The sequence below is a fragment of the Mirounga leonina genome, unplaced genomic scaffold, assembly GCF_011800145.1.
Source record: "Mirounga leonina isolate KUSES-001 unplaced genomic scaffold, KU_Mleo_1.0 Mir_200, whole genome shotgun sequence".
NCBI classification, from domain to species: domain Eukaryota; kingdom Metazoa; phylum Chordata; class Mammalia; order Carnivora; family Phocidae; genus Mirounga; species Mirounga leonina.
Genome location: NW_023270503.1, coordinates 23,181,704 through 23,251,880, shown reverse-complemented (window position 1 = coordinate 23,251,880; position 70,177 = coordinate 23,181,704). Strand labels below are relative to the sequence as shown.

Sequence of the window (70,177 nt, the reverse complement as noted above, 5' to 3'; positions counted from 1 at the left end):
GAGTAGTGGATTGAACTAAATTTCCATTTGTTTTTAATCCCGGTTTTGTTTTTTTACTTATGCAAATCTGCCTGGGGCACCCAGGTGAAGCTAGGTCTAGGGAGTTTAAGTGCACCTGTGTGTCATCAGGGACTGGCTGCTGATAGAAACAGGCGTTTGTCAGTGTCTAGGGGACCTTGTGAAAAGAGGCATGTGGGAAGAGACCGGGCTTCCTCTTCTCTCCGGGTGGTGTAGACAGAGGAGCTCAGACATTGAGAGCTCCTGCTTTGGGGATCAGCTCTGCCGCAGCAGGCTGAGGGACACCGATCAAGTAACTTACCCTCTCTTGGTCTCAATTTCCTCATTTTATAAAGTGTGCCCTCAATTGTAGGTTTTGCCAGTGTGATAGCAGGAGCTCTGAAGGGGGCATGAGCAGAACGAGTCCGCGTGGGTGGAGGGAAAGGGGGTACCTGTGAGTCCTGAGTGTGCTTGTAGATTACCCTGTCCACCCTAAGACCAACGGATTAGCAGTGTCAGTGCCTAAGGACTTGGGCATGTGGCCCCCTCCCATGGCTGTTGGTGGCGGCTCTGAGCCCCAGTCCACATATGCCAGCAGCGTTCGTCCCCTCCAGTTGCTTCTCAGACCCTGGCACTTACCAAGCTTCTGAAAAGGAGATCAAGTCTCACGCTCTTCCAAGTGAGCCAGCTAGGCGCACCCCGATTTATTTTTTTAAGGTCCAGAGCCTTTCTCTTAAGGGTGAGTCAATCATCAAATGTTATCATTACAGTTAATTTTCACCGAGTTTTCAAAAACAGGTGTGTTGTAAAGAATTACGATTTTAAATAAGAACAATAGCAATAGCATTAACAATAATATTAATTTTGTCTGTGCCAGGACTCCATTCAGTCGGAGACAAACAGAGGGCATCTGGGGGGCCTGGCGGCTGGCGCTCGCTCCCACCGGACAGCGTCTCTCCCCCGCCCAGGCCGCGCCCGTCCCGCATGCTGCGAAGCGCTTTCTGCTCAGGCAGCTGCGCGTCTCTCCAGGAACCAACGTGGAGATGCCCTCGCCGGGCGGTGGGTCTCTGGTCTCAAGTCCCTTTTACCCGCCCTTCCCTGCCCGCCTAGACCGCGGAGGCCCCACAATGCTGGGAAGACCTCTCCAGGGCTTCCTGAGGCGGGTCCCAGACTGAGAGAGTGGTAACGCCGTAGGCCCACGGAGCAGTTCGTTTACCTTATTACGGAGAAGCGCACTCTTGGAGGTATTGAAGCCGGCGGGTCTCTGGTCTGAGAAATGGGCGCATAACAGTCTTGTTCTCTCTGCAAAGGCCAGGCCCGGGATTTAGCTTGCGCCAAGGCCCTGAGCTCGGCAGGCGCCGGCCTGAAGGTTTCAGCTTCCGAGAGGCGCACGGCTTGGCTCGCGCACCTTAGGCTGGGCGAGGAAGGACAGGAGCGCGGCACTGGGTGCCCCCTCCCAGCAGAGTCTGGGGCGGGGCTCAGGGAGAGGGCGCACCGCGGAAGGCTCCTCACCACGGGCGAAGGCCGGAGTGTCCCCTTCCCAGTGCAGACCGAGGCCTCCTCGCCTCCCCGCCAACCTCGCTGGGTCGACGTCTCCAGCCGTTCTCCAGGTCTCTCCAGCCTTTCCCCCGCAGCTTGACCTCCCTCCTTCCCAAGGCCGGAGGTGACCCCACACCACCCTTCTTCCTCCCTTCCCCCGCTTCCTGCAAAGCGTTTAGGAGAGTGGGGGCGGAGGCGGTGCAGACCCTCAAGTTCAATGGCAAAGTCCCGGACCCCCCTCTCCCCTCCCCTCCGGGCTCCGGCTAACTCTCTCCCTCTTCCTCATTCTGGGGCCGGTTGAACTCTAGCTGCCGCCGTCCCCTCTCTCACTTCGGGGGGGGGGGCAATTTAGAGGAAGCCAGTGGTGGAACTCTTTCCTTCGCCCGCTCAACCACCCCCCTTCCCCTTTCTAGACAGAGGCAACTTGTAGCGGACGCAGGCAGAAAGGCTGGAACGCTTTCCCACTGGATGTTTCTAGTCGCTCTCCAGGCCCAGATCAGCGCCTGGGGCGGGGGGACGGGTGAGGGGTGGGGGGGGAGCGGAGGGGTGTCCCACTCGGGCGAGAGGCCGAGGGCCGCTCTAGTGCTTTCTCCCCTCTTTGTTCAGGTGGGGGAGAATATGATACACATTTCTTCAAAAACAGCAGAACCGGCCTCCCTTCGCCCCTGCGCGGCGGGCGCCTCGGCGCTTTAGTGCAGGTTTACGTATCTAACCCACGGTGGTGGCTCCGCGGTTTCTATTAGACGCGGACGGCGGCACAGTTTCCCCCGAAGGAAACCTAATGAAAGCGCAGCACTTAGGGCCTCGGATAAAACTTTAATGAAGGGGAGGCGGGGAGGGCGGTTAGCTTCGCGTTGGAGGAGGGGAGCCGGGCCGCTGGGAGAACTGGGGGGCTCCAAGGAGCCTTTTTCCTGCCGCAGGGGCAGCTTCCGGGCTCTGGAGCGACTACAGTAGGGGGGGTGGGGGAGGGGCGGGGGACACCGCTGTGCGGATTCTCCGCGGGCTGCGGCCTAGCGGGGTCCCGAGCGGCGGGAAGCGTTCGCCAGCGTGAGTAAAGGACCCCAGGCCTGGAGCCTCCGCCCAGCCCTCGGCCGGGCTGCTGCCGGAATTTAGATTCGAAAAGAGCTTCCGGAGGTCGTCTACGCACTTCTCCACCACTGCCCCCTAATTCGGCCTCTGGAAGCCTAATAAAATACAACTGCTTTGGAGTTAGAAGTGATTTCAGTCCTGGAGCCGGCGTAGACGGGACCCTCTGACCCCGTTTGGACGCTTGCTGAGACTCGCAGCCCGAGGTGTTTGGCTCGGACGGAGTGCGGAAGAGGGCGTGGAGCGCAGCTCCGAGGACAATTACGCCTCGCTGGTGGGGAAAGACGCCCGGTATTTTCGGGAGTATATTTGTGCGCTTCCGCATGCATTTATTCATGAGAATGTGGTCCGAATTTACCTATTTATGAACGCTGTGGTCACACGTTTCAGTCTGAATAATTTTTAACAAGACACGCTCCCCAGTAGCTAAAAATGGCCCGATCGATTCAAAAGCAAATCACTGCAGAGAAGCAACTGTAGATATATGGGTTTTGTTGAAATTGAACACAAATTAGAGATTTTTAAACGCTCGGCCTGGGTGGGAGGGGGTATAATTTACCTCGGGAGTAAAACTGGTGCTTGGAAAGGGGTTTCTTGAAAGGATTTAAAGCCAAACGAAATTTAAATTTGTTTTGTTTTGCACATGCAAGTACATCCCTGCGGGGGGGGGGGGGGTGAGGGGATGTCGCCGCGAACTGCTCTGCGGAGGAAGAGAACACCCCGGCGGCGCGAAGTCCTAGACCGGGGCCAGATGGCGCCGCGGCCTCGCTCCTGGAGCCCCGACCCGCCTGTTCTCTATTCCACATCGCTCGTGCTGCCCCGCTTGCCTTCCTCCTGGTCTCCCGCTAGCCGGACCGAGCCATCTGCCGACGCGTTGGTCCAGTTCCAGGCGGCTCCGTGTCCCGGAGCTCTCACAAGCTACCCCAAACTCTCCAACCCCGGAGGCCGGAGACCCCGGGCATTCGGAAGCCACCGGCTCGGCTGGGGGGTTAAGGCCCAGCCGCCCGGCGGCTTTCCCTGAAATAGCAAACTTCTGCCGGCAGGGGGCGCCCTTGCCTTTGTTATAGTCCACAAACACACGGGTAGAGAAATCTCTAAAATCCCAAATCTTTTGTTCGTTCTGAAATTATTGCGAACGAATAATAGAACGAAACTTTAAGTCCCTGCTAGCGGTGTGGAGGAGTTAGAGCCCTGGGAGGGCAGAGTCTCGAGGTCTCTGACTCCTTTCAGGCCTCCACCTAGGCTGGCTAGTTTAGTCCAAGTGTCAGCCCCTTTGGGGGCCTTTCCTCTCCTCATGTGGGGACCCCGCACCATGGAGCCCTCTTCATTTGTCCCACACCCTACCCATATGCCTATAGGCACTGAAGTCTCGCCATTCCTGAAGCGGCGAGGGCGGGATCTGCTTACACTATCTTTGAGATAGTGTATTATCAAAGCTACTTGCTGGAGACTTTGCTTGAAGGAGAATGTGAAAGGCAGGAAATAACTTCCTCTGAGCCAGACGCTTTACCGAGGAGCTGAAACCGGACCACCGGGGCTTCGAAAGGTTTTTTTTTTTTTTTTTAAAGATTTTATTTATTTATTTGAGAGAGAGAATGAGATAGAGAGTACCCGAGAGGGAAGAGAGAAGCAGACCCCCTGCCCAGCAGGGAGCCTGATGCGGGACTCCATCCCGGGACTCCAGGATCATGACCTGAGCCGAAGGCAGTCGCCCAACCAACTGAGCCACCCAGGCGCCCTATTATTTTATTTTTTAAAAAGATTTTATTTATTTATTTGAGAGAGAGAGAACGAGATAGAGCATGAAGGGGGGAGGGTCAGAGGGAGAAGCAGACTCCCCACCGAGCAGGGAGCCCGATGCGGGACTCGATCCCGGGACTCCAGGATCATGACCTGAGCCGAAGGCAGTCGCTTAACCAACTGAGCCACCCAGGCGCCCCGGAAAGGTTTTTTTAAAATCACAAAATTGATGCTACCACCCCCAAGCAGACACACTCTGAGACCCTAGAGGGGAGGGTGACCAAGCCGCCTCTGGGGCCTTTCCCCTCAGCCCTGGGTTCCTCTTTGGTAACTAGATTTAGAAGCATCTGAGTTGCCTCCCAACTCATTGCCAGGAGAGGAGCCAGGATGGTAGGTTGTAAACCCCCCAATCCCTCGGCTACACAGGGCTTCCTGGAGAACCCCGAGGCTGAGCCAGCTCCAAGAGGCCATTGGGACAGTCACGGTGGGCCTCACAGGCTGCTCCTGCTGGTGCCTGGGATCGTGGGTGGTGCAGGTCCTCTCCATGTGGAGCCTGGGCTCTGGATGGCTGGGAGCATGTCTGCCAGGATGCCCCAGCCCAGGCTGCAGGAAGACCCAGGGCAAACCCGCTGACTTGGTTGCAGAGCTGAGGTGGTGAATTCCACAGGGCACTGGGCCCAGGTACGCGACATGAGGGAGGGCGGCACAGAGGCGAAGACTCCGTGTCAGGGTCCTGGGCTCGGCAGCTCTGCAAACAGCCAGTCTGCCCCAGGTTTCTGGAATGACACACTATAAGTCTCTGTCTACACGGACAGAGAAAAGAGAGTTGGCGCCAACACGATCCTCTACCCACCCAGGATTCAGGGTACTTGGACTAAACCGGCACAAAATGACAGGGCAAGAAATCTGCAGCCACGGTTGCCTAAGACGCCTGACTTGGGTCTTTGGGTTTCTGCCACCTGCTGTTCTTTCCCCCCGCAAAAGGGCCTGTTCCATCTCCCAGGCCTGAGACCCCGCAAGCTTCTCTTGGTGTCAAGGGGAGGCAAGCAGAGGGGGAATGGGTGGTGAAGGACCATTTTCTGGTTTTCCCTCTAGCCTGGCTATTCCAGCGTGTTTGCGACGTGCCTGCTAGTAGGATCACATTCTACTTTCTAGTTCTGTAACTATTTGTGCCCTGGAGGGGCACGTCTACGAGGCCACAAGTACCTATTTCATGCAGCTCCCAAATGCCCAATGAACCATAACCTGGACAGAACCACCAGGAATGTTAAAGGAAGACTTGGAAAGTTTAGGGGAGGAAACGAGAGATGGTGAATTATCCAAGTGCTTTCTCAAACTCAGTTTTTCTGGAGGAAGGACTCTGGAGGGCAGCTCCCTGGTTTCATTTTCACACAAGGACAAAATCTAAGAGTTAAGGATAGTACTTCTGAGACCACGGCATACAACCGGGGGGGGGGGGCGGGGGGGGGGGGAAGGAAGGAGGGAGGGAGAGGTACCCTCCAGTGTTGTCCATCCTGCCCAAGTGTCATCTTAGAAAAATTCTAAATGAGCATCGGTAGTCACAGGGATGAATCTGCCTTTTCTCCTCTCCGCTGCAGTCACTGGGATGCGGGATGGGATTTGGAAACGGAAGTGGATCCAGAGGAAGCTTCCCTGCCTTGGGTCTCCCTCCAAGTTTATTCATAATCAGCTCAATCCATGCAAGCGGTTTCTAAAGTGCTCTTCAGAGAGCTCTAGATAGAAAATATGAAACTAATTATCATGGCAACTCATACTGGTTATGGTGATTATTGCCACCGCCAGGATGAATGATTGTGACTGCGACCGGTCCTGTGGGTGGTGTGTTACTCTGGTGGATTGGATTGTAACTCTGGGCCTCACTGGCTCCCTAGAACACATGGGGGTACCCAGGCCATCCCTGAGGGACCGCCCAGGAGCTGTGGCCTGGGAAGAGTGCAACCTCTGGGAGCCCCTTAGCAGAGTCCTGGCATTGGCAGGCTCCGAGGGTCTCCCCAGGATACTCCCACTTTTCCCCCACCTCCCTAGCCAGGGATCTCCCTCATGGAGTAGTGCTGGTCTTGACCTTGGCGAGGACTTTCTTCTCCTTAACCCGGCGGTTCTGAAACCAGATGGTGATCTGGCGCTCTGAGAGGCTGGTGGCTGCCGAGATCTTGCGCCTCTTGTCCTTGGTGATGAACTTGTTAGCTGAATACTCGCGCTCCAGCTCACGCAACTGCCCCTTGCTGTAAGGAATGCGCTTCTTTCGGCCACGTCGGAAGGTGCAGCCGTCCGGAGGGTGCTGCGCGCCTGACTCTGAGCCGGAAGGAGGGAGAGAAAGCCACGCTCAGACCTCTGCCCGCAAGCCCACGCGCAGACCCAGGCCCTACAAGCTAAGTAATCCTACGGGGAGCACCCAGATCACCCTTCAGACACGCGTGAGCTCCACTCCCCCAAAGTGCAGGGGGACACCTCGACTTCCAGCTGGTTTCTGATGACCGCTTAGGCTTGGAAAGACCAGGCTTCTGCAGGCCACCCTCACCTATCACTGTCCTCACGATTGCAGGTCTGCAAACACACCCATCACACACAGCCGGACCTTTGCCCACAGTCACATATATCCACCCTCACATGTATTTTCAGACTCTTGACCACTCTTGTAGATTCTACAGGCAAATTACGTAGAGAAAGGAACACATTTCTGCCTCCACACCCAATACACACACACACACACATTCACACAACACGCACGCATACACACACCCCTAAGTTCGGACTGCAGGAAATCTAAAATTTCCTTTGGAAACTGAAAAATTCACCTGAGAGAACATGAGGATTTCAGTTCTTTACAGAATATCCAGTATCTGTGTTCCTACCCACCCCTCCGCCCCATACTCACTGAATTGAGTCATTTAGCCTTTTGGTAGAATTAAACCTGGGATCTGAGAGGGACGAACGGCATGAGCCCCAAAAGCAGCAAAAAGAACCAAACACTTGGAGGTATGAAAAGCTGGCCCCAAGGCCTCCTAGGGAGGCGAAGGCACCTGGTGGCCCACAGGCTTCTGATCCTCTGGGGCCTCCACCCTGGTTCTTCAACGGCCTGAACTCTCCTTCAGAGTCCTAATAAGCCAACAGGAGCTCCTCCTCACCAGCCCCGGCTCCCTTCACTTCCTCCCACGCCAGCGCCCGCCGGCCTACAATCCACAGTCAGCACCAGCGGGACCCAAAGTAGTGGGGCAAGTTACCTGCAAAGGCCGCCTTCCAGAAGGGACCCGGTGGGTTCTGTTCCCCCTGGCAACACATCTGGCCGTTCCAGCCGCCGGTGAGGGCCCAGGGCTGGTAGCTGTCCACAGGCAGCAGGGAGTCGTGGCGAGGCTCCCCCGGGGCGCCCAGAGTCTGCACCACCGACACATCCAGGTAACTGGCCATAGGCTGGTAGGGTCCCGGGTACCCGGGATAGAAGGCAAACTCGGTGGGGCGGCTGGGGTACTCCTCCCCGGCCGTGGCAGTCTCCGCGGAGTAGGCAGCTAGGGTGGCCGCCTGGGCACAGGGTTTCAGCGAGCTCCGGGACACCCGGCAGGAATAGTACCCGCCTCCAAAGTAGCCGTAAGGCACCGGAGCCGGGGCCGCCCCCTGGGGCAGCCCGGGGCAAGGGTGGCACTGCTTTGGCGGCTCCGCGGAGCCTGGCAGATCGAGGGGGGCATAGCTGACGGCGGGCATCAGCGTAGGCGCCACGGCCGGGTGGCTGGTCGGTGGGGAGTGGGCGACTAGATGCCGACTCCCTCCGGCTCCCGGCAGGCCTTCCAGATCCTTGGCCCCGTCCAAGGCGGCATAACCGCCGGGCTCCATGGGGCCGAGGGTCGGCTCATGGGGTGCCGGCGGTGGGCGATCCAGGGGGCACCCCGCTCGCTCTCCCCACCCGGGCCCCCCGGGCGCCCGAGGCGTTTTAAATCGCTCGCAGCTCGCACGGCGCCTGCCTCCGCTCGGCCCGGCCCGGCCCGGCCTGACGCAGGGGACGCAGGTGCCGGGGCTCACGCGCTCATTGGCTGCGGCCTGGGGGACCCAGACGCTCAGAAAATCCTCCGGGCAGAAATCGCGAAAATACTTCACCCCTGCTTCTGTCTCCCCCCTCCTCCCTCCCTTCCTCCCTTCCCCCCTCCCTCTCTCTTCCTCCCTCCCTCTCTCCCTCCCTCCCTCCCTCTCTCCCTTTCCCTCTCTCCCTCCCTCCCTCGCCCTCTTTCCCACTCTCCCTCTCTCCCTCTCCCTCTCTTTTATTGCATTTGAAAACAAGAAGGGCGAGGAAAGCTGCTTTCCAGTTTGGGGCTCCCCAGCTCCGCGCCCGGGGCGGGGTTGAGTGGGGAGGGGAGGGGAGAAGTGGGAGGCGGAGGGAGAGAAGACAAGGAGCCCACCCCACCTCCGCCTCCTCCTCTCCCTCCCTGGCTCTCTGTCTCCTGTGCTTTGGCAGGTTTAACGAGAGAATAAAAAGCTCTCCCAATAAAGTGTGCGTCTCATGGGGGGAGAAGGGGAGTCGGGGGTGGGGCCGGGAGGCCGCCCTGCGCCTGAAGGGGGAACCTGGGAATGCGCGTGAACCAGAGGAGGCTGGGAAATGGGGACTAGAGGGTATTTCTGGGAACCCCTGGCTTTGGGTCCTGGGTACAAGCATCCCAGTTCATTGCAGGTGCCCCTCCTCTTCCGGATGCGCGTAATATGCTGCCCAAGGAAGTGCCAGGGAAGCCCCTTCCCTTGGGATCCCAGCTACCGCCCAGGCGGCTCCCGGATCGGGGTGGGGCAGAAGGAGAGGGAGGAGGACAAGATCTCGGAAGATGACTGAGGATCTGGAGCCTGGGACGGACGACGTGCAACGTTCAGATCTGAAGGGGAAATGGAGTTTCTAGAGGTAGCCTGTGAAAGGGGATCTGCATTTTCATTTAATGGTGTGGAAAGAGATGCGTACGGGGAGACGACACACATGACCTGTATATTCAGAGAGAGAGACAGAGACCCAGGGAGGGCAGCATAAAGAGAGAAAGAGAAAAGTTGAAGGAAGGAATGGGAGAGGATCTTACAAAATCCTGAAGTACCATCCAGAAAAGAAGACCTCTTTCCCCCCTTTTCCGGGATTTAAGGAATTTCTGGGAAGCCAGGCCTAATTGGCCATGCATTAGTTGCAGGGGTTCTGGACCCCAAGAAAGAAGGAGCCTGCCCTGTGAGGAGATGTCTAGCCTCTCTGCCCTGCAGTTCTCCTCTTATGTTCCAAGAGGCCCAGGTAACTCACTCTGACCCTGGCACATTCCTACCCAAGCTGAGTGTCCAGAAAGCCCAGGGCCCCTATCTGCTTCCTCCAGGCTTTATATTTACTTAGAAGGAAAAAGGGGTGGGAGAGAGCGCCCACCACTTGGAGAATTGCTGGTGGCTCCTCTGTTGGGCCCTTTTGTACAGTACAATTCGGAAGACTCAAACTACTTTGTTTCACAAGTCTTCAGAGGTGTTGTTTCCTTTGCTACCCCTCCCAAATCAAATCCTTCTGAGTCTACGTTTTCTAGAACCCCCAGTTTTTCTGGAGAGGGCAGGAACTTTTCCATTCCACGCCAAGGTCATGGCAATTATATAGAACAAACCACTCTGACTCTCGGTGGGCTCAGCCATACCCAACCTTACCAACCTGAACCTGAACCTGAGCCATCTTTCAGGAAAGGGCCCGTGCAAACTGGAATTTCCCTGAGCTGTGGGCTGTAATGGAGATTATAGCTGACCCTCAACAAACATTGCTAATAATAAGAAGACACCAAGCACAAAATCCTGGGTAGATTTTATTGTATTTGAAAACAGTATGAGAGAAAAGGGAGAAGATGTCTCTTTGACGCTTTCTAGTTTATTGTCATAGTCTCTTGGTTGTTTAACAATGAAAGGCAGAACTACCAGGATTTGTACCTAAAGACTAAGACTTTTTCACTTTTTTGTTGTTGTTTTTTTTTAAGTATACTCTATGCCCAATGTGGCAACTCACAACTCCGAGAGTTGCATGCTCCACCAACTTAGCCAGCCATGAGCCCCTTTTCACTGGTTTTTACTTGGTAGATGACAATACAGGCGTATAGATCCCTAAATTTAGAAATAAATAATTCTAATCATAGCTTATGACCCAGCAATTCCATTCCCGGACATATACCCAACAGAAATGAATGCTTTTGTCCATCAAAAGGCATATACTAGAATATCCAAAGCAACTCAATTCATTGGAGCTCAAAAATAGAAACAACACCAATGTCCATCCGTAGTAGAACGGGTAAGTAAATCATGCTCTAATTAAAGAATGGAGTACTATGTAGCAATAATAAAAAAAAAAAACTACTGCTACACACAACATGAATGAGTCACATAGATATGTGAATGAAAGTAGCCAGACACAAGAGAGTAAATTTTGTATGATTCTATTTCTGTGCGGTTCAAGAACAGACAAAATTAATCTATGATGATAGAGGTCAGAAGAGATTACCCTGGGAAGAAAGGTTCCTGACTGGGAGGTGACATAAGGAAGCCTTCTGGGGTGCTGGAAATGTTCTTGATCTCAATCTGCTTGCTAGTTACCTGGGTGTGTTCACTTCGTGAAAATTCAAGCTGTACACTTGATATTTCTGCACTTTACTGTCCATCAGTTTTATCTCTATTTTTCAGAAGGAAAAATAATTACATACAAGAATGTAAAGATTCCTTGCAACACTGCCTGTCATTGTGATTTGGGGATATGTAGTGTTCTAGTTCAAGTCCGTGGAAATAAGCAGCCAAATGCCCGAAGCTCTGCATTACTGTGGAATGCAGAGGATGAACTCACACCTAGCCCTGAAGAAGCTCTCCAGTGGTGCTGTTGACCCCTCTGTAAACAGATACATTTCAATACAAATAAATTCCATAGGATTTTTATTTCTGTTTCTGTTATAGTCTGCAATTATTTAGTGTCTACTAGATCCCAGGGAATATTTCTGGATGTCATATTTATTAGCATATGGACATGTGTTCCCGCTTCCTGTACATGTATATGTATGTGCATCTGTCTGTGACCTGTCATAGACCTTAACTGGAGTCAAATAAGGTAGGACTCATTCTCCTTATCTGCAAAAATTCTCTGTCTCCTTATGGGGACAATAATTCCTCCCTCACAGGAATGCTGTGAAGATTAAGTGAAATTTTGCACTTGAGAGCATTTTATAAACTGAATAAAAATGAGTTCTATCTGTGCTTCTGTATGTGTATCTGTGTCTAATGAACTACAGCCACCTCTTCTTATTTGAAGAGAAAAGGACAGTGGCCTAAAGAGTACCTGTCACTTCTCACTTGCCTCTCTCAGCCCTGAGTACGCCTGAGATTCCCACAAAGAGAAACCGAGGCTCAGAGCCTCCAAATCCTCCCTGGAGCTCAACGTGAGCTCCGCTGAGGTCTCAGGACAATCCAGACCTCCCGACCTCCCCGCCAGGGGCGGGGGCGGGCGTGTGTGTGAGCCAACCCTTCCCCCAGCCCCACAGGCTCCTTTGTGTCCTGCTGGGAGCCTCCGTGCCGACGTCCGGGACCCCCGAACCGCTCCCCACCCCCATCTCCCTTTACGGACCCAGCCAAATGCTCTGAAAGCCTCACAGCTGCTCCTTTACATACCGCCCAGACACCTCCAGGAAGGTCAAGGCCAAGTTGAAAGTTAAGAATCTGATTACCTCCGGGAGCCCATTCAGCGCGGCCCCACAGACCGCCTATGACCTTTACAGCCGGGCCTTTGAGTGCGGCCGCCGCGCCCCCAGGGGTTCCGGCCGCGGGGACTTGGAACCTCAGTGTCAGCTCCCGCCCCGCCCGGGCTCGGGCCGCCAGCCAGGGGGAGGGGGCGAGAGGCGCCCACTCGCCCCACTTGGGGCATTTGTGAAATTATGTTTTTGTTGTTGTTTTTTTTTTTTTTTTTTTGCAAAGCAAGGTGAGCGCCCGGTGGCTTCGTTCTCCCACCTGGAACAGTGTATAGGATCGCGACGACCGCAGGCCTCAGGTCGGCCGTGAAGAATAATGCGAATTTATCCGTGGCGGCGACAAGTCATTTTCTGGAAAGGTCGGGGCTCCGCTGCCGCTAAACTGCTTGGAGTCGCGCTTCTTTTATGAAAAGGGCCTAATCTCTTTTCTTTGGTCCTTTCTAACATCCTTTCTTCCCCTCTGTATTTTCTTTCCTCCGTCTTTAGTCTCTTGGTATCTTTCTTTTCTTTTTTACATTTGCAGTTCCCTTTATGCCTTTCTTTCCTTCAATTTTAATGAGCTTTCTTTTTGCGCCTTCTTTCTTGCATTCTTTCTTTCAGTCAGTAGTGCTTACCTTCTCGCCCACCCCCATCCCCGTGCCCCTTTATTTATCCTTTATTTATCCCCTTCTCCCTATCTGTCCCTTACGCTATTTTTTCATTTGCTTTTTCTTCCTTTCCTTTTTCTTTCTTTCGTTTTCCATTTTTTCCTTCCTCCTTTTCTGTCTTTCCCTCTCATTTATTTCTTTGTTGTGTTTTGTTTTGTTTCTTTCAATTTCTTTCTCCCTTATCTCTGATTTACTGCTCTCTGTCTCCTTCCCCCCAATGCACACGCTCGTTTTTCCTTTCTTGTCCTCTCAATTTTCCATTGTTCTTCTCCGAAGTCTGGCAGGGGCCTGTGGGGCGGCAGCTCGGAGGAGCCTATCCCTGGCAAGGGCGGTCTGCTGGGAGGCCTGGAGCGGGTCGCGGCGGAGCCCTGCCGGCGACTGGGGATGAGAGGGAGCCAGGCCCTTCTCTCGGAAATGAAGTCAGGCGAGGCCTCTCCCGACCTTAGAGAAAGGTCTTTTGGAAAATTTGATGGCCGTGTACAGGAGCTACAAGAACCAGAGACTGGAGGCAGGGATCTGCAGAAGGAAGCCACTATCACCTCTGCAGTCCCTCCCCACCCAGGGAAGCCCCGCGGGCTACATCCCAGGGATCAGGACCCTCTCAGGACAGATCCAAGTCTTCAGAAGCAGGGCCTGAGGAGAGACCTACAAAAGGAGCTGATCGGGGCCTCCAGCACGGAACACTGGATCTGAGGAGCAATGAAACGATGGTCTGCTAAGGGAAGTGGCTAGTTCCAACCGCAGGCCGCTGCCGCCCGCCCTGATGGCGCCTGGAAACCAGAGGAAGCGCTAAGCCAAGCCCCAGAACTGTGAGTGGGGTCCGGAGTGGAGGGAAGGGGGCGGGCAAAACTGAGGGTCGCTGAACAGACACCAAGAGCCTCCAGTCCTTTGGTCAGCAGCTGTGGGCCGGCCAGCAGGCTGCTGCCAGCCTGCCACGTGTGCCGTGTGCCGACTTGGAAAGCCCACTGGCACTGAAGTCCCCAGCGCCCTCTTCCCACCCTGGGCTTTGCTGGGGAGAGACTTCAGTCATCCACCCCTGGCACTCAAGCCAGAAAAGCCCAGCGTGGATCTGGCCCAAACCACTAGGGATTTGGGGCCGAGAGGGCAGCACTGCAGAGCACAAGTCTTAAGCCAGATTTTGTCGGGCAGTCATTTCCACTCTGCGAGCCTCTGCTTTCCCAGCTGCCTGTGTAAGGACAGGAGGGCTGGACTGGCTAAGTCCACCTCAGTGTTCCCTTCGGGCAGAAGAGAGCAACAGGCAGGAGGAGAGAAGGGAGCATTCCTGGAAGTTGAGGGCCTTAGTGGGGGAGGAAAACTGCAGAGAGAGCCACAAATAGGCCACTGGGCTGGCCACTGATTATTCTGCAAGGATCTAGGGTGGGGCACATTTATTAGGTCCTGAGGGAGCCCTACCCTGAGACCTGGCTCCGTGGGTCAACCGTCATGGACTGACTCAGTTGGGATGGTCGGACCCAGGGTGTAAACTCCACAGTGGCCCATTAAATAGGACCAAATTGGTGCGGGAGATCACCTCCTCCACCCTCTCAGCCTGTAATGTCCTGAGGAGCCCTCTAGACTCCCTGATCATACGCAGGCTGCAAGTGGAGTAACAGAGCTGGGATTCTCAAAGGGAGACTCACAACCAACGTCTTTGGGGTTTGCAGCAGCTTCTTGGATCCCGAGAGACTCGGCTTCCTTTATTCTAGCCCCTGCGATCCTGGATGGGACTCAGGAATGGGGAATATATCAAAAAACCTACCTGCAAATTCCAGAAAGTAATCTGAGTCGCTTATAATCTCCCCACCCCCACCTCCATGTTATTTTTTCCATCGGGGGAGATGGCTATAGATGACCATTATCAGGATAAATGCTGGCTACTGTTGGGGTTCCTAGTGTATAGACCCTGCTAGACACGAAGACAATCAAGTGAAATGTCAGCACCAAGGCCCTGGCCGCTCGAGTCCAAACCCACCCAATTGTCCTAAAGTGGAGCTGTAGGTTTGAGGCTTAGGGGAGAGGCTTAGGGGAAGATTTAATTTCTTGCTCTGATTCCCCCATTTCCCTTGCGGAGAGGCCTGAGACTTTTCCAATGGTCCCGAACTTGACCATCTTGTGGCCCACCTCCTTTTTCTCTATCCTCCACCTCTATAGAAAGAGTTCCCGGGGCGCCTGGGTGGCTCAGTCGGTTAAGCGTCTGCCTTCGGCTCAGGTCATGATCCCAGGGTCCTGGGATCGAGCCCCACGTCGTCGGGCTCTCTGCTCAGTGGGGAGCCTGCTTCTCCCTCTCCTACTCCCCCTGCTTGTGTTCCCTCTCTCGCTGTGTCTCTCTCTGTCAAATAAATAAAATCTTTTAAAAAAAGAAAAAGAAAAAGAGTTCCCCTTTGCTTTTCACTAAGTTATCTGTTCCAAGAAACAAAGTTGGGAGAGGAGGAAGGTAGGCATTACACACACACACAGGATGGAGCTAAGAAGAATGGTCCATAATCCATAACTACTAAGAGCTGTCCTGCGCATGGGGCTCATGGGTTCCTCTCTTTGAAGAAGCATAACCAAGATGGCAGGAAAAAGTGCCACAAAGGTCTACCTCCTTAGGACTCAATAAAGGCTTGAAAATAACCAATAACCCTAGTGCATCTTAGAGTGTCTGGCTGTACACAAACACACACACACACACACACACACCATGTGCTTTTCGAACCTCAGCCCAAGCCTGAGATGAACATCGGATAGTTCCTGGTTACTGCCTAAGTACTCTGACCTGGAGAAAAGTCCATCTTAGGCAGGCCACCAAGGTTCTGGGCCAGCCCTTTATCTCAGACCCCAACATGTTAAAAGTCTGGAGAAATCTGGCCGCCTGCCTACACCAACCCTAAATGTCCAGAGCCAATATTGGGCCATATACAGGGAACCCCTCCATTAACCTGAGATTTGGGATTGGAGCAGAGCTGTGGGCTCTGGATCACTTGGGCTTAAACTAGTACTTCTTCGGGGCGCCTGGGTGGCTCAGATGGTTAAGCGTCTGCCTTCGGCTCAGGTCATGATCCCAGGGTCCTGGGATCAAGTCCCACATCGGGCTCCTGACTCAGCGGGGAGTCTGCTTCTTCCTCTCCCTCTGCCTCTCCCACTGCTCATGCTCTCTCTCTCTCTCTCTGTATCTCTGTGTCTCAAATGAATAAATAAAATCTTTAAAAAACAAAACAAAACAAAACTAGTACTTCTTCCCTTCCAGCCTCCTTCAGGGGTTTTCTAAGAGCTCTGAGAGGGGAGATGAAATGTCCCTCACTTTAAATTGGAAAATCACCCACCAAAAAATTTTTTGTATTTGGTCACAGAGTCTATAGCTTTGTCCACAATTAGAGGAAACTGTAGCTGTTATTGGCCCTGGATGCCAGAAATCTTCCCGCAGAGACATGAAGAACATTGTTCTCCCTCAAGTTGTTTCTATGGCTGGGGTAGGGCTTGGGAGAAGACTCTGATCTTGGAGGCTACCATGTAGAAACCCACACCAGGGGCTAAGAATCTAGGAGCTGAAGAGGATAGAAAAGCTTTCTCCTATGAAGTCATTAATTAGAGCTATCTCTGATTGGGGAATATGTGGGGCTCCCCTTTCTCTCTTCTCCCCTTGAAGAATAGGAAGTCCCAAATTCTGTAGTGACTCAAACTAGTCCGTTTTAGCCAGTGATGTGTTCAAGTGGTTGGGGGGGCAGATGCCTAGGGAAAGAAGCTGTCTTGCCCAAGTTGAATGAATTGACCTCAGAATGAATGGCCAGTTCCTTGGTTCCAGGCAGCTGTGAGCTGCCATAGTGGGAACAGGAGGACAGATGAAGAACACAGAAGGTAGATAGCTCCAGTGGCTAGATGCAATGTTGGAACTTGCAGTGATGCCCTGACTGTCCCTCTCCATGCCTGCCCTGGGGGAATCCCAAAAGCCAGGCTGGCTGGGGCATGAACATGTAGAAGCTCTACAAGCTTTGTTCCATGTCTTCCAGGCTCTAGGGGGCCAAAGCCTGGCCTCAAAGGTACCTCCTCCCAGGCTGAGGGACTGCTGATCTGGCTGTTTCGGCCCCATTGAGCAAGACCGGAGTTCTCAGTTTCTTATTCCTAAGGTTAACCTGGAAATTTTCCCTAAGAACGGGGCTCAACTGCAGAGGCCCAGATGGAGGCCTGGACAAGAGCCATGGTAAGCAGACCCCCATCTCTCCAACCCCCCCAATTCCTTAATAACCCCTGCGATCTGGCAAAGCCCAGCCCAGATCTCCAGCTCCATGTTTGTGTGTTTGGGGAATGATGCCGACAGGGGTTGGGGGTGCTTGTCCTCCAGCCTTGGATCAGAATCTCCCACACCAGCCTACCTTCAGGTTCTGCCTCCTTTGTCCCTTACTTGCCCTTTCTGCCTGGTGTTTCTAGCCTCAGGAATCACCTGTCCCAGGGGTGCTGAATAAGGCTTGGACCAGGGCAGCCACAAATGGACGGTGGACCAGCTCCTCATCCCTGGGTGCTTTGTGGCCTGAGATCTGTGCTAGGCGGCTAGGCGGCTCCCTCCGGAAAGGAGATTTCATAGGAACCAAAGGGCCCTATGAACAACTCTCCATCAAGAGGAGGGGAGACCTAAAGACTTTTCCCCTTTAGTCCAAGAGCCTTACTTCCCTTACTTCTGGACGTGTAAACACATGGTAGGGCAGATTTTTCAGTAATGCAGCTGAGCACACCGAGCCCTGCCAGGCTTAGCCAGCAGCTCTTGGATGGCCCCGCGGATGGGTGGCTCTAAGCTCAGATGGAGCCGCTGGAGAGTGTGGGAGCCTCCTCCTAGACCATCCTTCCACCCACCCAGAGACCTCTGTGCCAGGAGGTGCACCCTCCTTCCAGGGAGCCCTTACCCTGAAGCAGAGGCTCTACATCCAGGCGGAAGTTCCCACTGGACCAAACCCTGCTTTGTTCGTCGGAGAGCCACGTGCTGCAGCCTGCAGTTCGGGGCTTCGGACAGTATTACCTGCATGCCACTTTGGCCAGCAACCCCCCCAAACATGCAGACCCTTACATCCCAGTCCCCCTAATCCAATGTGTCCTGTGCTGGGGACTCTAAGTGTCCTATATGTAACTTTCATTTAATCCCCACAACGAGAGAACTGGGCAGGGGGCAATTGTTACTACCGGTTTTGTAGACAAGAAAACTAAAGTTGAGGAGATTAACTTGTCCAACTTCTAGAAGCTAATGAATGATGAAGGCTGGACTCCCAGCACGTGTCTTTATGGCACCAAATCCTGGCTCTGACCATTTCACTTTCTCTTCCCCGTTCAAACGCCAAGCTGTTTCCAATTTTTGAAATGGAAATAAATCTCATTAAAAAGTACAAACTGATATTGAAGATAGACCTAAGATATTTGAGAAGTCATCAAAGGGAAAAGGGAAGAATGAAGGGGTTTGAGAAAAATAAAATATTGACTCCAAAATAAAGGAACTCTTTAAACACAGTAATTTTAGACCAGTGACCCCCCGCCCCTCCAGTTTTTAAAACTATAAAGGTGGGGACTAAATTCAACTCCTTTGCCTCCACCCCATTCTCACCACCATTTCACTTCGGAGCTGAGTCTATATGAGCAACAAGTGAGCTATCCTGGGAAATTTTCACCTAGAGCTGAATGACTGAAGCCCAAACTCCTTAGCGTCTGTCTGCTGGGCTGTCCACACCCACAGCACCTAAATCACTTTCCAAATCTGTCCTGTCCTGGGGGAAAAGGGTGTTTGGTGAGCCTGAAGATTCTGCACCTGATTCCATGGGCTCACTCCTTGAAATTGAGGGTGAAAGTTGGTGCATGTGTGTGGCTTTCTGGGAGATGGATCCATAATTTATTGATTTGTTTTCTAGTGGCAAATTTCACATATCCAAAAAAAGAAACAGTGAAAAAAAGGTAAAATTCACATATGCAGAAGAGGATAATAACCCCTTCCTTATACTTATCAGTCAGCCTCAACAGTGATCACTCACAGCCAGTCTTATTTCAGGGCTTTTTTACCCAAAATCACTTTGGTTAGAGTGTTTAACAGATAAGGACTTCTTCCTTTCTTTCTGTTTTCTTTTAACAAATCCTCCATGTGATTATCATACATAACAAAACTAACAATAATCCCTTAATACTATCCATGTTTCAATTTCCTCAGCTGTCTCAAGATTCTTTTTAGGATTAGTTTTTCAAAGCATGACCTAAACAAAATCCACACCTTCCATTTGGTTGCTACATCTCTTTTTTTTTTTTTTTAAAGATTTTATTTATTTATTTGACAGACACAGAGATAGCAAGAGCAGGAACACAAGCAGCGGGAGTGGGAGAGGGAGAAGCAGGCTCTCCGCTGAGTAGGGAGCCCGATGTGGGACTCAATCCCAGGACCCTGGGATCATGACCTGAGCCGAAGGCAGACGCTTAACGACTGAGCCACCCAGGCGCCCTGGTTGCTACATCTCTTAACTTGCTTGTGACCTATACCAATTTCCTGCTCTCCTTTTTCTCATGCCATTTGTTCATTTATTGGGCCAACCCAATTCTCAGAGGTATTGGTCATCCTCAAAAAAGATGACTGCTCTATGTTGCGCCAAAGGACTTATTCTTACAGGCTCCTGCCTCCTTGTTTACTTCAGCTGGCTGTGGTCAGGAGAGCTACCCCAGGTTCCCTGCTCTCTCCCAGAGAGAGTGGAGCTGGGTCAGGCAGGACCCCCTCCCCACCATCACCACTTCGGACTCTTTGGTTCCCTTATTGATCTTGGAATGGGAAACCTCCCTCCCTCTCCCAGTCCCAGACAGCCAAGAATAGGATCCTCTGACGGGTCTTTGGGTTATCCAGCTCTCCGAGTGTCAAAGATTGACTATATAGTCCCAGACCTAGCGGCAAAATTGCTTGCCATTGGGCCAGAACTGTCCAATTCCTTCCTTGGGGATGCCTCCAGAGACCTCTATGCTCCCCAAGGGAACCAGAGCACCCTAGGTTTCTGAGGCGGAGTAGCCAGACTAGCATTGCCATCTCTTATTCCGTTCTGCCCCTAGGGCATCATTGAAGGGGGAGCTTGACCTTCTGTCCCTGCTCTGTCTTGTGTTGCCAGCTGTGTGCCCTTGGGCTAGCCATCTCCTCTCTCTGACCCTCAGTCTCATCATCTGTAAAATGGACGTGGTTTTCTTTGCCCAACCTTCCACACGGGGCTGCTAGGGAGACAGACAAAGAGGAGGGAAGTGAAGACTCTCAAGTTTACTATCCATATGTAAATATCGGGTTGTTTCTTTCCTAGTTGGTGGTATCTGAGGAGAAAGTGAGGATTTCTACTGGGAGAAGAGGAACCAGCCTGCAACCTTGTTCTGGCCTCATGCCTATGGAGAAGCACGGCCCCCACACCCACAGAACAGGACCTTCCAAACTGGAAAGAGACCTGAACTTGGTGGCATTCAGCCAGAGCAGGAGCTGTGACCTCTAGGCTTGGAGAAGAGTATCAGGATGTCTGCTCCTTTTCCCATGGACTGCCAAGGAGCCTGGAGCCAGGATTTTGTCTCATCCCTGAACTCCCTCCCTACAGCCCACACCCCTTCCCTCTTTCCAAGGCCCCCAGCGCTGTAACAACCTCCCCAATGCCCCAACTTGTTCCAGGAAGATCTCCAGAAAGCGCTGGGGGGGGCCCTGGATATAGAAGCTGAAGTGGGGGGGGGAGGTGCAACCAGCTGGTCTGCTCTACCCTTCCAAGCTCAAGTCTCTCTCACCACTGGCAGATTTTGCTCTCTGGGACCTGGTGAGAGGGAGTCTCCAGGAACCAGTGCAGAATGCAGTGCAGACCTCATTCATTGAAGAGTACTCACATTTTTCATTTCCAAACTACACCTAGCTCATAAAAAGCTGGCGAGTGTAATAAATTCTCCCCTGCTGGACATGGTTTTAATTAATTATTGGGTTATTCAAGGTGACTCATGTGTGAAATACAATTTGCCCTCATAAACTGAACCTCACATAATCCATCCTGAGTAACAGGGCTACTTGCGATCCTCTCTGAGACATACACAAAACTTGAATTTATCCTTTGAAAGTCTTGGGGTGAAATATAAGTGTGACTTTACTGTAGAGCGAGCTTATTCATTCCAGCAGCAGGGTCTCCGAGAGAGAGAGAGAGAGAGAGAGAGAGAGAGAGAGAGAGAGAGAGGTGGGGAGAGCGAGCTTACTCAGCCGGCTGTGCTAGGGGTATTAAAGGGATTGAATCTGGTTTTCTCAACTGCTGGTTTGATAGGATTTCTTTCTTAGAAAATCTGGTGTTATACACACACACACACACACACACACATTTATACACCTTATTCATTTGTTTTGCAATATCTGCAAGGGACATGTGACGCCATCTCATTGCAGAAAAGAAATTTATGCTGAATTTTGCTTCCGCTGACCTGGCAGGGGCAGCTTCTCTTACTCCTGGAGCCCCTGGGTCTTTATCATCCAAGATTCGTGCTTGCCTTACATCACGACGTCGCTGCTATGCAGCATGGAGTCTCCGCTTGGGATTTAAACTCCTTTCCATCTGACTTATTTTTTTAAAGATTTTATTTATTTATTTGACAGAGAGAGAGACAACGAGACAGGGAACATAAGCAGGGGGAGCGGAGAGGGAAAAGCAGGCTTCCTGCAGAGCAGGGAGCCCGATGCGGGGCTGGATCCCAGGACCCTGGGATCACAACCTGAGCTGAAGGCAGACGCTTAACAACTGAGCCACCCAGACGCCCCTCCGTCTAACTTAAAAGCCCTTTACTCCAGGCCCCCCATCTACAAAGCGGGCTCCTTCCCTATTGAGCGCTGGATTCCTACAGAGCCATTAACATTACAGGGCTGGTTCCTGGCACCAGCAAATCTACATTTTTAAAACTTTTTTTTTTATTTGCTGGGATTAGAAAGCTGACGCTATTTATTTAAAGAAAATCTGGAAGTACTATGGGGGGGCAGTCTGGGGACTGTGGGCAGAGACATCTGTATGTCAGGCTCCTGCCCCCTGACCAAGGCAGAGTGGAGTGGGGCAGGGAAGGTAGGAGGGAGCAGGGATTCGAGGCTGAGTTTGAGCCAGCCACACAGTGTCCAACCAGAGAAGGGGTGGAAGACTCTGGCACTGTGTCTGGGTTCCTGCCCCAGAGAAGAGTATGGATCTTTGAGGGGGGAAAAGAAAGGGAGACTTAAGGAAGAAAGCATGATGGCTTGTTTTCTCTTAGTCTTTGGCCCCTGAGTTGGGTGTGGAAGGCTCTGCCAGGGGCCCTGTACTGAGCCAGTTCTGACCTAAGAAAGGCCTCCCCCAGCTTTTTTTCTTCCTGGTCTTCTCTTCCCTTTTGTGTCCTTTAATTTTCTTCCTTGATCTGGATGCCAGAACTTATTTATTTTTTAGTAAAAGGGAGGCTGGATTCTAAACACCCCCTTACCTCCCTCTGGACCCCAGAACTCTGTCCTAGCTGGTCCGTACAGTTCCCCAGGTCCTTCCAAATGGTGGGTGAAGTCTGCATCTCAGCTGGAGTCTTGGCCTGGAAATTTTTTTTTTTTTTTTCCTTTCACGGCCAGGCCAACAAGACTACAAACTGAAACAAAATAAAATCTTCTTCCATCTCTGACCTCCTCGAATTTTCAGTTTCAGGAGAAAAGGAATTTTGATGCCATTTCAAAGTGTGTGGGAATTTAATAAACTCAGGCGGTGGTGGGTCACCCTCCCCATGAAGACAAACTTTACCCACGAGCACCCGCCTGCGAAAAGACAGACTGACGGAACCAGATAGCAGCTGCGGCCTCACACACAGATGCTCTGACCTAGCATTTGAATGAGCTAATTAAGGGTAACCAGTTAATTCCATCGCCAGACCTGTGGGACTGGACCCAGAGGAACCCCCCACCCCCCCAGAGCAATGGATGCAGTCGGTGACAGAGAAACAGATGGGAGCATATGTAGAGGGGGGAGAGGATGAAAATTGAAGTTAAAGAACGTAGGGAATTTCAGCACACAGAGCAAAGGGAAATCCTAGCAAGCTGGACAGGAGGGCAGCAGGGGCTGGGATCGTCCAGGACCCGTGTCGACACAGATACGGATCACCCAGCTCAGCACCCCCGAGGCTGGCTTTCTAAGATGCCAAAATAACCAGCCGGCTTAGCCAATTATGGGAGAAATCAGCCAGAGCCATTGTTTGGCTTTTCTTTGACCAAACACTATTTGATTGGATAAAATCTGCACTTTACCTGAGTTGTTAACTCCTGTAGGGAGTCAGTCTGTCAGGCCCTCTTTTTGCCCTTATCCAGGAAGAGACGCACCCCCATGGGGGAAAATCTCTCACCTCCACTGATTGAATATCGGAGAGAAAGTGGTCTGGTTCGTTGCTTATAAACAAAACAATCTAGAGTGATCCTGAAGTTTTATCAACTCTAATCTTACGTCCAGAAGCAAGACCAGAGACTCCCCCACAATTTTAAAGTCCTCCAAAGCCAATGAGGTTTTGTTTCTATTTATTTAAGATTTTATTTATTCATTTGAGACAGAAAGAGAGAGCATGAGCAGAGGGGAGAGGCAGAGGGAGAGGGAGAAGCAGACTCCTGGCTGAGCCGGGAACCCATGCGGGGCTTGATCCCAGGACCCTGGGATCATGACCTGAGCGGAAGGCAGACGCTTAACGACTGAGCCACCCAGGCGTCCCTGACAGGCTGCTTTTTGAGAAGACACCAGAAGCTGGGGAGGCTGGCTTGCTGGCTCTCAAGTCAGAGCCCTCCTCCCCAGGGCTCCTTCTGGGGCTCCTGGGGGTGGGATCTCCTTGTCCTCCAGCACCCCCTCTCCTGGCCCAGATATTCCTCACCCCCACCTTGGGCCACCCTTACCTGTTTCATCTTCCCACGTTGCATCTTCCAGCCTTGCCAACGATCCTGCTGACGAAGAAACCATCCCCAAGACCTCCTAATCCAATTCCAGCAAATCTCTTTAATCTTCTGTGCCTCCGTTTCCCTCAATTTTTAGCGAGGGACACCCGGAAGATAGCCCAGGCCTCGGTCTAGGCAGGAAAGAGGATTTGGGCAAAGCTGTGGGGAGGGGGTTTGACCGAGGCCCAGGTTTCTCCCGCAGGGGTCGGAGTCGGTCGCTGGTCGCTCCAGGGACACGGAGAGCAAGCGCCCAGAGTCGCCCCAACCGAAACGGGTGGGAGCGGCGGACCCACAGGCGCCCGGCTCTCGCCCCACGTTTTCCCGGGGTGGGGGGGGGCGCGGGGGGAGCCAGCTCAGTGCAGGCAGCGTGAGAAGCTCAGGCCCGCAGGCTTCCCCACCAAATCCTCGGATGACCGGCACCAGGGGTCGACCGCCTTTTGAATGAGGCGCGGGAACCCGCCCAACCCGGTGAGATTGCCCCGAAGCGGGGCCCCAGCGGCCGGGGCGGGTCGCGGAGCGAAGGGCTCCGGGTCGCGGAGCGAAGGGCTCCGGGTCGCGGCCCTCATCTCTCCCCTGGGGGTCGGGAGAGGGCACCGAGGGGCGCGGAGGGGGCGCATTTCCCTGGAGAAGCATTTCTTTCCCTCGGGGGTACGGTGCACGCTCTCTCTGCCCGGTCTCGGTTCCCTGATGCCCTGGGCCCCCGGCCTCCGCGGCCCAGTGGTCCAGCGGCCGCCGCCGCAGCGTCTCCGAGGCCCGGGGACAAAAGGGCCAGAGATCTACAGAGCCCCCAACAGACACACACAGTGCCTATGTTTCCACGGCTTCATTTTTAGTCTGAACGGTGTCAACGGTTTCCCTTTTTCATTCTGCATTCGGGGGTCTCAGCTGTACAGACCTGGTCTGGGAGCTAAAAGAGTGAGCTCTTACACACCCTCCACCCGCACCAAATACATCTTTTCACCCGGACTACCAGCTAAGTACCTGCTTTGGCATCCTTCTCGTTGGATTAAGCTCGGCAAACTTGCTTCTGAAAAAAATAAACAACTTTGTTTTTATGTTTTTAGATGAATTAAGTCAACGATGTGATTTTTATTAGTTCTGATTATCTGAGAAAAATCCACACTTTAGTTGTTATCCAGATTGTGTGGAGGAGAACTTATAAACAGAAATGTCATTCGTTTTTAATTTTTCTGTTTTTGATTTTTTTCATAATAAACTTCTATTGCCTATATAACTAAAAATGAACACTATTAAAATAACAATTCCCTGATTTTAATCTATCTTTAAAAAAGGACAGATAATGTATGCTAAAGGAAAAATTCAAAAGTTTCCAAAGGACATACGTTGAAAAGTAATGCTTTCTCCCGCTTCTTACCTCAGTCCTTCCCAGAAGCAACCACTGTGTCGAATTTCTGCACCCTTACAAATATAGCTTCCACCACAAATGGCAGCGTACTATACACAAAGCTTTGTATTTTGTCTTTTATTTTAAAAATCATGCTGATAATGGTTCTGTATCTTTACTAACGCCTCCCTTTTAGTGGCTCCATTTTATTGTGTGGATGTGCCATAACTTATTTAACCAGGCAACTACTGATAGCCATTTAAATTGTTTCCAATTTTTTCTTCCTTTTTTTCTGCTACTATATACAATATTCACGACTCTGTGTATGTATGCAAGTGTATCTGTAGGACATATTCTTAGAAATGGGTCGGATCAAAAGCCTTGTGCATTTTTAATGTTCACTGAATTTAAACTTATTTTCATAGTGTTACTTTAAACAATTTGTGTATCCACTTTTAGAGAACTATCTTTTCGTGTCCTCCTGTTTTCTATATTTTTTGTTGATCTAGATTCTTACTAATTTGTTTTTATGATACTTTATTAAAATGTAAGATGGGGGGCACCTGGGTGGCTCAGTCGTTGAGCGTCTGCCTTCGGCTCGGGTCATGGTCCCGGGGTCCTGGGATCGAGCCCCGCATTGGGCTCCCTGCTGGGCGGGAGGCCTGCCTCTCCCTCCCCCTCTCCCCCTGCTTGTGTTTCCTCTCTCGCTGTGTCTCTCTCTGTCAAATAAATAAAATCTTTTAAAAAAAAATGTAAGATAGGGTTAAACATGTGACAGAGGATTTAAAATTTATCCATCTGTAGGTACTGGAGTTTCCCCAACAATTTTTTCTGGGAGATGGAGCTAAACGACATTTAGCTTTTTGGTCTTTTTACTGCATTGTTTTAAGTTAGAAAATGTTCTGATTTATTCAAATAATTGTTCGAATTGGTAGAATGGAGGAAATGGGGTGTAGATTTTGAACTATGGCCCACTTGGATTTTCTCTTGCAGAATTCCATCTGTATTGGAAAATGGGGGGAGATTTGTTTTTTTTTTTTTTTTCTTAATTATCTCGTCTTCTCCACTCTCCTTAAGATTAGAGGACACAGGGGCACCTGGCTGGCTCAGTCCGTAGAGCATGTGACTCTTCATCTTGGGTTGTGAGTTCAAGCTTAGAGGTTACCTTAAAAAAAAAAAAAAAAGATTAGAAGACAGAAAAGTTCCACATTGTACTATGATGGAAACTTCAGAGCTGCAGAATGGAGACTTCAGGCCCAGTGCCCCGCATCCTCTCTCCCTCTGATCCTCAGCCCAGGGCAACCCCCTTCCCCCCCAGCTCACCCGACTCTCACCCAACAGCCTACAAAACACTAAAAATTGAGGTGGTGTCTAAGATACGCTCCTCCAGGCATCTGGTAGGTGGGCTTTTGGAAATTCTGCCCTTTCACGAAGGGTGATGGTCTGTCTTCCAGGCCTCCAGTTTTCTGGGGAACTGAGAGAAAACAGCCAGTGCCCCTGGTCGCTCCCTCCCACCACCTAGAGATCGCCATGCGCTTATTATGTCCCCAGAGGACACGTGGGACAGCACAGACTGGGGGGGGGCGGGCAAGAGGGTCGGTGGGGCTGGAGTTGGGGGGCCAGGGAGGCAAGCCAGGAGTCAGAGGGATCCGAGGGGCGGCCCAGATGGCTCGTTCAGCCACAGAATCCCTGCAGTGAGCCGACCGCCCCCCCAACCCACGGCGCAAAACTCCAGGCGGGGGCTCCGCTGTCTCAGGCTAGGTCGCAAACGCAGCCCCTTGAGGCTGCACCGGATTTTGCTCCGGGGCGCTTTGGAGCCGTGGCCAGCGCTTTGCTGGGGGGTTACTGTTCAGCCCCACACTCCCGGCGCGTTCTTTGGAAGACAGAATAGTTTGCGTCCATTTATGCACCTGAGATACAAGCCGAGAAACTGGGCAAAAACCCTAAGCAGATCTTTAGAGGGAAGGTCAAGAGAGATTTCGGGCCCTGCAGAGTTCCCTCGATGGGAGCCAGGCCCAGCGCAGCAGAGAGGATGTCCCGAATATTTACTGAGCACTTACTGCGAGCCAGGAACTTGCTAACAACTTCGGGGGTGCAGGGGTCTCCCTTCTGGTCAAATGCCTCAGGACCCTGTGGAAGGTTTGAAAATGAGATATACCCCCCACCACCCCAGGTTTTGTTATTAAGTTTGATCTCTTCAGAATTGTTGGAAGTGACATATAGATTGGGTAAATCAAATTTTAAAGGTTTTGTTTTTTAAGTATTCAGGTAATGACTTAATATCTATTTCTTTTTGTCAAAAGACCTCTCTCTCTCTCGGGGTGCCTGGGTGGCTCAGTCATTAAGCGTCTGCCTTTGGCTCAGGTCATGATGCCAGTGTCCTGGGATCGAGCCCCACATCGGGGTCCCTGCTCCGCGGGAAGCCTGCTTCTCCCTCTCCCGCTCCCCCTGCTTGTGTTCCCTCTCTCGCTGTGTCTCTCTCTGACAAATAAATAAATAAAATCTTTTTTTTAAAAAAAAAGACCTCTCTCTCAGGAGAAGTCTAAGGGCTTTATTACCTAATTTCTGACAAAACGACATTTAGTTTTTTGGTCCTTTTACTGCATTATTTTAAGTTAGAAAATGTTCTGATTTATTCAAATAATTGTTCGAATTGGTAGAAACTGCACAGTTGGACTTAAGACCTCAGCTCCTGTCCTTTAAAAATGAAAATAATTCAGCTCTTCCTTCCTGGAGCAGCTCCAATCCCCACCCCATCTGCCCTCTCCTGTGGAAGCCACGTCCCCACATCCCCACCCTGCCTCTGTGGCCAGAGCCTGACTTCCAGGGGTCTTTTCTAGGAGCCTTCTCTTTCTTTGGAGGAGGAGTGGGGAGAAGAGAGCTAAGAAAGGATTTGAGGGCAGAATCCATGCCGCTGGTGGCGGGGGGGGGGGGGGGGGGGGGGCGCCTGGAGCAAGCAGCTGCAACAGGAATGACCAGCTTCCTTCCTTCCTTCCTTCCTTCCTTCCTTCCTTCCTTCCTTCCTTTTTAAAGATTTTATTTATTCATTTATTTTAAGGAGAGAGAGAGCAAGTGGTGGGGGGGTGCAGAGGGAGAGCAAGTCTCAAGCAGACTTGATGCTCAGTGCCCAGCCCGACATGGGGCTCGATCTCACAACCCTGAGATCATGACCTGAGCTGAAACCAAGAGTGGGAGGCTTAACCAACTGCGCCACTCAGGTGCCCCAAGAATGATGAGCTTTTGAACAGTGGCTCCCTCTGCCCTGGACAGATGGTCTGGTCTGCAAACGTGGGACCATGACCCACACTTTGTCCACGCTCCACCATACCCGGGGAAAACCATCATCCCGATACTTCCCAGGAACTGTTTTGGTGTAGACATTGTCTCCTGTCTGATTCCTCCTTTTTTGTGTGTGAGTGAAGTTTTAGAAGGCAAGGGGAAATGAGAAACGGAGAACACTATTCGGTTGTGCAGTCCCAGTGCACAATCCAACCCTTCTCCCTTCCCCTCATGTTCAGGGTTGAGCTGAGAGGGATTTTAAGTTTCAATTTCTGAAACCATTGTTGACATTCTCTGACATCAACTTCCTCTTTCTCTCTCTTGGTTTTTACTGTTTCCTGGAAGTCTTCTGAGAAAAGGTCCACACCGGAGAGATGAGTTGTGGCATAGTGGGGGGTGAGGGAACACTATTTTAGACCAACCAAATGTGGCAGAAAATTGGCTCCTGGTCCAGAAGCAGGAGGATGGGGAAGGGGATGTGCGGCGAAGTTCAAATGTGTGGTGTGTAGGAGTCTAGTTCTAGGCACACACCAGGCAAACCTTCAGCCCCAGGTCAGAGAAAGGACAGGCAGGAGTCTAGAAAGGCAAAGAAGTTAACGATGTTTGGCTGTCTGGGGGTTTATCAGTGTGTCGGGGTCAGGCGGGGGTCGAGGCGATGATGTCTAGGGCAGACAGACGCAGCCGGGGTGGGGGTTGCACAGGTGAGGAGGGGCTGCCCGGGGCCCAGGCCTCCCCACTGACCCCACCTGGGACCGCGTGGTGGCTGGGCTCCCGGGACCTGCCCTTTCCCAGCCTCCAGATGGAAAAGAAGGGGGTCGCTGGTGAAATATTAACCCCTTCTGGGTTCTGAAGGGGGAACATGGGTCCTAGGAGGGTATGGAGAAAGAGTGGCGGGAGGTTGCACCCCCTTCTTCTTCCCTGCAGCCTGGGACTCAAATCCAAGCCTTTGAACCCCCAACCCCTGGCCGGTGGGAAGGGGCAAGTTTTTGGGTTTCCTCTGCCTCCAGGCTCCTCTTCCGCCAGAAGGAAGAGTCTTTCAGCCCGGTTGGGGGGTGGAGGGTGGCTGAGCAGAGATCCCAGCAGGGCATGCCTCAGGCAGCATCACGAAAGTCTTCTAGTGAATTGGGGGTGAGGTGGAGTGGATTATGGGCACCCCCTCTCCACAGCCCTTGATCTCAATCGGGACAGGGACTGGAGGGTGGGGGGTGTCTGGGGCCCCCTCGGAGTTCTCCCGCAGTACAGCGTGCATCCAGGCCTAGCCGACAGAGTGACGGGAGGGATGCCCTCAGGGCTGGGGAGTCGCAGGCATTTATTGGCCGGGTGGGGTGGCATTTCCCAGCTCGCGCTCGCTCGGGGCGCTGGGTGGGGGCCCGGCTCGAGTGCCTCCCTGCAGTGAATCAGGCTTCTGACCTCAGCCCCAAGTCAGCCTCACTCCGGAGGGTAAACATCCTCTGCGCTCTGGAAACTGGTGGGACCAGAAAGGTGAGGGGGTGGTGAGGTGAGGGGGGGAGGGGCGATAGGAGAGAGTCTGAAAAGAGGGGAGATTCTGAAATCCTGTGTGTGTCCTGCAAGGAATCCAGTGGTGGCCTTCCTTGCGGACAGCTGTGCAGCCTACTGGACGCCAAAGAAGGAGCATCCCATGGGGTGCTGCCTTTCTCCTGCTGGATAAAGAATCTGTTGCTCAAATCTAGGAAATGCGACTTTGGAAAAGGTCCCAGGCTTGGGGAGGCGCGGGGGGGGGGGCAGGAAAGGGCTGAGAGGTGCTGGCCCTATTCCCATTCCCCCAGGATCACCTGAAGGACATCCCTCTGAAGGGACACTGGGCATGTGTAAGGGGTTAAGGACAGAGGCAGGACAAGAATGGAAATCCTCACTCCTTAGGAAAGGCAGGACTTGGTCACTAAACTTTAAGAACATGGTTACTATGGCTATCATTTTTTTTAACGTTGAAGATGGTGTGGAAAGAAAGAGCCAGTTTTGACTCCCAATTCAAGGCCATTCTTAGGCTGGTAGAGAGAAGCTGTCAAGTCAAACAGATCCAGCATAGACCTGGATCCCAGTGCCCACCAGCTTCAGGTCCCAGAAAGTGACTTCATTGCCCTGAGCACAGTCTCCTTACCTATAAAAGAGAGCTGAGACTAACAGCTACAGAGCTGATGCTGGAATGAAGTCAGCCAATGGAGTGACACGCCCAGCACAGCATAGCCCAGCTCTCAGTGACCTCGGGGATGTTCTGCCAGCCTCAGCATCCTTTCGAACCTTGCCAAGCCCCAACTGCAGGTGTCCCAGAGAAACCCTCAGCCACTTGCCCTCTGCTTAGTCCCAGCCAAATGACCAGAGGCACCGAGAAGTGGATCAAAGGAAAAGTCTTACTTGGCTTTTCTCCACAGCCCCCGGGGGAAGGGAGGGAGTCAGGGAGTTCAGTTTCCTTGGCTCTGGCACCCAGCTGGTATCCCTCCACACCAAGAGGTCCAGTAGCTCTGAGATGAGGTAAATGTGAGTAGATCTTAGCTACTGTTGTCCAGAGACACTCTACAAGCTTGTGTTTTCAACATCCCATTTTTTGTTAAAGATTTTATTTATTTATTTGTCAGAAAGAGAGAAAGCACAAGCAGGGGGAGCGGCAGGCAGAGGGAAAAGCAGGCTTCCCGCTGAGCAGGGAGCCTGATGTGGGGCTCGATCCCAGGACCCTGGGATCATGACCTGAGCAGAAGGCAGACGCTTAACCAAGTGAGCCACCCAGGCGTCCCATTCAGCACCCTGTTTACTTTAAAAATGAAAATAATTCAGGAGAGGGCCTGGCTGAAAACCCTTCCTGGGTTTAGGACATCAGAAGACCTTTCCTCGAGCTGGACTCTGGACTATCTGCTCCAGATGTCGCTGCACCTGTTCCTAGTCTGTAAAACTGGGGTAACCGCCATTCCCACCCTGGGGGGGGCGGGGTCCTTATGGGAACAGTGACAGAATGGAGGTGACTACACTGGAGTGCTCTGTCCCCTGCGTGGTATTACACCGATGTCCACACTAGAAACTAATCGTGAGCACACAGTTCAAGTTCAAGCAACCGTGGGCCTGGAAGGGTCTCACTGAGGTTTTGCGTGGTCTTGGAGTCATGCCCTAGTTCAGTCTTGCCTCCCACACATATTGCCTCTAACATGACTCCGCCTCTCAGGGCCCAGTTTTCTCATCTGTAAATGGGGATTGAACCCCGCCCCCCCCCATCAGGTGGTTTGGGGGGCAATAAATCTCCTAAAGCTTTTGGCTCCAGTGCCTGGCGCATAATACGCGCTAAATAAACAGCAGGGACGCGTATTCCTAAATAGATACCGGAGGCAACTGATTGCAATGCCCCCTGCGGGAGACTTTACCTCTGCTGCTTTGGGGTATCTGAGCTGGAGCCGCTGGGGCGCAGCCTGGAGAGCGGCGAGAGGGAGGCGCTTGGTAACTGGCTGTCGGCCCTGCCCTGACCATTGCTACTGGGAGCTCTGGCGCATCTCCTGCAGCCTCCGTCATACTTCTTCCAGCCCCGAGCGGATCCTCCTGGGACCCCGCTGGGGCGAAGGCCAGCTTCTCTGCGGGAGCCGCGGGGACCCGCGCTGCCCGCGGCCGCTGAGCCGGGACCCTGGTCGGGCGCCCGAGCCGGGATGCGCTGGGCTGGGCAGCGCTTGGAGCGCGGCGTCGGGGAGGCAGGCAGGGAGCAACGGTCCACCCGAGATTTTTCCCCGCCCAGAAGCGCGGAGCTCAGCGCCCCGAATCAGCCGAACTCCTCCGGTCGCATGGAGCAGCAACGCGGGCCTGGGTCGCGGGCAGCGAGGTTTTCTTCTCCGTGTGTCGCCCGGATGCGCCTTTTCCGCGCGCACCTTCTCCGACAGAACCTCCGAACCAGCCCCGCACAGGCCTCTCTCTCCCCGGCGGATCCCCAGTCCCACCCTGCCCTCTAAGTCCTCTCTCCAGATATGGGGAAAGGAGAACGCGCTCCAGTCATGCCCTCCGCCTCCACTTTCCCAGGCCCCCTCCGGCGAATGGCATTTCCCGGCAGAGTCCCCAGGGGCAGAGCAAATGAAAATGCCAAGGAAAGAGGACAGGTTGTAGGGTTTGAGTCTAATAAGGGATGCCCTTTTCCTTCTTCTGTCTTTCCCTCCCCTCAAACAGGCACGTTGGAAAATAATCTGGAATTTTCAAAGAATCAGGAAATTTGCTGAGGAATGGAGACCCAGAAGAGAACAGGCAATCCAAGCGCTTTTCTTCTCCCCGTAAGAACCCAGCCCCTCGGGCGCCTGGGTGGCTCAGTTGGTTAAGCGACTGCCTTCGGCTCAGGTCATGATCCTGGAGTCCCTGGATTGAGTCCCGCATCGGGCTCCCTGCTCGGCAGGGAGCCTGCTTCTCCCCCCGACCCTCACCCCTCTCATGTGCTCTCTCTCTCTCTCATTCTGTCTCAAATAAATAAATAAAATCTTAAAAAAAAAAAAAAAAAGAACCCAGCCCCTCCATCAGATATGAATACAGCTACTGTGCATCTTTCCATGAAATATAAATTTCCCAACCAGGCTGCAAAGAATATGAATTTTCATAGGTACACTGAGCCCTTGAGGGGCATGAGGCCATAAGAGGGTCTATTCAGGCTATGTCAAAATACAACCAAATTAGAACATGAAAACCGAAGATTTTGATCCAGATCTTTTATGTTTAAATAAAGAGGGGGGGGAAACACTTTTGAAATATCCAAATAATTGGAAATATTCGTAAATATATTCATCTCACGGGGCCTCTGTTTGGTTGGTGGGTGTGGCAGACAGAATCTGGGACCTCAACTAGCTATTTTCTGGTCTAAAAACAAACATACCGGGTCGCCCGGGTGGCTCAGATGGTTAAGTGTCTGTCTTTGGCTCAGGTCCTGATCTCCAGGTTATGGGATCGAGCCTCATGTCGGGCTCCCAGCTCAGCGGGGAGTCTGCTTCTCCCTCTCTCCCTTTGCCTCTCCCCCTGCTTGTGTGCTCTCTCTCTCTCTCAAATGAATAAATAAAATCTTTATTAAAAACATAAAAAATAAAAACAAACATACCCCCAGACACACATCTCCTTTGAGCCTCTGCTTCTCAGCTATGAAATGGAAAGAGCCCAAGTCTCATTCAGATGGTGGGAATTGACTTCGGCGAGTTCAGGGTGGAGGGGTGGGAGGGTGGAGAGAACGGGAAGTGCAGCAGGCACTGAGTCGCAGGCTCCAAAGCGAAGTCCTGGCTCTGTGTCTTTGATGGCCCCTAGCCTCAGTGTTCTCATCTGCAAGAGGGGGATAATACTGATCTCACAGGACTGCTGTGAAGAATAAACAAAGCAATACATGTGAACGTGCTTTATCAGTATCAGACTTTCCCTGGCCTATCCCAAATTGAAAGGGGACCACGGCAAGGAAAGCAAGGGTCCAGCTTGGGCCCTCACCCAGGGATGGGTATAAGCATCCCCACGGCTACTCAATGCCCTGACACGTGACTCTGCTGGCTCAGTCTCCCCCTCCGCCGTGCCAGAACCAAGGGGAAGCCAAAGTCTGCTGCAGCGGGCCTGCTTCAGCCCCTGTTAGCTTTGGCCACATTGTGATGGCCCTGCTGGGTTTGCCAACAGGATTTTGGTGTTTGCTCTCCCGCCTGGCATGACTGCTGAGGCAGCTGGCATTCTCCCCAACTACCCCGCCGACCAGTGTTGGTCGCATCAAGAGGGATCGGTCTCAGCACGCCTGCTCAATATCCTGCTCTTAAATGGATGGGGGCCCTTTTCATTCCTAAGACTCCTGGGCTTGGGAAAGCAGGATGGGGGAGTGACGGCACAGTCTTTCCCTTTAAAATGGCTGCACAAGAAGTACATTCTCAAGGATTGAGAGGAATCAGGAAATAAGCCAGGAAAAGAAATCAGACAGAGAGCCAGAGAAACCAGGCACCAATTCTAGATTTTTTTTTAAAGGACTTGTTTTGTGTTCCCACATTTCTTTCCGTGGGGGAGCCTCCAGCCACCTCCCTCAGCACATAGTGCGCACTCACGAGTCATGAAATACCCTCCACGCGACACAGTGCCTACTTGGCTTTCCCAGGCTGCTGGTTAATAACTTAGAGTCATGGCTGAAGAACGCAAAATAATTGAAAGCAATGCTTAGTAAATTGCAGTTCCACGGTCTTCATAGCCTTCCTGACAATTTGCAAAACCCATTTCATTGCTTTTTTAGATTCCTTGAATTGAAATGCCACTGTGTGCTGTAATTAAGCTAAGTGACATGCCAGCCATAAAGACAAGGGTTGTGAATGATTACAGTGGGCTCATGAAATCACCCAGGACGGGTGGGGGAGGACGCTTGAACGAGCGGCCAGTCTGCCTGACTTCCACACCCCATCAGAGTGGAAGGAAAACTGGAATCTGTAATAGCCCTTTGAAAGCTAGGGAGAGTTTCCCTGGCCTGTGCGAGGTGAGCTAGGGGTTGTCCAGTGTGGGGTGAGCCAAATAAGTGGTTCCCAAACATGGCTATGCATCAGAACTCTCCAGGGGAGCTTTCTAATCCAGGTCAACACCCTACCCCAGACTGACTATTCTGGTTTTCAGGGGGTGGGAGCTCACGTGTCTTTTCAGCTGCCCAGGTAGTTCTGAGCCTGGAGAACCTGCCCAGTCCAAGATGGCTATTTTTAACCATCTGGTCTTCAGGAAAATCATTTTTGCACTTGGAGGGTTTTTCTTCAGTGCTACTCTTTTAAATATATCTGGGGACAGGAACTCATCCATCTGCTTTACGAAACGGATGCTCTGATTTCCATGCCCCCAAAGCTCCCTCTCCCAATGTTTCTATTTTTTTTTTGAGGGGACTCAGTTCTTTTCTTTTCTTTTTTTTTAAGTAGGCTCTATGCCCAGCATGGAGCCCAACATGGGGCTTGAACTCACAGCCCTGAGATCAAGACCTGAGCTGAGATGGAGTCAGATGCTTAACCAGCTGTGCTACCCAGGCACGGGACTCAGCTCTTTTGAAGCGGTCATTGTTGTTCCCTTTTTCTACTCCCTTCCCTTCACTCAGCTGCAATATCCAAGCTCTACCGTGCTTTTCTCTCCTGCCTCCTTCTCTTTCCCACAGCCCGCCATCCCAAGAGGGGCTGAAAGGCTTGAAACCTGGGCCACCAGAAGAGCACCCTAACCATTCGCCCACACTGGGTCTCTCCCCTTGCCAGTCATCCATTCCACTATCTCTTACCAGATTTGACTTTGTAACACTAAAATCCCCCATTCAAAGTCTCCAGTGGTTTTCCGATGAATTATGTACTTCTCAGGATAACGTTTTAGACCCTCAATTTTCACTCATTCGGCAAATATTTACTGAATTTTTATCATGTCCTAGGCACTAGGCTAAAAGCAGGGGATGTAAAGATTTAAAGACATGGTACAGCCCCTCAGAGAGACAGCCACGTAAACAAGTTCACCATCACGAGGATGGAATAAACGAGGGCACTGTGGTCTCTGGTATGGTCTCACACACTATCTTCCCATTGTCACCTCCCAATTTTCTTTTCAGACCCAGCCAGATTGGACTAAACTTTACTTCTCGACCATGTCCGGGGTTGTTTTTGTTTTCTTCTGGACCAGTATGCCTCATACCACACCTCATATCCACTTTTTTTTTTTTTAAGATTTTATTTATTTGCGAGAGAGAGAATGAGAGACAGAGAGCAGGAGAGGGAGGAGGGTCAGAGGGAGAAGCAGACTCCCTGCTGAGCAGGGAGCCTGATGTGGGACTCGATCCCGGGACTCCAGGATCATGACCTGAGCCGAAGGCAGTCGCTTAACCAACTGAGCCACCCAGGCACCCTCATATCCACTTTTTAAAATCATATTGTGGGGAGCCCGGGTGGCTCAGTCAGTGAGGCACCTCTTGATTTCAGCTCAGTTCATGATCTCAGGGTTGTGGGATCGAGCCCCACGTCAGACTCCACACTCGGCGGGGAGTCTGCTTGAGATTCTCTTCTCTCTCTCCTTCTGCCCCTCTCCCCACCTCTGAAGTAAATCTTTTTAAAACAATTTAAGATCATATTTATCTTTTCCTGCCATCTCAAATGTCACCTCCTCTGAAGAAGGGGACTTGATCCTCTCAGCTGGTGTGAAGCCATTTCCTTCTCAACTAATGATACTCTTTGATAGTGGCACTTAACTCAGGCCAGCTCTCTGTGGACCCATCTTACTCCACTGCACACTCCATGGGGGCAAGGTCTGCCACAAGCATTTTTTGTCCCCCACAAGCATTCAGCAGACAGTTGCTCTGCATAGTCCTACAGGTGAACAAGCAGGAGGAGCGTGGGGCCTGCCATTTTGCCTTCTCGTTGGATAACCCAGACCTGTTGACGTCTCTAAGCAGGACTGGCTACATAATGTGGTGAGTGCAAAATGAAAATGCGGGGCTCCTTGTTCAAAAACTGCTCAGAATTTCAAGAGGGTGACAACAGAGCATTTAACCAAGTGCAGGGCCCTTCTAAGTGTGGAGCCACGTGAGACTACGCAGATGGCATGCCCATGACTCTGAGCCTATTTCTAGGATCAAAGGTGCTGGCACCAAATTGTCCCCTAGAAAGACAAATAATTCTGACTTCACCTTATTAACAGACTTCCTTTTTATCAGCTTAGGAACCTTGACTGGCTGGGGCTGGTGACTAGGGAGAAAAGGGGAGAGATGTAGAGGTTCTAGAAAGCCCCATTTCAGCAATTCTTATAGCTTTCGTGTAGTCCAGGCTATAATCTATGGCAACCTGATGACGACAATGGAAAAACTGACCTTCTATCAGTCCGTTTGGAGGTTTCTAAATGACATTGGGAAAGGGCTGGCAAAGGGAGGGTTAATTTTTTTTAAGTTTTCTCTACGCCCAATGTGGGGCTCAAACTCACAACCCCAGGATCAAGAGTCACATGCTCCACCGACTGAGCCAGCCAGGTGCCCCAGGAGGGTTAATTTTTTACTAGTCTCCCTAGATGTAATCAGGGCTTCCTTCTTCTGCCATCCAGATGGGCCTTGACTTACGTACTAAGAAGAACTCGACACTAGGAGTCCTTGAAAACCAGGCCGAGGTGGAGATGAAGGTGTTGTATATATGTGTGCTTCACAGCTGGACACAAACGGCTTCTCCATTCACTACTTTGGATAGTTAAGTGAGGAGTACTATAGGCTTCAAATATCCTAGAATCCCCTGACATCCTTGAGGCCAGAAATTCATCCCATTAGGACTTCATAAAGCAAAGCTGAATCAACATTGTGAAGCGGGTTCTCGACTTCAGACCTCACCCTTCTTCCACCCCTGCCCCATACTCCTCCTCCAAAGCTCATTCCTGGGATCTAACTCAGAAAGAGCAAGTGAGGCAAAGTCTTGGATCACATTCCTGGAGAGGGTAGAAAATGAACTAGCAAAATGAAATGTTATGCCTGGAGCCTAGCTAGGGTTGATACTGGGCAGACACATGGCAGCCTCAGGGCCCCCAAAAGGGCCACCTCAGACACCAGGCTCCCAGCAAGGAGAGCAGGGCTTACCATTCATCCAAAGAAATTCTTCAAAGGCTCCTGATGCATTTTTGGTGAATTTGGAGCTTTCTTAATGAGGAGTGCTCAAGAGAACTCTCTCTCCCACTTCCCCCTTCCCATTCTCACTCTGGATCAGGCTCACCATCCCGGTATTGAGCATGGCAATTTATTTTAATGTACACTTCAGGGGAAGATGCATCATTTCTGCAGGTTGGTGGAAGAAACACCTGCAGGCTGGGTACTCTCGCCTCACTTCTTCATCAGCAGGATTGATGTGGATGTGGACTGGTAAGGGAGGTAGCAGGAAGGTGTTGGGCACTGAGGTGGCTCATGTGGGAGGAGGTCTGGTCGGTACCTGGTAAAGTTATACCTGCCCCAATTCCCTTACTCAGGGCTCAGAATCCTCCATCATGCCTTGCCCTTTCTCTGTCTTTTCTCTTTGGGGTTGAAAACCAACTGACACAGACCTGTTGGTAGACTGAGGGCTTTGGATTCCTGGAAACTTTGAGTGCTTCTCTGAAACGCTCCTCCCTTCACATTGCTTTCTCTGGGGGGAGTGTTCTGGATGATGGTGCCATCTGAGGGACCCATAGGAATGCCACTGGTGGGGCAACTGGGGTGTGTCCTGGGCAGCACCAATACGTCTCAGAAGTCATGGTCCTACAGCAATGTAAGTTAACTGGGAGGGCACAAAAGACAAGGCTGTTGGCCCAGTGGTGTTAATGGGAGGTAGTTATAAGACCAGGATATCTAGATGAGGAAATAAAACTTTCAGTTGACTCCACGGACATTGTAGACACTTTAAGAAACGATAAATCATTTCCTGGGAGTAAGAGGTGGAAAGGGGGAAAAATGGCAGAGATCCAGTCTGATTCTGAAAAGAAAAACAAAACATTTTTTTCTTAGATTTTCCTTTAAAATGTCCTCTAGAATACTCAAGTCAATTAACTCTCATCACTATCCTGTCTAGTAGGTCAGGAGGCACCCAAGTGATCCACATCCACTGTCACCAGAAACTCATTTTACCTTTGCACCATTCATCTTCCTGCATCCTTACGGCCCTGGACATTTGATATGGACCATTTAAGAGCAGGCAAGATGGCTGGTCAGAGACAAGAAGTGGTAGTGGTTAAGTGCACAGCTGTAGGAGCTCTGAGTGTCCACGTGCAAGTTACTTAACCTCTCTGGCCCTTGGCTTTCTCCTTTGAAAAAAGAGAATTACAATGGCACTCACCACACAGAGCTGCTTTGAGGATTGAGAGAATGTATGCAAAGCTTTTAGTACACCAAAAGCAAGTGTGTCTTGCTTCAGTCCCTGCTGGGCTCATCACCATCAACACAGTATCATCATCATCCTCATGCTCATGACCATCATCACCACTGCAGTTACCGTGTACTCACTAGGGTGCCAGGCACCCCACTTTAGCAAGCCTTTAATCATCTTAAAATCTACAGAAAGGGCTATTTATCCCTTAAAACTCAACTGTTGACAGATCTGAAACCCGAGGCTCATTGACTGACCCACTGTGAAAGTGGATCCAGAGGAAGGATGATGAGATTGTAGTGATTTAAGTAGAAACATGGAGGAATTTGTCAGAGCTCCCTTCCTCACATGGGGCAAGATGGAAGAAACATTGTGCTATTTTGTCCAGAAGCCATCACTTATGTGAGGTTGGGCGAGTCGTTTACTGTCCCCAAACCTTAATTCTCTTCATCTGCAAATTGAGGATAAATAATGAGGTCTTCTTGCCAAACTCACAGCATTGACCTGAGGATTACATGAGACACGGCACCTCTACTTGATGTGTGGAAGGTATTACAACAACCAGGAGAGCCCCTGATCCATAATTTCGACCTCTGCTCTACTCTTTCCTTCTTTCATTCAACCATTATTTATGATGCAAAAGCCCTATTCTTAAGCCACATCATCCTCCATTTGTAAATCAATGCATCGATAGCAGGGCATTGCCCTGTATATAACTAGATTTTATGAGTTTGCCTTGTATGTGTCAGTCCTTTGCAGACTGGTTAATTGGGGATTTTTGGAAGCCATCACTTGACATAAGAGCAGAGAGCCAGCTCTGAGATCTGGTGACCCCACACAGCATGCTAAGAGGTCCTGCCTGGTCTTGACTACCTCTGCTACCTGCAGAAATGCCTTCACTGAAGAGCTATTTACTATGCCCTTAGCTCAAACTGAAGACTACTAAAAATGCCATTGGAAAGAAAGATAGTATGGTTTGGGAATCAGAACCATCTGACTCAAATCCTTGCTCTGCCACTTAAAAGCTATGGGACCTCCCAAAGGTTAGGGCTTATGCTTTTTGAGCCTCAATTTTTTTTCTTCTCTAAAGGGCACAATTGTGATTGGAATGAAATTAGATAAAAAAAAAAAAAAAAAGAAGAAGAAGTATATGTAGAGTGTTCTGGCATCTCTATGGTAGGCTACCAGAAAAGGGGTAACTATTACCATCATTAATATTCATTAAAAAGTCAGTGCCTTCAGCCACTGTCCACTAGAGTAGTAAAAGTCTATAACAGAAGACTCTGTATGACAAACTGCTCTTAGAAATTAGAGCCAGGGAAACAAGTCTTTCCTAAAGAACTAGCTACCTATTTATCTTTACTTTTGAACTTACTTTTACTCACTGAGGAGAAAATATCAAAAACTTTTCTGCCAACAAAATCGCAGAGATTCTCAGGGAGTCTGAACCCAAGCTGGACTTCGCTAAAGAATGACACAAAGATGATTTAATGAGCACTGGGTGTTAACATGCACCGGAGGAGTAACTGAACTCTACATCTGAAACTAATAATATGCTATATGTTAACTAATTGAATTTAAATAAAATAAGTTAAAAAGAAAAAAATGACACAAAGAGGGGCGCCTGATGTCAGAGATTCAACTAAGCAAAAAGCTCTCCCTGTTTCTAGCTCACTATAACCCAAACCTGATGTTGAGTTACCAATCACGTAAGTACCGGTATGGGGACACCTGGGTGGCACAGTCGGTTAAGCCTCCGACTCTTGGTTTCAATTCTCTCTCTTTCTCACTAAAATAAATAAATAAATCTTTTTTTTTTTTTTTTAGATTTTATTTATTTATTTGACAGAGAGAGACACAGCGAGACAGGGAACACAAGCAGGGGGTAGTGGGAGAGGGAGAAGCAGGGTTTCCGCGGAGCGAGGAGCCCGATGCGGGGCTCGATCCCAGGACCCTGGGACCATGACCTGAGCCGAAGGCAGACGCTTAACGACTGAGCCACCCAGGCGCCCCTGACTGAGGTCAGTCTCAATTGTTCACTTACCTGTATGTCTTTTATCAATCCAGCCATCCACCTACCTCCCCGACGTTCCAGAAATATATACACGCGGTGCCGGCCGGTGAAACACGCACATGAAAGGAATATGGGGGGACCTACCTAGTCCCTCTCACATCCTTTTGGGCCAGAGATCAGGCCGCGGCTATACTATTCCCGACTCGGGTCTCTCGCAGCACTGCTGTGGCTCCTGCTGGGCCTCGGATCCAGTCGGGCTGGGGTGGCAACCACCAGCAGATCACTGGGAGACACGTCGCGGCTGGGAGGACCGTGCAGGAGCAGGACGGAGGACAGACGCAGCTGCCTCTTCTCGCCGGAGCTTCGGCTGCTGCAGGAGCACTCCCAGGGCAGGCAGCGGGTTTCTGGAAAGGCGAAATCATTGGCCTCATCCCTTTGTGCTGCGGGGCGAGGAGCCCATTGCCAGCGGAGGCCACCTCCCGCCGGGGTCCGCTGGCTTCAGGCCAGCTCAAGTTCCTGACCCGGAACCCGCCTCTGGTCCTCTCCTGCAAGTGGCTTCTCTTCCCTGTTTTCATACTTCATGCCCCTCCCCTGATAGGCTCAGCTGAATGCGCCTCACCTGAACGGACAACCAGGAATCGTCGAACAGGGTGCTTGTCAAAAGCGTTCGGTTTTTACCTTTTTTTGTATTTTCAATAAGACCAGAGACTCCCTAAGGATGTGGACTATGTCTCCACCACCAGGCGGGGGTGGGGGTGGGGTGCTCCCTGAGGGCGGGGGCTGCATCCCCCACCGCCACCCCAGACTGGGCCCTCCTCCAAGACGAGGACTGCTTCTGTTAGCGACTCCGTCCCCCAAGCTCTTGGCACACGCCTGGACCCACTGGCACTCACGCGACTTGTGATTCGGCCCCAGCTTTGGGTTGTAGTAAGCTGGGAACAGGGCGAGCTTCTCGCTCAGTGGAACCTTGGTGAACAGCTCTGACATCAGAGGCTGCTTCGTCGTCTCATTCTGCGGCGCAGTCCAGCTTGGCTTCAGACTTCCTAAGAAGCTCTGGGATTTTGTTGGAAGAGAAATTTTTGATACTTTCCCCTGGATGAGGTCCTGGGGGAGGGGGTGCTGCTTGTATTTGAAGACCACCGTATCCACCTCGGGGCTACTGCTTCCAGAGCTGGTTATCCCGGTCCCGCTCGGCAGAGACTCTGGGGAGTCTGAGACCTGAGTGGCAGGATCTGGGCAGGTTTCTAGTGAGGTTAAGGGCTGGAGGAGAAAACAGTCCATAAGGAGATTGTGGAAGCCTAGGGCTCCTTCCCGTGCCTTCTTGATTTAAACAAACAAAGTAAGCCAAGCTCATCAGCAGCAAGAAAGATTAGAATAGTTTCCTAACCAGGAATTGGCTCAACACTAGGGCAGAGGATGGTGGGTATGTCCACAGAGCTTCCGCTGGGTTTTTGTTTTTGTTTTTTGTTTTTTGTTTTTAACTAAAGAGAGATTTTAAACACTAGAAATTGGCCATCAGAAAAATAGGCATTATTTCCCAGCTATTAGACTGGCAAAAATTAGAAAGCTGCTGGTGGGATGGGGCACTATAGGGACCCTCATGCACTGCGGATGAGAATGTAGACTGGTACAGACATTCTGGTGAACCATCTGGAAACACTCAATTAAATAATATTACAAATACTCTGTGTCCCAGCAGTTCTGCTTCTAGGTATACATACTAAATGAGTTATTAGATAACTCCTTTTTAAAAAGTAGGTACACCAATGTTCCCAGCAACATTATTCACAATAGCCAAAAGGTGGATATAACCCACATGTCCACCAACAGATGAATGGATGGAATACTAGTCAGCCTTAAAAAGGAAGGAAATTCTGATATATACTACAACATGAGTGAACTTTGACGAGATCGGGCGCATTCAGGGTGGTATGGCCTCAGACAACATGAGTGAACTTTGAAACTTTATGCTAAGTGAAATAAGCCAGACACAACAGTACAAATCTTATATGATTCTACTTATCTGAGGTACCTAGAGTAGTCATAGAGACAGTAAAACAGAGAGGAATGAATAAGGCAGAAAAAATATTTGAAGAAATATTTAAGAAATAATAGCCATAAACTTCTCAAATTTGGTGAAAGACATCAATTTATAAAACCAACAAGCTCAAGAATCCTAAATAGAATAAGTACAAATAAAATCACACCCAGATGGGGTACCTGGCTGGCTCAGTTGGAAGAGCGTGCGACTCCTGATCTCTGGGTTGTGAGTTTGAGCCCCACATTGGGTATGGAGATTACTTAAAAAAAAATAAAATCTTAAAAAGGAAATGACACCCAGACACATCAGTCAAATTGCTGAAGTCCAGAGATAAAGAGAAGAGCTAGAGAAAAATGACACATTACATATAGGGGACAATGTTATGAATATAGCTGACGTCTCACTAAAAAAGAAAAAGAACACCAGAAGATAATGGAACATTTTTTAAGTGCTGCAAGAAAAAAAAAAAAAATGTCAACCCAGAATTCTAGGTCCAACAAAAATAGCCTTCAAAATGAAAGCTAAATAAAGACATTTTCAGATAAACAAAAACAGAAAATTCATCACCAGCAGAGAGATGTGCACTACAGTAAATGCTAAAGAGAGTTTTTCAGGCTAAAGAGAAATGACATCAGATGATATATATACATACAAATACATATGTTACATATATACATATATATTTTTTAAATATCTTTCCTCTTGGGGCGCCTGGGTGGCGCAGTCAGTTAAGCATCTGACTCTTGGTTTCAGCTCAGGTCATGATCTCGTTGTTGTGGGATTGAGTCCTGCGTTGGGCTCCGTGCTCAGGGGGAAGTCTGCTGGAGATTCTCTCTCCCTCTCTCTCTGTCCCTCCCCTCCCCCACTCATGCCTCTCTCTCTCTTTCTCTATTTTTCGCTCTCTGAAATAAATAAATCTTTAAAAAAATATTTTAAAAAAGAAAAATAGGCAAGTTTCCAGAGTATATGAAGAATTCCTACAACTCAATAATAAAAAGATAAATAATCCTAATTTTTAAAAGAGAGGGAAGCAAAAACTTGACATACTCTTCACAAAGAAAGACATATGAATGGGGGAGGCTGGGTGGCACAGCTGGTTATGTGTCTGACTCTTGGTTTCAGCTCAGGTCATGATCTCAGGGACGTGAGATTGAGCCCTGTGTCCAATTTTGCTCTCAGCTAGGAGTCTGCTTGAGATTCTCTCTCCCTCTGCCCCTCCTTCTCATGCTCTCTCTCTCAAATAAATAAATAAAATCTTTAAAAATAAAAGGGTGGGGTGGCGCCTGGGTGGCTCAGTCATTAAGCGTCTGCCTTCGGCTCAGGTCATGATCCCAGGGTCCTGGGATCGAGCCCCGCATCGGGCTCCCTGCTCCGCAGGAAGCCTGCTTCTCCCTCTCCCTCTCCCCCTGCTTGTGTTCCCTCTCTCACTGTGTCTCTCTCTGTCAAATAAATAAAAAAAATCTTAAAAAAATAAAAGAAAATAAATAAAAGAAAAAAAAAGAAAAACAGGCTCAACAAGAAAAAGAATAGGTCATAGAATGAGATAAATGACCCAATCATATTTAAATAAAGTTTAAATGCATATATTAAAAAAAAAAATCCCTACTTTGCCAAGAAACATACTAACAAAAGATGGTGGATAGGAGAATGGGAGGTGAGTGTAGAGATAAAAGGGAAAAATAAATAAATGAAAGATGCAAAGGCTTTGAATGAACCAGGGCTTTTTATTAAATTAACCCTCTGCACATGAAATCCAGAAAAGAAAAAAAACAATAAAATGTTACTGCCTTATTTTTAAAAATCTCTTTGGAGTTAAGTAGTACTACTTTACATCTTAGATTAATGAGAGAAGAACAAAGGCAGTCTTAAAAAGTCGCAGTAATATTAAAATAGCAGCTAATGCTTCCTGAATCCTATGTGGCAGGCGTCACTCTCCACATTTTCATGTATTCTTCCATTTAAGCCTCAAAGCAATCCACTGGTAAGTACTATTATTAAAATTCCATTTTTAAAGATTTTATTTATTTATTTGAGAGAAAGAGAGAGAGAGTGCAAGAGCAGGAGGAGGGGCAGAGGGAGAGGGAGAAGTGGACTCCAGCTGAGTGCAAAGCCTGAACAGGGGATTGGATCCCAGGATCCTGGGATCAAGACCTACGCTGAAGTCAGATGCTTAACCAACTGAGCCACCCAGGTGTCAAAATTCCATTTTTTTTTAGATGAGGAAACTGAGGCTTAGGGAGAGAAGAGTGACTAGATGCAAGTCATTAGAGGAGACTCCAGGATCCAAACAGAGGCAGCCAAATCCCAATGCATACTCTTTACTCTTTTTTTTATTCCAAGAAAAAAGGAACCCCACATACACACACACATAAAATTTGCTACCTTAACCGTTTTTAAGTATACAGTAAGTAGTGTTAACAATACACCCATGTTGTGCCACAGACCTCCAAGAAGACTCCCCGCTTAGTAGGGAGCCTGACATGGAGCTCAACCCCACACCCATGAGATCATGACCTGAGCTGAAACCAAGAGTTGGACGCTTAACTGACTGAGCCACCCAGGTGCCCCTCATTTTTTTTAAAGATTTATTTATTTATTTATTTATTTATTTATTTATTTATTTATTTATTTGAGAAAGAGCAGGGGGATGGGCAGAGGGAGAGGGGGAAAGAATCTCAGACTCCACACTGAGCGCAGAGCCCAATGGGGGGCTTGACCCCACGACCCCAAGATCACAGCCTGAGCCAAAACCAAGAGTCAGGCACTCAACCAACTGGGCCACCCATAAATCCTTTGCCCATTTTAAAATCAGTTTATCTTTGGTGTGAGTTGTAAGAGTCCTTTATATATTCTGGATATGAACCCCTTATCAGATACATAGTTTGAAAATATTTTCTCCCATTTCACAGGTTGCCTTTTCACTCTGTTGATTGTTCAAGTTTGATATAGTCTCACTTACCTATTTTTGCTTTTTTTTAAAAAAGATTTTATTTATTTATTTGAGAGAGAGCACAAGAGGGGGGAGGGTCAGAGGGAGAAGCAGACTCCCCGCCGAGCAGGGAGCCCGATGCGGGACTCGATCCAGGGACTCCAGGATCATGACCTGAACCGAAGGCAGTCGCCTAACCAACTGAGCCACCCAGGCACCCTTGCTTTTTTTTTTTTTTTAAGTTTATTTGTTTGTTTGTTTAAGTAATCTCTACATGCAACATGGGGCTTGAACTCACCACCCTGAGATAAAGAGCCACACACTCTCCGACTGAGCCAGCCAGGCGGCCCTGCTTTTGGTGTCGTATCTGTGAAATCCAATGTCATGAAGTTCCAAAGCCTATTCTTTTTTTTTTTTAGATTTTATTTATTTACTTGACAGAGAGAGATAGCGAGAGCAGGAACACAAGCAGGGGGAGTGGGAGAGGGAGAAGCAGGCTTCCCGCTGAGCAGGGAGCCCGATGTGGGGCTCGATCCTAGGACCCCGGGATCATGACCTGAGCTGAAGGCAGACGCCTAACGACTGCGCCACCCAGGTGCCCCTCCAAAGCCTACTCTTTTAAAGGTGTTTATCGAACTGTGGCTGTAAACCTATTAATAAGTCATGAAATTAATTTAGTGGATTGTAACTGGTATTTTTATTTATTTTTTTTAAGATTTTATTTATTCATTTGAGAGAGAAAGAGAGACAGAGAGAACACTAGCAGGGGGAGAGGCAGAAGCAGACTCCCTGCTGAGCCCCGACATGGGGCTCGATCCCAGTACCCTGGGATCATGACCTGAGCTGAAGGCAGATGCTTAGCCAACTGAGCCACCCAGGTGCTCCAGGAACTGGTATTTTTGAAAGAAGAGAACAGAAGAGAATAAAAAATATCAAAGGAGTTACCATATGTAGTAAGTATGGCTCATCATTGTTTTAGAAACTCTTTTCCAGTGTGTGTATGGATGGATAAAATAAAATGGATTTCTACTGTGGGCTATGGTTAGGAACTCGAAAAGCATCACATTCTTCCATACTGCACTTGGACCTGGCAAAGGCCCAACAATGCCGAAGGTTTTCCAGTACTTACAATACAGTCATCACATAGCCTTTGGTGGGCCTGACTACAGTAAACACAAAAAAACCCGGTCTAGAACTGTCAGTACCGGGGCGCCTGGGTGGCTCAGATGGTTAAGCGTCTGCCTTCGGCTCAGGGCATGATCTCAGGGTCCTGGGATCGAGCCCCACATCCGGCTCCTGCTCAGCGGGAGGCCTGCTTCTCCCTCTCCTTCTACTGCTCCCCCTGCTTGTGCTCTCTCGCTCTCTCTGTCAAATAAATAAACAAAATCTTTAAAGAAAAAAAAAACCTTTAAAAAAATTAAAAAAGAACTGTCAGTACCACATTCATGTGGCATCTTAGTGTCTGCAAAAATAAAAAATCAGCTGTCACATTCAATTAATATTTTTGATGTGAATTTCATTGGTGATGTTTGTTTTGATTTCATAGTTGTATAAGAGTTATAAACAAAGATTTTATATATCTGGTTTTATGTTTGTATATATCTATGAAAGTTATTTACGGCTACAATGGGGATCTGAGAGAGTTTTCTTTCCTTCAACAGGTGTCCATACACGAATGGAGTTTGAGAAACACTGTTTAAGGGATGAACTGGGTTCAACACTGCCACAAAGCTCAGAATGTGACCTTATTTGGAAATAGGGTCTTTGCAGATATCATGAATCAAGTTAAAGTGAGGTCGTACTGGATCTGTGTAAGCCCTAAGTCCAATGACTGGTGTTCTTATATGAAGGCCACGTGAAGATCTACAGAGGAGAAATTCAAAGAGGGAGTCCTTGTGACAACAGAGGCAGAGGTTGGAGTCCCACTGCTACAAGCCAAGGAGCTCCAAGGATTGTTGGCAACCACCAGAATCTAGCAAGAAGCAAGGAAGGATCCTCCCTCTAGAGCCTTCAGATGGAGCACGGCCCTGCCAACACCTTGTTTTCAGACTTCTAGCCTCCAGAACTGTGAAAGAATCAATTTGGGTTTTAAGCCCCCAAGTCCATGGTGATTTGCTCCAGCAGCCACAGGAAGCTAACGCAGCAGGTGGGAACATGCTTAAAGATGGGGTGCGGAAGACGGCCATTGGAAAAGCCCTTAAAGTATAGGTCCATTCTCCTAGCACGCCTGCTCTTGCACAACTTGGGCTTCACAGGTGGGGATATCGAGGCTTAAGCGGCTTACTCAAAAGGAGATAGCAAGTCAGGAGAATAGAAGGGACCAGAAAGCAAGACTCCTACCACTGCCCCCTGAGCTGAGCCCTCTGGGGAAGTAGACCGCTCTACTCACCCCAGGGCTGGTGAATACGTTCACTGCAGAGGCAGACTTGACCTCCTTGATTCTAGAGATGGGTTGACTGAGCTCCAGCCCCGGGCAGCTGAGAAGGCTTGAGTGCCTCAGGTCGGGTACAGAGGTGTATCGCCTTGCAGCTTGAGGCTTGCAGGGAGGAGGGCTGGCCCCTTTCGTGGGTGTCTCCTGGTCGAGGCTGCTGTCTGTCTCTTTTGTCTTTGCGTCTCTGACACTCAAGAGCAAGTCAGATGTGGAGGATACCAATGCCATTGGCTGGAGATGCTGGGAAGGAGGAAACCAAACACAGCCTGTGGGAACCCAGCTCTGTCCACTTCCAGATTCATCTGCACCAAGGGGAGGTGCCGAGGAGAGGAGGAGGAGAAGGAAAGCAATCGGTATCAAAGTCTCTCTAATCTGAGGTTCTTATCCTGGGGTGCAGGGACTCCTAGAGGGTTCATGGACGGTTTCCCGGGATCTTTGGGCCACTTAAAACTGCAGTTTTAAAACACTATCTTTGTATACTTTATGGCAAGAGAGTATCATAGTTTTTATCAGTTTCTCAAAAGGCCTATGACCCTAGCAAAGTTATAAAATACAAAAAAAACCAAAAATATCCTGCTCTCATCCTGTTCCTTCAGGTGAGGGTTCAAGAAAAAGGAGATGGACCGGGCACCTGGGTGGCTCAGTTGGTTAAGCGACTGCCTTCGGCTCAGGTCATGATCCTGGAGTCCCGGGATCGAGTCCCACATCGGGCTCCCTGCTCAGCAGGGAGTCTGCTTCTCCCTCTGACCCTCCCCCCTCTCATGCTCTCTCTATCTCATTCTCTCTCTCAAATAAATAAATAAAATCTTAAAAAAAAAAAAAAAAGAAAAGAAAAGAAAAAGGAGATGGACCAAAAACCCAACTGACTCTTTCCACTGAGCCAGAAGAGACAGTGAAGCAGAGAGGGGCAATCCAAAGATTCGGACTGTAGGACAACGGGACTGCTGGCCCCCCGGCCAGGGCTGGTCCACACTTTGAGCACAGAGCGGGCTGGAAGGACCCAGCTGCGGTCCATCACCCCACATAATGGTGAGGGTCCTGCCTCCCTGAAGCCCTTCTCTGCAGCCCCCTCTCTCAGCTGTGCCCCTGGCCTGCTAGAGGGGAACATTCCAACCCAAACTGGGGTTGGGACCCATGAGTATAAGTAGTCCTGGCGCCTGCTCCCTATGTGGGGATCGTGCTCAGCCTCCCAGCTGCTTTTCCTCCCACCGGACAAGGTAAGAAGGGCAGACCAGTGAGAGTCTTCTGAAGGATGCCAGGCTCCTCGCGACTTCCAGGCTCACCCTCCTGTGGCCCAGCCCTTCGTCAGCCCCATTCATTCAGTGCATCAGGGCTCTGAGTAATGGTCTCCTGAGCACCCCCATGGGGCGGCCCCAGCTGGGGAAGGGTGCTGGGCACACACGCTCCCCTCCCAGCCGGGTTTACTTGTTTGAAGGTGAGGGTGGCGGCTTGATGTTTCTGCTGTGGTTTCTGTCGGCAGCTCTTCATGCTCTTGCCCCTCGCTTGCTCGCCCGCCGACTCCCCCTGCATCTCCACCTTCTTCTCCTTTGTTTGGAAGGATTTTTTCTCCTGTTTCAGCCTTAGGTCCTGGATCAGCTGCCTGTCCAGGAGGAACAGGGAGGGTCGTGGAGGTTAGGGATGGGCTACAAATGGGTATGCTCTCCCTGAGGGGGGGATGATGCTTGCCAAAGAGTGCAGTGTCATTCCCCCCGCGTGTCCAGCCTGCACAAATGATTGCAGGGCCCAGAGCAGAAGGTGGAGGGGACAGCCATGCTTCCCACCACACCATTCCCAGTCTGGGGAATAGCATCCAAGGAGTGATGCAAAGTCAGCCGCTCTACCCGAGGCCAAATCCCACACATAGCAGGTGCTGGGAAGAGGGTCTGGGTAGGTGGCCAAACAAGGGGCCCCCACATTGGACCACTTTATATCCCGGGCCTCTCTGGCCAATGATGTAGTGGGAATAACGCAGTCACATGGGTCAGGAGACAGGGATCCCAATTCCTCTTTTGTTATCGCCTACTATACGACTCCTTCTGTGCTCTGACTTCTCCGTCCATAAAATGAGGTGATGGGGGCGCCTGGGTGGCTCACTCGTTAAGCATCTGCCTTCAGCTCAGGTCATGATCCCAGGGTCCTGGAATCGGGCCCTTCATCAGGGTCCCTGCTCGGCGGGAAGCCTGCTTCTCCCACTCCCACTCCCCCTGCTTGTGTACCCTCTCTCGCTGTGTCTCTCTCTCTTAATTTAATTAAATAAATTAAATCATTAAAAAAAAATGAGGTGATAGGTAGGGATTGGACTGGACAGGATGAGTCCCTTCCAGTTCTTAGATTTCATGCCTGTGTGAATCCAAGAGGTAGCTCCCTGGGAATTCTGGGGAAGGGTGAAGGTGCCTGTCTCAGGAGCGAGTTTCTAGGAACAGCTACATATCTACTGAACACCCCACGCCAAGGAATCTTATGATTCCTGGTCCTTGTGAGACTAAAGCAAATGTTCCCCCTGGCAACTTCTGGGCTGGGGACTAAAGCTCAAAGACCCTCCTCACCATCCCAGGCTGGTCACCCAGAAGGTCAATCACGACCCAACGCGTCCCAGCACCCACCCACTTCGCCCAGAGCCTTCCTACCGGGCATATACCTCCCGAGCCCTGGAGGTAACAGTATTCTGAAAGAGGGAGTTGTTGTCCTGGAAAAACTTGTCATACTTCTCCGAATTCAGAGTAGGATAAATCAGGCGGAACCCCCCACGGTTCTCCTTCTCGTACTTCTCAGTTTTCTCCAACTGCACGGCCTGGAAACCCTTGACCTCCTCCATCCTGGGGGGGAACAGAACACAGGGCTGCCGTGGATTTTCTTGGGACAGAGCCTGGAAGGGATGTGCCAAGCTGGATGTCCCATGGGGCCAGGCCGAGGCCTTGCGTACAACAGTGGCCTGCCCGTATTTGCTGAAAGGAGATTCTAGCCCTCTTGGGACGGCCAATGTCATGATGCACGGAAAGCTGGTCAGAACGGTCTTTCTGACAGCTCACCAGACTCTCTCCTCATACAAAAACCCCCTTCCCCTTGGCTCAGTTCTGAGGAGGCAGACTGTCGCCACCTCCCCATTCACAGCCCCTATAACCCTCCTCTGGAGAACGGCAGCTTGTGTTTGGCTAAATTTGAGGGCTTCACGGATGTGCTTTTATGAGCTGCGATGATCTCATTCTCCCTCACAGCCCCTTGGGGAGGTGGAGGTCAGGGAGGGAGGATCGAGAAGCCCCTTTTACAGCAGGCAAACCGAGGGCACTGAGCCACCCAGGGCCAAGTCATGACCAAGAGGATGATTCAGGGGAGGGCCCCAGCTCTGCCCTAGCAGATGCTGCCTCCTCCTTGAGAAGTGGGGAGAACACTGGCACAGGGGAAGCTATTCTGGAATCCCAAGTAGCACACTCGCTGCACTCCAGCCCCAGGCCTGCCACTTCCCAGCGAGGGGACCTTGCACACAAGTCAGTTCCCCTCCCAGAAGCCTGGTCTCCTTAGCTCCAGCCACAGGACCATCCAATACCCCCTGCTACCAACCGTCCTCAGAGGGAAGCCAGTTCACAGGCAAAAGTGCTCTGAGAAAGCCAGTGCCCTCTGAACACAGATGCCATTGCCCCAGTTCCCAAAGCTCCGTCCCCAAGACTCAGCAGGCTCTGCTCATGGGGGCGCGGCGGTTGCCGCGGGGTCTGAAAAGCAACACAATCGTCTCCTCCGCCGGGTTCCGAGTCTTCAGACACTAAAATCACTCCGCAGAACCAAGGCGCCTGTTTACAGGCAAAATGCTGCCGTGCGGGGGAGCAGGGGACGCTCGCCCCCACCAATCCAGTGATACGGGGTGGGTCAGACTAATGTGTCTTTCTGTAAAAATCAAGCAACGGGTTTGTTTTTTGAAATATTTTATTTATTTATATGACAGAGAGAGATGCAGTGAGAGATCATGAGCGGGGGGGGGCGGGGGGTAGAGGGAGAAGCAGGCTTCCCGCTGAGCAAGGAGCCCGATGCGGGGCTCAATCCCAGGACCCCGAGATCATGATCTGAGCCGAAGGCAGATGCTTAACTGACTGAGCCACCCAGGCGCCCCATAAAGCAACGGTTTTATTTTTGGATTGGTAATCCCTAAATCTTCATGTTATATTAGTAAACTCATATCCATGATATATAGTCTGTCCATAACTTAATCTCCTATTTTTATGTGCCAAAAAAAAAAAGGCTCACAGTAAAACTGTACAAGCTGCCACATTCTGCAAATAGAAACTAATATTCCAAATAGGATTATCGTTTGTTAGAACTGGCTCCACTCCCCACCAGCTCCAAGCAAGATTCTTTTTTTTTAAATGTAATGACTTTTTTAAGTTGAGGTATAATTGACATAGAACATTCTGTTAGTGTCCCAGGTGTGCAAACACAATTCGCTATTTGTGTGTATTCTGAAATGATCACCACAATAAGTCTACTGAACATCTGTCCCATACACAGTCAACAAAAATTTTTGCGGGGGCGCCTGGGTGGCTCAGTCCGTTAGGCATCTGCCTCCAGCTCAGGTCAGGATTCCAGGGTCCTGAGATCGAGCCCCGCCGCAGGCTGCCTGCTCACCATGCGGCTTGCATCTCCATCTGCCCCTCCCCCTGCTCGTGCGCTCGCTCGCTCACTCTCTCTCTCTCTGACAAATAAAATCTTTTAAAAAAATGTTTTTTCTTGGGGCACCTGGGTGGCTCAGTCGTTAAGCGTCTGCCTTCGGCTCAGGTCATGATCCCAGGGTCCTGGGACCGAGCCCCGCATCGGGCTCTCTGCTCTGCCGGGAGCCTGCTTCTCCCTCTCCCACTCCCCCTGCTTGTGTTCCCTCTCTCACTGTGTCTCTCTCTGTCAAATAAATAAATAAAATCTTTAAAAAAAAAGTTTTTTCTTTTGATGAGAACTCTTAAGATCTTAGCAACTTTCAAATATGCAATACAGCCTTACTAACTATAGTCCCCATGCCCTACATTACCTCCTCCCCATGACTTATTTATTTTATAACTGGAAGTTTGTACCTCTTAACCCCCTTCACTCATTTTGCCCGCCCCCGCCAGGCAAGACTCTTCACCACCTCTAACACACACTATGTGTGTTAGAGGCACTCTGATGAACCTATTATTACACCTTATCTCATTTAATTCTACCTTATAGATCACCGGCTCCATTTCACAGAAAGAACACTGAGGCTCAGAGAAGAGACGTAAAGGCCACATAACTAGTACGTTGTCGAGGACCAGGACAGGCCAGTCTTACTGGGAGCGGGGAAGTCACAGAGAATGGGGTCCCCAGGGTGCGGGGGCACCTCTGTACCTGGTCTCCCGAGAACGACATTGCTGCCGGAATCGCCCCCGTTGTCTCTCCTCCTCCAAGACTTTCTTTTTGTCACAGTTTCCCAGGTTGATCAGGACCAAGGTGTCATAGAGCAGACTGTCTTTCACCTCTTTATCCAGCCAGGAGTCGGTGGAGAAGCTTGGAGAGTGGTTAACCTGTAAGGGCAGCAGGGGGCTGGGCTGTCCAGCGTGGAAGCAGAGAGCAAGGCCCAAACGCCACCTCCAGGGAGCTACCTAAGCCCAGCATGGGGCCCTGGCTACCAGATGGAGCGGAGGGGAGGGAGTCTGTACCGGAGCCATGGTGAGGAGAGGAGAAAGCAGAACCTCCTCTAGTTTAACCAGCTTCGATTTCAGTCCTTTCCTCTTGAGAAGCATCAGCGGCGCCCTGTCTTTGCTTTCCCTCCCCCTGGTGGGTGTGCTCTCTCGCTTACATAGCATGCCCTAAAGCAGAGGGAAGGGCGCAGTCCAAAGGACCAGGCTGGGAGGTGGGGAAGAAGCCAGAGTGATGCATTCTGGACCCTCACCAGGATCGAGGGGGAGGCAGGTGGGAGGAGGGAGAGGCCTCATTCCTGCTCACAGAAAAGACCAGATCATTTAGACGCAGTCTGTAACATTTGAAGACTTCTAGCAGTTTCTGAAGGCCTGTGCCTGGTGCCAATTCCGCTCTTTGTGTAAGAGCTCCAAACAGCCATCTTCTCCTTCCCACCTATACCTGGGAACAAGGGCTGGGAATGGAGGAAAGGCAAGGCCCCAGGAAGGGGACCCATGATTCTGGCTTTGCCCTCTGAAGACTCTGACTCTGTGCCAACCGGCCCTAGCACCTCTGACTTGGCACCTGGCTCCTCCAATCCCCACTTCCTATAATGAGGACTGAAGGGTCCCTTGAGGGCTGCTGAGCGCAGGTCTAATGGGGAAAAGAGACAGCCACCCACATGCTTTTTTTTCCTCCTCCATCCACCCTGCTGCAGGTCTGGGGAAGGTAGGAAATTCACTGAGTGGCTCCTCACCCATTCCCTTGGCCACAGACACCAGGCCACTCTCTGTTGGTGCTTGGACTTGAGTGGCCCAAGCCCCTGAGAGCCAGGCCTGGTTCTGATCTGGAACATCATCATCCAGCTTTGATGAAGAACACCCCTTTCTGGGAGACAATTCTGTGACAAAAAAATCAAGTTGTCTTTAGAGTCTTTCTGTGCCTGCGATCAAAGTTTCCAGGCCTGGGTGGACCTCAAGAAGGCACAAGGAACTCTCTAATTCCTGGCCATCTAACCCCCTCTGGTGGCCACTTCTCAGCTAAGGGAGGAGCCCTGGGCAGCCAGCACTGCCGCGGGATGAACAGGCCTGGCCAGGAAGTTGATTAAAATGATCTGGCTGAGCCAGGGATGAAGGGATGAGCCCTGACACTGGCTGACCCCAGGAACAGCAGTCAGTTCTCACCCCTCACCCCAGCCCCTCTACCTCCAGCAGCCAGGGCTTGAGTTTGTGGTCCAACAAAATATCAAAGCCCAGGATTTCAAAGCAAGCACTGTTGAGTGTGTGGTTGGGGAAGCAGGTGTGGTAGTTATGCTTGATGACGGGGTGGGCGGAGATGATCGTCTTGATGATGACATCCTCGATATCTCTCCAGATCTGCTCCATGTTGTAGCCATGGTTTTCCATGTACATGTTGAAGGTGGAGAGCTTCCTGGAAGGAAACCACAGGCCGTGAGGCAAGGGAGCCCACCTCTGGTCATCTAAGGCCATCTCCGGCGGGAAACCAGAAACTTCTGCAGACATTAAGTCCCCAGAGGTAATGGGGACAGACACCCAGGACCCAGGGTGACAACAGGGCTGTGTCAGCTCAGGAGGGGCCTGCAGGAGCCACAGGGCCACAGTACTTAAGCCTCCAACAGCCTAGAAGTGGGTGCAGATAATGACACATAAGACCTGGCTTGGGCACTAACACTGTGACCCAGAAAACACATGTGAGGCTGGGGCAGGGACTGGGTATTCCGGGGGGAAAGCTCAATGGGTGAATAAAAAATATTAAAAAAACCAAACACCCTACATGATGGTTTTGCTTTGATGGCAAATAGTTTCTCAACCTTTGGTGTTCATTAAAACACATAGGGAGCCTTTTAAGAACACCAATACCTGGGTCCCACCCCAGCCATCTGACAGGATTCTGGGGATGCTAAAGATACAGAAACTTTGCTTGAGGACTATCCACAAAGAAAAGGCAGCCCCGGGGCATTTCCACAGATAGGGTTACCAACTGTCCCAGGCAAACCAGGACAGTCCCGATTTTAGATAAAGAAGATGTGGTAGATATATACAATGGAATATTACTCAGCCATCAAAAAAATGAAATCTTGCCATTTGCAACGATGTGGTTAGAACTAGAGGGTATCATGCTAAGCGAAATAAGTCAGTCAGAGAAAGACAAATACCATATAATATCATTCATACGTGGAATTTAAGAAACAAAACAGATGAACATAGGGGAAGGGAGGAAAAATAAAATAAGATGAAAACAGAGAGGGAGACAAACCATAAGGGACTCTTAACTCTAGGAAAGAAACTGAAGATTGCTGGGAGGGGGGATGGCATAACTGGGTGATGATGGTGAGTGCATGTGATGTAATGAGCACTGAGTGTTATATGCAACTGATGAATCACTGACCTCTACCTCTGAAACTAATGATACACTATACGTTAATTACTTGAATTTAAATCAAATAAAATTTTAAAAAATAATAAATTTTTTAAAAAAAGAACTGAAAGTCTCACATCCTGGGAAACCCCTCAGTCACAGGCAAACTGAGATGACCTGTCACCCTATTACAGAGATCAGAGGATGTCTATGGTTCATGAGGAAACATCTAAAGGGGTGCTCTGCCAAGATGTCCAGCGACAGATGAATGGATAAAGAAGAAGTGGTGTGTATATATATATATATATATATATATATATATATATATATACACAATGGAATATTATGCAGCCATAAAAAGGAATGAAATCTTGCCATTTGCAACTACGTGGATGGAACTGGAGGGTATTATGCTGAGCGAAATAAGTCAATCAGAGAAAGACATGTATCCTATGACCTCACTGATATGAGGAATTCTTAATCTCAGGAAACAAACTGAGGGTTGCTGGAGTGGTGGGGGGTGGGAGGGATGGTGTGGCTGGGGGATAGACATTGGGGAGGGTATGTGCTATGGTGAGCGCTGTGAATTGTGTAAGACTGTTGAATCACAGACCTGTACCTCTGAAACAAATAATACATTATATGTTAAAAAGAAAAAAGAAGGGCGCCTGGGTGGCTCAGTTGGTTAAGCGACTGCCTTTGGCTCAGGTCATGATCCTGGAGTCCCTGGATCGAGTTCCGCATCGGACTCCCTGCTCGGCAGGGAGCCTGCTTCTGCCTCTGACCCTCCCCCCTCTCATGTGCTCTCTCTCTCTCATTCTCTCTGTCTCAAATAAATAAATAAAATCTTAAAAAAAAAAAAAGAAAAAAGAAGAAGATAGCAGGAGGGGAAGAATGAAGGGGGGGAAATCGGAGGGGGAGACAAACCATGAGAGACTATGGACTCTGAGAAATAAACTGGGGGTTCTAGAGGGGAAGGGGTGGGGGGATGGGTTGGCCTGGTAATAGGTATTAAAGAGGGCACGTTCTGCATGGAGCACTGGGTGTTATACGCAAACAATGAATCATGGAACACTACATCAAAAACTAATGATGTAATATATGGTGAGTAACATAACATAATAATAAAAAATAAATAAAGGGGTGCTCTGGTCAGCTCTGAGCTGGGTCATACAGAGAGGAGGCAAATCTGACGGGTCTGAGAGACAACGGTGGGGACATATCCACACCCACTCATAGGCACAGAGCTGAAATGGGAAGTGGGAATGTGAAAGGAAAAGACGCAGGGGCGTGAAGAGGAAAATAAGACAAGAGACATGGCTCACAAGACATCGAAGAGCTCACTGGGCCCCAGCCAGTGGAGCCAGAAAGGAGGAAGCAGGGGCGGTCAGCCAATGCAAACTTGCTAAGAGCCTGCTGTACACGCAAAGCTCGGGAAATGAGAGAACCCTAAGAAACTGCCCCCCACTGTCATGGGAAGCCTAAGGACCATTTGGGGGGTCAACACACATGAAACAACCAAGGATGCATTTATACAAAGACAGATTAGCAAAGGCCGCTCAATACAGAGGCCCACTTTTGCCTCTACCTGCCATTGTTGGGGAATAGAGTGTAGCACCTAAATGAATTTTCCAGATCGCTTGAAGCCAAACCATTCAAGTGCAAAAAAAATGTATTTAATTTGCTTAATTGGGAAATAAATTTTCCCAAAATAGATTATACACTTCCCTGCCTTCTTATAACAGACACTGCAAATCATAACATAACCTCTTCTTGATGACTCGGGCACATCAAAATGAATATACATTATTCTATAATTTCATAATGCCCAGTGGTTAGCCAATTCAATTTAACACATCAGCTATGTGCCAGGCACCCTGAAAGATGCAGAGGACCTGGTCTCTGCCCCCAAGCCCTGCCAGATTTCCAGTCATTCTGCCTCCCCTCCTTCACTGCTCCTGCTGAGTTTGCGGCTGCTGGGGGGTTTACCGGGGACACAGTTGGCCTCATGCTGAGGATGGGGGAACTGGGAGCAGGTGAGGCAGTCAGCATGAGAAGCAGATCGCCTCAGAAGATGGGGAAGAGGAAGAAGAGGAAAGGTGAAAGGAAAAGGGAGGGACAGAAAGAAAGAAGGACCCTGCCTGGCACATGGAGGCACCCAGAGGCCAGGGCGCCCCTCTAACCCTCAAGGAGTTTAAGTACAATTGAGAACACATGATAAACATGTGCACCAAGCCAAGAGCAGTTATGGGCTATGGCTGATGTTGACCAGAGGGTGGTGGGAGTCCAGAGATGGGAAGGTTCCTGTGGGTGGTTTGACTCAGATTCCACAGGTTCGTCCTCAGAGATGGACCCCAATTCTCTCATCTGATTAAGTGAGCAAACAGAGGCTCAAAGAGAGGACTGGCTGCACAGTGGCTATATGGTTGGACCAGGACCTAGAGCCAGATCAGAGAAGGCAACATGGAAGCCTAGTGAGCCAGAAGGTCCTTCAAGGATGTTCTCCCATGTTTTCGGTTAGAGCTGAGCAAAGATGGAGAAGTGGAAATGAGCAAGCCTATATATGGAATGGGAGCCACCGAGTGTCCTGGTGGAACACCACGGAGTGGACAGACAGACAGTGTGGCCTAGTGGTGAAGGGTAGAGACTCAGGAGTTTTCGTTGCGGCTCTCCTACCTCCTAGCTGTGGAAACTTGGGCAAGTTACTTAACCTTTGACACCTGTTTCCTAATATGCAAAATCATGCTGATAATAATAATTCTTACTTTAGAGTGTTGTTGTGAGGATTAGATGGGCTATGGTGTGTCTATTTCTTAGACCAGTGCCTGGCACCTAGCAAGTCCTCAACAAAGAGAATGCGGACCACCAGTGTAGTAGATTAACAATGGAAAGTGGTGTCTGGTCAGATTACAGTGGAGTGAGCAGAACAGTTTGAACTTGACGCTCTAGGCACCTGGGAGCCACATGGGTATGGAAGTAATGACTAGAGAAGCCCCCCTTTATCAGGAGGGGGTATGTTCCAAGACCCCCAGAGGATGCCTGAACCCATCCATGGAGAGCACCAAACTCTACATGTACTGGTTTTTCCTATACATGCACATCTATAATAAAGGTTAATTTATAAATTAGGCACAGTAAGTGATTCACAGTAATAACTAAAAATAAAATAAAACAATTACAACAATACACCATAATAAAAGTAATGTGAATGTCATCTCTCTCTTGCTCTCAAAATACCCTCCAGTAGGGCACCTGGGTGGCTCAGTTGGTTAAGCGACTGCCTTTGGCTCAGGTCATGATCCTGGAGTCCCTGGATTGAGTCCCGCATCGGGCTCCCTGCTCGGCAGGGAGTCTGCTTCTCCCTCTGACCCTCCCCCATCTCATGTACTCGCTCTCTCTCATTCTCTCTCTCTCAAATAAATAAATAAAATCTTTAAAAAAAAAAAAATACCCTCCAGTACTCTACTCGCCCTTCTTATGATGATGATAGGAGATAATGAGATGTCTACCTGATGAGATAAATAAGGTGAATGACGTAGGCACGTGACATAGCATTAGGCTACTGTTGACCTTCTCACGATCCATCGGAAGGAGGATCATCTGCTACCGGGCCTCAGTTAACCACAGGTAACTGAAACCGTGGATAAGGGGAGACCGCTGTATACGGAATGCAGAATACTACCAGCATCCACCTGCATGGGGGTTATTGCTTCTGAAACCCATTCATACATGTCATCTTGATAGGTCCTTAATGGTATATCTGAGGCTGGCCAGCCAGGATTCATATGTTACTGTCATTTTAGAGATGAGAAAATGGAGGCACAGAGAGGTTGAAGCCTGGAATTAGGGAGGAGAGCAAGGAGGCTGAGCATGCATCAGGTCTGAGGCTGAAGCGAGGCCTGGGTCTGATGGAAAGGAAGGGACATGGGGACATCTGCAGGAGGAACATTCAGAAGCCTCCTGCTTCTTCTCTGTGCCCTCCCCTGTGGCTTAAAGAGATGGAAAAGAGGGAAAGTCTTGGGGCTTACTTAAACTGGTAAAACAGAGGAAGTAAAATGGTAGCCTTCAGTCTGGGGTAAAAGAAAGTCCCCCTACTCTCTTTGGTGAGAGAACACCAAACTCTCTAATCCTGCAGGTCCAGAGGCAGAGAGAGGGAGGCCGGGCAGGGGAGCCGGTTTGGAAGGCTGGGGTGGGAGCAAGGAGCGAGAAAACGCTGAGCTGGAGGCAACAGATGTCAGGGTGCTCTGAGGAGGGATGAGCCTGGAGCTCAGGGAGAGGGGGTAGGGTGGAGGCCAGGGGAGCAGAGCAGGAGGGCAAGGCCTCACCTTGGAGGGGAGAGAGGTGAGGAAAAAGAGGAGGAAGGCAGGAGGGGGTGCAGGGCGGCCGAACAATACTACACACTCTCCCCTGAGTCCTGGCACCCCCTAACACCCCCTCCGTCGTGGCCTGAGAGCCCAAAGCCTGTCGTCGGGGTGTCTTCTCATAAGAGGAGGGAAGTGGGGGCCCTTAGGTTACATGCCTTCGGACTGAGGAAAAATCACAGTAACCACAGGCAGTGTCCCCGTGGCTATCATGGGTCATTTGAGCCTCAGAGTGACCCTGGGAGCTGGGCAGGGCACGTAGGACAGGAGAGGGCAGGACAGGGCATCTCGCTGCCCTCACCTTACACACCAAGGGGTGGGGGCTCAGAGAGCTGAAGACACTGGCCCAGGCGGACTCAGCTGGTGAGAGGCAGGGCCAGGCCTGAAAGCCAGGCCTCACTGAGCACGGCTCTGGGCCCGGGCCACAGCAGCGAAGGAGGCTGAGCTGGTGCCCGCGGGCCGGGTGGGGAGCCCAGGAGGTGGGAGAGCTTCGGGCAAGACGGGTGCTGGCGTCCTCTGGAACAGGGGAGACCTCCCCTTCAAGCAGGCTTCAGCCAGTGCTTTTCCATTTGCTTTTTGGAAGTCTGCCACCAGGGGAGTTGTGAAATTTCACGTGCCTCTCTGATGCTTTGAAGCCAAACCGACTGCGTGTTTATCAGTCCTTTGAAGTCCGGTGCGGGGGACAGAGCATGCGTCTCGCAATCCGACAGACCTGCCTTCTCATCCCGCTCTAGCATTTACGGCCATGTGACCTTGGGCAGCTTAACCTCTCAGAGACTCAGTTTCCTTGTCTGTAAAATGGAGATGGTACCTAACTCATAGTTCTGCACCTGCAAAGGGCAGATTACAACGCCTTTGTCATAGTGTGGGGAAGATGCAATGGGGGGGGGGTGCCTGGGTGGCTCAGTCGTTAAGCGTCTGCCTTCGGCTCAGGTCAAGATCCCAGGGTCCTGGGATCGAGTCCCACATCGGGCTCCCTGCTCCGCGGGAAGCCTGCTTCTCCTTCTCCCACTCCCCCTGCTTGTGTTCCTGCTCTCGCTATCTCTCTCTCTGTCAAATAAATAAATAAAATCTTTTAAAAAAAAAAAAAGGTGCAATGGGGGGAAAAATGCGCAGAGCCCCCAGCACGAGCCCCACCACCACCGGGGGCCTTAGTAGGTACCGCCTTCCCTTCCCCTCGTACCTGGTCATGTTCACTTCCTCCAGCTCCCCCTTTTTCCTAAAACTCAAATGACACAGGATCAGACAATAACATGAATGTAATAACTGGGAAGACACTCATGAAATCTTCCCATTTCTCCCCTTCTGGGGAATCTCAAAGCCAGCCAGCCACAGTGAGCCCACACCAGGCAGCATGATCATTCGAGAATCTCTGTTGGAACAACACCCCAGAAAACCACAGGCCAAAGGAACAACGGCCTGACATGTCCTTCTCCCTTGGCAGACTAAGAATCGATAAATATCTGCTGGTTTGGAAATGTCAGAAGGGCCCAGTGTAAGAAGCGTATGTTTGGGGGTGTATGTGTTGTGTGTGTGTGTGTATCCTGCTGGGGATGTTCATCTCTCCTCCTCCCAACCTCCTAGGGTTTACGATGTAGCCTTCTTTTAATGATTAACAGCCAGAGGGCAGAGAATAAGGAGGCAAAGAAATATTTGCTGAGCCCATGCGACCCAAGATGGAAACACTGACGGGGACGGGCTGGGTCTGAGCTCTGAGCCTGGCAGGGCAAGGAGAGAGAAGTGAGGCAGCCGCCTTACCTCTTGCTTCCGGTGTGAGCATCTCGAATGAAATTGGAACTGTGCTTATTAATGGAATAATTAGTCAGGTGCATGCAGATATCATCCTGGGGAAAGAGACACAAGTCTGTGGGGTCAGGAGGTAGGGCAAGCCTCCTGCTTCTTCTCTGTGCCCTCCCCTGTGGCTTAAAGAGATGGAAAAGAGGGAAAGTCTTGGGGCTTACTTAAACTGGTAAAACAGAGGAAGTAAAATGGTAGCCTTCAGCCTGGGGTAGAAGAGAGTCCAGCTACTCCTGAGATTGGGTGGTTCACTGCTTGGGAGACATTTCAGGAATCCTGGGGGGTCATAGAGTGCAGGAAGGGGGTGGGGGAAAGACAGGGGCTCGCCCATGGCCTTCTCTCCTCCAGCACCACAGGTCTGGGGCACTAGCTTCGCAGTAGGGCAGATCTGGCCATGAGTCGCAGCCTCATCTCTTCCCAGTTCTGTGACCTTGGACAAGTTCCTTCAACTCTGAGTTTTCATTTCCTCATTTGTAGAATGGAGATGATAATCTCTATTGCTGAGGGCTCCTAAGAGGGCTAAAGGAAAGGATGTCTGGACGTCTGCAACCTGGCACATAGTAAGTTTCAACCAATGACAGCCATGTCCACAGTGCCTTGAGAATGTGGACTGAACTGGGATTTTTCATCCCCGTAAGGAGGAAGGGGCAGGGCACATCCCCTGAGCTCACCAGGTTGTCTGTGCTGGGGTGGGAGTAAGAGGTGGTGGCGAAGCGTGCTAGTCCTTCGTTGTATGCAAAAATCCTCAGAGGGTCACAGGAGGTCATCAGCACATAAATCCGTAAGTCGAACTTGAACCCATCAATGATAAAGGGCTGAGAGGAGGGAAGAAAAGTCACATAAGCCTCAGAGGAGAGATTCAGACTTGAAGATTAGTGCCTGATCTTGGTTTTGCCTGGTACTACAGAGTGCGGGCTTGGCTGGGGCCAGGGAGGAGGACAAGGCGACTTGACCTGTGGGAGTCACTAAACCCCACTGTGCCTCAGTTTCCTACAGCACAAGAAACTGCCTCCCAGAGATCTCCTGACAACCAAGCAAAGTAACATGAAAAAGTCCTGTGATGGGGCGCCTGGGTGGTTCAGTCGGTTAAGCGGCTGCCTTCCGCTCAGGTCATGATCCCAGGGTCCTGGGATCGAGCCCCACTTCAGGCTCCCTGCTGAGGGAGCTTCTCCCTCTCCCTCTGTTGCTCCCTCTGCTTGTGTGCTCTCTCTTTCTCTCAAATAAATAAATAAATAAAATCTTCCCAAAAAATCTTTAAAAAACATTAAAAGTCCCGTGATGAAGGACATGTTGTCACCATCTAGGGCTGTGTTACGTGGCCGTTCTGCAAGAGTGCTTCCTGCAATCCTGGCCAGTCCTTTCTAGTCCACACACACTTCCAGAGGGCTCCCTCCCTGCGGTGGGCTATATGCCACTGTGACCTTTGACCTCCAGCTATGGAGCAAAGCCGGTCACCATGATCCCTCCAGGACTACTGCCCTCTCCCAAATGAAGTGGGACAACCACAGACTAAAGGTGCCCTCCAGCTGTCATCTCTAGAGGTGACGGGCCAGCCTAGTAAGGCCAGACCAGCTACCAGGGTACAAGGGTGAGGGATGCTCTGGCCCAGACACATGTCCCATCCCTGGTCAGAAGGCCTGGTTTGACAACTTTCAAGGCAGAAGACAGGACTCGGCTTTGCCCGTCGCCTGCCTCATTTCCCATAGTGCAGCGGAGCTAGAGCCTGAGGTTGTTGTGGGCGAGAAAGAAATGATCACAATGAAGTACCTTTGAAATATAGAGTTGACAGATCATATCCTCTCCTGGCTTGATATCTTTCACCGTCCGGGTGATGAATATACCTCTCCCTTGGCAGCCCGAATCCGGCTTACAAATATAAGTCTTATTTTTTCTTGACCTGCTGTAGTTCTGCAAATCCCCCCAGCTACCAGAGCAGCAGGGAGGGAACGAGATACACCGTTAGCGGGGGGAGAAGTGAAAAGGAAGGCTAGCTCTTTATTTAAAAAAAAAAAAAAAAAAAAAAAGGCAACAACAACAAAAAACACTAAAGCTATCTAATGTGACAAAGCTCCAGAGTCAACAGACACATGTCAGGAGATCTGGAAACAAGAGAGACAGCCATGCACATGCACACATGGTGGAGAGAGTGTGGGCTTCGGAGGGAACTCGGGCCTGGATTTAAACCCAGGTGACACCACTCACCCAACTGTGTAACCCTGTGCAAGGACTTGACCTCTTTAAGCCTCAATTCCATCATCTACACAATGAGGATAAGGACACCTGTCTTCTGTGGTGGTTAATTACGTGACAGAAGGCAGGCAAGGTGCTGATACGTGCTGCATGCCCCGTGAAGGTAGCTGCGATCCAAGTATTTTGGCTTCCTGGGTTTGCAGATAGGAGATGTGGAGTTCTGCACGTGGCTCTAGCCCTGACCGGCGGTGTGACCTTGGATCAATCAGTCTCTTCCCCTACTGTAGGCTTCAGCTCTTCCCCGGGAACACCTCCACTCCAGCCAGAGTATCAGAGCGCAACTACTATCCTTGAACACATTCTGAAGAAAGTATCTTCAGAAGAAGGAAACCGATTTAAGGCATTCTAAATCTCAGTCTTGCTACACTTCTTGTTTTGCATTGGAACTCATTGGTATGGTGACCCCTGGCGACGTCCCTTCACTGCAATGTTCTTCAGTGGCCACTGAAATCTGGAGGTGCCCACTGGCCTGAAGGCAAACATGTTTCCTTCTAAGTTGCTTATGAGTCCTGAAAGTTGTTCTGGACAAGCTAGGGAAGTCTGGGAATCCTGGGGCTCTTGGTTTGGAAAAGCACTGGGCACAGAGGACAGAGTGGGATTCTCACCATGTGAATAGAATTCCAATGGCAATGCTTCTCTGCCCCCCTCCTCCTCATCCCAAAGACCAGACTGTACCCAGGTCACATTCATGTTATCTCACACTCCCTCTGTTTCTTGCTGGTGTGGTCCAGAGCATTTTGTGTACTAAGCATGGATGCCCAGTTTCAAGATGGATAGAGTGAGGCAGAAGACTGAGAAAGGCTGGCTGCCATCCATGGTCCTGCCATGGAACAGAGGCCAGGTGTCCCTCCTGGCTCCTAATCTGGGCACTAACCATTATCTCACTCCCTCCAGAAGTGCTCAGGGTCCTTAAAATTTCAGAAACTGCACAGTTAAAAGGTTGGAACAAGTTCAGAATCAACAGTGTTCAGGGTCAGAACAAATTCTCATCCCAACTGCAGGTGCAGGCTCCAAGGCACCCAGCCCCTAAATGTCATCTAATTTTTTATAGCAGAGCCTTGTGTTCTCTCAACCTTGGACACACCCTTAATCCCTTCTCTTCCAAGAAAGGAAGAGAGAGATGGGAGATCCTTTGGTGAGGGAAAGTAGCACCGGGAATCCCGAGCAAGAGGGAAATGGAAATCGGGGGTGGGTAGTGCAAAAGGAACACAGGTGGTCACTCACTCAGCAGGAAGACACCAGGTCCTAGGGAAGAAGTGGAAATCCTTAGGGAACATCTTTAACATGCGGCTCATATTCCTGGCCAGCAAGTCCTTGCGGCAGATTTCACTCATTCCAGGGAAGTGATTGATTTTCTGCAAAGGGAGCCAGAATTCATGAACAACGGGGGCCATGGGAGTACCCATGAGATCCCCTCGGGGGACAGTCCTAAAAGGGGGGGGCCCACTGGGTAGATGCCACACTTCTATTGAGACCCAGCTCTGCCCCGGACAATACCTGGTAACTTTTCATCTCCATCACCCTCTCCAGCGACACTGAGTAGTCCGTCCAGTAGAGAGTCCAGTCATTGGCCTCCCCTCCCTCTTGAAGGCCATACCGCTGGGCGGCCCTACGCACTGCCATGGAGGTGGAAAAAGAAAGGCCTGTTAGCCCAGGGAGTGGGGGAGGAGCACGGGGTGGGGAGGTTATGCTTTTAGGTGCTCACAGACCCTGCACTGAAGAGAGACACCGCAGCTCGTTGGGACTGGAAGCCATCTTGCCTGGTCTGAACACACCATTGCCAAGAAAGGAACATGAATAGCTACTGAGGCGCATAGCCAATACCCGGTGAACCCCACAGAAGATTATCTGGGAAGAATGTTTTACCCGCCCTGGTTTCCCCTTGCCAGGAAGTAGGCTTCTGGCTTTCCTCCAAACACTAAGCACAGAACGTTCAGGGAATATAAACTAATCCTTAACATCAGCCAGAGCCAAGCTTAATTAGGAAGGTAAATTGACAAAAAAAAAAGTATACAATGCATTTCAAAACCACATATATGCTATCACATCCTTCTTTCCCTGTCCCTGTTAGCATTAGTAACTGGGAGCTGACTCCAGCACAGATTCAAACGCCTTCGAGGGCCTGGAAAGGAAGAAGTGCCTATGGTGACCCAGGGGAGTCAGGACCAGTGTAAAACATTCAAATTTGAAATCCATACAATGGGGGCGCTTGGGTGGCTCAGTTGGTTAAGCAACTGCCTTCGGCTCAGGTCATGATCCTGGAGTCCCGGGATCGAGTCCCCGCATCGGACTCCCTGCTCAGCGGGGAGTCTGCTTCTCCCTCTGATCCTCCCCCTCTCATGCTCTCTGTCTCCCATTCTCTCTCTCAGATAAATAAATAAAAAATCTTTAAAAAAAAAAAAAAAAAGAAAGAAATCCATACAATGATAAGGCTGCTCTGTAGTTCGAGATAGGTCTGTAGGTCATCTTCAGCCTGTGGACTGCCAGTCTCTAACTCGTGCTCTCACAAGGAGAAACAGCTGCCTTCTCTACAAATCAGATTCCCAAATAACCCTACAGAGGAACTATAGAGAGCTGAAATATACACCACTGTGGTCAAAACCCACATTTCCTTGGAATGAGATTCCCAACTTCCTCAAATAGTTCATTGAGGAAGGAAACAACGGGATGTGGAGACACCCCCTTTCCATCCTCAAGAATATACAAGAGTAACCCTTCCCAACCCTTTGGGGGTAATCCACTGGGTCCCCATCGTGGATCCCTTGAATGCAGGTGCTCACCGCTCTCATATCGGCAGGTGGAGAGATTGATCACCAATCATCTGGAAAGAGAAAAAGGAAAGCAAGACAGACACACTTGCCAGAACAGATGACCACACCCAGAAGCATCTGGTCCCGGGAGGGGCTGCATGAAACCCATCCTGCCACACTAAGCCTGGTCTGACTACCCCCCATAACTAAAGACACGAATCCCAAGGGTCGCAGAGTGGCGGAAGACAGAGACTCCACCAGTGCCCCACGCGGAGGCAGAAATTCTGTACTGCGGTTGTAACTACTTCTGCTTCAGCTTCATATGAACATCATCACCTCCTCGATCCTTTCACTCCAGTGGCCCATCAGGAACGGGAGGTGAAAAATGTTTGGGCCAAGTTACTTCATGGTCTCCCTCCTCTTGCCCCCCACTAAGGGAAGTGGTGAGTTAGAAAGTGGACAAGCTTTCCAGCATCAGTGAGTCTGAGGAGTGATTCGTTGTCCCCGAAAGGAGCAAGGTGTGACGGAATAGTAAGTAGAAACCATAACACAAAAGCCACAGGCAGATCCTAAGAAGTCAGCGTCAGTTTCATTATTTTTAAAATGTACTAAGTTCCCAGGACAATAAGCACTTCCTTAAAATGAGGAAATTGTCTCTTCCCATACAATTAAAAAAAAAAAAGCACTCTAAACACAAATAGAATGAAGATTAGGACAAGGTGTAGTTTGAGATTACACACACCATTATTTGATTCTATAAAACAGATCATCAGGGACACCTGGGTGGCTCAGTCAGTTAAGCTTCTGCCTTTGGCTCAGGTCATGATCCCGGGGTCCTGGGATCGAGTCCTGCATTGGGCTCCTTGATCAGCAGGTAGCCTTCTTCTCCCTCTCCTTCTGCCTGCCACTCCCCCTGTTTGTGCTCTCTCTCTCTCTGACAAATAAATAAATAAAATCTTAAATCAATCAATCAATCAATCAAACAAACAGATCATCAGGTGGATTCTTCTCATATGAACTGAAGGGGTGTGATTTTGAAGGTCCCAGCACACAACATCTCTTTAACTTCTCGTTAGTGACCAAGGTCCCCTCCCCTCCAGGTCCCTTCTGCTCCCAACAACATGGATCCCCATTCCCCGTCTTTCAGTCCTAACCTCTTTTTCTTCTTCTTCTTCTTGCCTTGCTGCTGGGCATTCTGAAGCCCCTCTTGCGCCCCAGTGTTCTCGCTCACGAAAGCCAGGGTGATGATTTCTTTCGGATCTTCTTGGAAACTGTCCTCCCGCTCTTCCAAGTCTGCCCCTTCCTCGCCATCCAAAGGCAGCCACTGGAGCATCTCCCCAGCCTGGGAGGAGGCTCTGGGGAAATCCCTGCGCACCCTGGGGAGAGAGCAGAGGGAGCAGCAGTTACTTGGATCTGCCTGCAGGGGGACCCCCTCCCTTGCTCATGTGGGTGGTAGGCCCACTCTGAGACCAGGCGCTGATTGCCGGTTAGAAAATGTCACCCCACCTCCACGGTTGGTACAAGCTGAGGGAGAGAGCTGATTCCACCTTGCCCTTGGGGACTCTAACCCTGGGGACTCACTCAGCCAACCCTGGCTTTGGTTTTTGCCCTCCTGGGATTTTCAGGAGCAGGCCGAGAGGTTTTGCATGGCACCACCTGGTAAACAATCTTATTAGAGTGAGTGAGTGTCTGGAGACGGCCTCAGAACCGAGCCCTGAGCCCTCCCAACTGAGGGAGTTAGTCCCAGTGGGTGCAGATGAGGTGCTCTGAGGAGGTCTGTTAACTGTTTCGACACTACACGGAACCTCCCATGCCCAACCTGCTGCTGACGCTGAATGCAAAGTTAGCTTTGGAGCATGGGGTCAATGCGTAGCTGACTGAACACAATGCAAGCCCAGGGCCGGACGGAGACCTTCAGAGATCCCACCCAAAGAAAAGGCACAGCGTCTCCCTGACTTAACTCAACACAAAAACAAGACCAAATGGTAAAAATACCAATAAGGAAGTCTAGCAAAGTCCTTGTCCTGCCCACCATTCCCATGATGACTTCTTTGTTGTTTGCTTGAAATCTCAAATATCAAATTCTTTAATGGTTTTTAATGCCCCTGTTTCGATAATCCTTAGGAATGTGCTTAGTGTGCCTTCGGGTAACCCAGAAGAGCCCAGATCCAATCAACGGATCCATCTCCTTCACATCCAAGGCTTCTATGACCATAAAGCCAATTTTCTGGGGCTCCTCCTCCTCTTTGCCCCCCAAACCCTGCCAACCTCCTCACCACGGCAACCCCTGTCCTTTGATGCCTTTGCTACTTTTTTTTTTTTTAAGATTTTATTTATTTATTCATAAGAGACAGAGAGAGAGAGAGGCAGAGGGAGAAGCAGGCTCCCTGCCAAGCAGGGAGCCCCATGCGGGACTCGATCCCAGGACCCTGGGATCATGACCTGAGCCGAAGGCAGACGCTCAACCGACTGAGCCACCCAGGCGCCCGATGCCTTTGCTACTTACTACCTGTTCTTCCCTCATCAATTCTTTGGCTTTTAAAAAAAGATAGTAATATCTTTATGATA

The 70,177-nt window shown here is 50.4% G+C and overlaps 2 protein-coding genes across 2 annotated transcripts; both read right to left on the bottom strand.

The window, feature by feature from the left end:
* Nucleotides 1–6,421: 6,421 nt before the first annotated feature.
* HOXB13 (homeobox B13) lies at nucleotides 6,422–8,500 on the bottom strand. The gene is made up of 2 exons (XM_035026919.1): nucleotides 7,605–8,500; nucleotides 6,422–6,675 (listed from the first exon to the last, which is right to left on the bottom strand). Exons 1-2 carry the CDS (start codon nucleotides 8,206–8,208, stop codon nucleotides 6,422–6,424), a joined length of 858 nt encoding a protein of 285 aa, XP_034882810.1. The 5' UTR covers nucleotides 8,209–8,500.
* A 32,714-nt stretch (nucleotides 8,501–41,214) lies between these two features.
* Nucleotides 41,215–66,531, bottom strand: TTLL6 (tubulin tyrosine ligase like 6). The gene is made up of 12 exons (XM_035027386.1): nucleotides 66,357–66,531; nucleotides 66,084–66,214; nucleotides 64,377–64,533; nucleotides 63,281–63,424; nucleotides 62,571–62,656; nucleotides 55,278–55,503; nucleotides 53,803–53,978; nucleotides 51,084–51,272; nucleotides 49,882–50,056; nucleotides 48,415–48,696; nucleotides 41,949–42,315; nucleotides 41,215–41,459 (listed from the first exon to the last, which is right to left on the bottom strand). Exons 1-12 carry the CDS (start codon nucleotides 66,480–66,482, stop codon nucleotides 41,248–41,250), a joined length of 2,271 nt encoding a protein of 756 aa, XP_034883277.1. The 5' UTR covers nucleotides 66,483–66,531; the 3' UTR covers nucleotides 41,215–41,247.
* Between the last annotated feature and the right edge of the window lie 3,646 nt (nucleotides 66,532–70,177).

What these genes read in the sequence shown, in the direction of transcription:
- HOXB13 (XM_035026919.1), bottom strand. Translation starts at nt 8,208, where the DNA reads ATGGAGCCCGGCGGTTATGCCGCCTTGGACGGGGCCAAGGATCTGGAA. An exon ending in CTGGAAGGCGGCCTTTGCAG is followed by an intron (nt 6,676 to 7,604) that starts GTAACTTGCCCC and finishes CTTCCGGCTCAG; the next exon opens with AGTCAGGCGCGCAGCACCCT.
- TTLL6 (XM_035027386.1), bottom strand. Translation starts at nt 66,482, where the DNA reads ATGGCAGTGCGTAGGGCCGCCCAGCGGTATGGCCTTCAAGAGGGAGGG. An exon ending in ACCTGGTGTCTTCCTGCTGA is followed by an intron (nt 64,534 to 66,083) that starts GTGAGTGACCAC and finishes CTGCTCTGGTAG; the next exon opens with CTGGGGGGATTTGCAGAACT. An exon ending in GGGGCCGAATCACAAGTCGC is followed by an intron (nt 41,460 to 41,948) that starts GTGAGTGCCAGT and finishes TCGCCTTTCCAG; the next exon opens with AAACCCGCTGCCTGCCCTGG.